At 33.6% G+C, this 72,089-nt stretch overlaps 2 protein-coding genes across 4 annotated transcripts; one reads left to right on the top strand and one right to left on the bottom strand.

The window, feature by feature from the left end:
- Positions 1-15,779: 15,779 nt before the first annotated feature.
- Positions 15,780-41,210, top strand: LOC141668388 (regulator of nonsense transcripts 1 homolog). Of its 2 annotated transcripts, none has more exons than XM_074475266.1 (29): positions 15,780-16,427; positions 20,776-21,027; positions 21,123-21,293; positions 21,447-21,497; positions 21,701-21,793; positions 21,943-22,038; positions 22,237-22,287; positions 22,360-22,478; positions 22,558-22,666; positions 23,146-23,268; positions 23,362-23,433; positions 23,652-23,723; positions 23,820-23,886; positions 25,456-25,598; positions 35,557-35,628; positions 35,722-35,850; positions 36,025-36,180; positions 36,535-36,648; positions 36,733-36,831; positions 36,916-36,993; positions 37,457-37,591; positions 37,972-38,046; positions 38,136-38,250; positions 38,403-38,773; positions 38,908-38,967; positions 39,041-39,112; positions 39,597-39,728; positions 39,944-40,063; positions 40,316-41,210. In XM_074475266.1, exons 1-29 carry the CDS (start codon positions 15,939-15,941, stop codon positions 40,448-40,450), a joined length of 3,771 nt encoding a protein of 1,256 aa, XP_074331367.1. In that variant the 5' UTR covers positions 15,780-15,938; the 3' UTR covers positions 40,451-41,210. The 2 variants fall into 2 exon arrangements, with proteins under 2 accessions (XP_074331367.1, XP_074331366.1); XM_074475265.1 differs by having other exon boundaries at positions 38,394-38,773.
- A 1,677-nt stretch (positions 41,211-42,887) lies between these two features.
- Positions 42,888-54,514, bottom strand: LOC141664085 (lon protease homolog 2, peroxisomal-like). Of its 2 annotated transcripts, none has more exons than XM_074469962.1 (17): positions 54,158-54,514; positions 53,470-53,582; positions 53,290-53,398; positions 52,904-53,073; positions 51,747-51,838; positions 50,797-50,976; positions 50,616-50,699; positions 49,454-49,581; positions 47,884-48,085; positions 47,583-47,789; positions 47,282-47,412; positions 46,543-46,756; positions 45,195-45,494; positions 44,745-44,939; positions 44,040-44,285; positions 43,672-43,773; positions 42,888-43,334 (listed from the first exon to the last, which is right to left on the bottom strand). In XM_074469962.1, exons 1-17 carry the CDS (start codon positions 54,262-54,264, stop codon positions 43,251-43,253), a joined length of 2,664 nt encoding a protein of 887 aa, XP_074326063.1. In that variant the 5' UTR covers positions 54,265-54,514; the 3' UTR covers positions 42,888-43,250. The 2 variants fall into 2 exon arrangements, with proteins under 2 accessions (XP_074326063.1, XP_074326064.1); XM_074469963.1 differs by having other exon boundaries at positions 53,488-53,582.
- Between the last annotated feature and the right edge of the window lie 17,575 nt (positions 54,515-72,089).

Here is a 72,089-nt window from a genome sequence, read left to right as displayed (position 1 = left end):
TGGAACCTCTGTTATGTAAAGTATGAACAGAGTTTGTAACATCCAATGAATTTTGGAAAGGAAAAGAATTTTGGCATAAACCCGATATCTTGCTGATCAGGCAAAGATACCAATAAGATACTTTTCTACTAGTCGATGGATGAATCCCCCACCGGTCATCACCCTGGCCACGTAAGGACCTTGTGCTGGACCGCCACCCGGCCTCTTACGCGTTGATGGACTGCCACCCAGCCACTTACACTTTAATAGACCGTACCCCGGCCTGTCGCTTATGCCGACTCAATTAGAGGGACTTACTTCCCGAACGTTGGGCAAGTAATCAAATTGTTTTCTCAAAACAGCAACCACGTTGCGAATGTAAAATACACCACAGAGCCGGATCCCCCAGGTTTTGAGCGAGTATTTAAATCCCCTTTGAAAGGAAGGTCTTAAATATAAAAATGAGTTTTGGGGTCCACTCTAACTTTAAAAATCATTTTGAAGACTCGAAAACATTTTTAAGAATGTTTGGAGTACTGCTGATTTATTAAAATAAATCAGTCCCGATATATTAGAAATATCTGAATATTATTATTTAAATAATATTCTCATAAAGATAATCCTTATAAAAATATTCGAAGTAGAAGTTTTGAAACTCATACTTGAAATGAATATTAAATAACCAAAGATATACTTATACGAAAGTACTATCTTTATTTGAATAATCGAAAATAAGTTTGATTATCGAAACATTATTCTTCAATAAAATAAAGAATATTATTAAATAATAAGTGGAGTCATAATACCTCGAATGAATATTATAAATAATATTCGTTAAATAAAATAAACGGAGTCATACATCCTCCAATGAATATCCAATTAATAATCATTAAATAGAATAAACAGAGTCATAAGTCCACGAATGAATATTCAAATAATATTCATTAAATAAATAAAGTTATCGAATAAACCTTATTCGATCAATAGTTTTGAAAACTATATCCATATATATATAAATATATATATAATATACTCGGGAACATCGACTCCCGGTTTAGAAATATGTTCACCTTGGGTCCCCTATACTAAGGGTATACGCAACTGCTGCTTATCTCTAGCATAGGTATTATGCAACTATAAGCATTAAAATCAACAGATAGATAACCAGATTACGAAACAGACATGCATATATACCATATCAGCATGCTCCAATATATCGCAAAATTTGCTAATAACAATCATTCACTTATCACAAGATAATGCATATACATATATTTAAATCACAACAACAGTATAACGTGTAGAAAACTTGCCTGAGTGCTCCCGGATAGACTTACCAGCTGCCTAATCCACTTTACATAATTGTTTCATATTCCAATTAGTCATTTAAGGGCCTTAACCAAGGTTTCAAAGTAAGGCTAGGGGTAATGGTTCGGTCGCGAAACGCCGTTACTTAAAACGGTCGTTTCTCCTAAACCGTACATCGGATTTAAGAGAACCACATATCAAAACGAAGCACGTAACATGAACTATCTAATCATGGCAATGGTCAAAACCTAACAGGGAGTTCTCGGGTCCTGATGTTAAGAGCAAAAACAGTCTAAAGTATATCGGACATTACGACGGCTATGTTTACGCGATTTCCCAAATTTTTACCATTCCAAATCATATCAATCCAACTACCAATCAACAACAACTCAAGATACACATCAATGCTACTGATTTCAGTCATAATAAGCTCAATGATCTCAATCCAATCATATATTATAACATCTCCAAATTCAACTAAACTACTTAACAATTAAGCTCGAATCATGCTTATCATTCAAATTACTACTCATCCATCCAAACCATCTCCAAACTTCAACATTCAAACTTATTACTAAAGGGTGTGAAGATTTATACCTTTCTTGGAGGGTGGAAAGTTACTAGGAAGCCTTATGGAGCCTCCTACAAGCTTGATCTTTCCAAAGAAATCAAGAACACAAAGTTAGGCTTTGAAGTTTCTAAAAGTCCGATTTAAAGAACTGTAAAAATGAGGGTCTTACCATGCTTATTTGGAAGAGACTTGTGAACAAGAGTTGTAGGCCATCTCAATACCTTTCCAACGAGCTATAGAACAGAACACAACATTTGAGTGAGTATTGAAGGAGATATGGCAGTTTGAAGTTGCTGGGTTTGTTTTAGCCGAGAGCTTTCTTCTTGAAATGGGAAAGTCAACTTTCAATTTATATTTGTGTTATGATATTTGTTGGTTGGTTGCTTACTTTTGTCTTGGAAATAAATTAAATTTTTACCATGGTGAAAAATGTGTGGCTCACAATCAACCAACCAATCCTTCCCACTTGTCATGCTTAGGTCATCAAGCTTAGGTCATCTTGTTACACTTGTCTTCTTCTTGATGGTGTCATGACATCATCATCCACTAACCTCTTTGATTAACCCCTAATTACTTGGCTAATGACCGCTTATCTGTTATACGGTTCGCTTAACTTTCGTTCTCGTTTATCGTTTGAGGGATCATACCCGAGATCTTATTACTTGGGTTCCCCTAAACCTTTCTCAATATTTTATATTCCTTTTTATGATCCTCTCTTAAAATCCTTGAAATTAAATCATTTTTATCACGTTACCTTATACTCTTCTTTCCTATCTGGTGGATTTTCGGGAAAAAAATAAAGTGTCCGGATCCGAATCCTTTACATACACTCATTTACTTTATGGAATACTAATACGATCTTAGAATTTCCATAACAGTACTCCTATATAACGTGGTCTGATAATTTTCCTTAATCAGCATTGTCAGCAAAAGTTACTATTCATCCGGGTTTCAAAATTTTCCAAAAATTGGGGTTGTTACAGATCTCTACAAGACAAGTTCATATTCGAGAACTCAGAGACCTCGATTAGTCAAAATACTTGTAGAGAACTAAGAGATCTCGATAAGTCACTAAACCTATCGAGATGTCAGTTCTCTATAGTTCAAACTGAAGATCTCGATGTAAAACTCAAAGTACAAAATGCAGACCAGTTAAAGATCCAAGATTATCATTCAACAAACAAATCAATCACTAATTTGAAAAGTCTAATAAAGTAGCTTGAAGAGTACAAGATCAAAGGCTAAGATTAACTGACAAAGTCACAAACATGCATGATTTGCAAAGATACACTAAGCCAGAAATAGAAAGTTTTAGTTAACTTAAAGTAGGGTTTAGTACATGTTATTGCATGCTGTGTAAAACCTGTGTTTACTGTTCTATAAAGTAAACACTGGATGCTTTGTTTTAGGATGTAACAAATAGATCTAAAAATCTTGTAACTCTCTGAAGAAAGAAGCAGAGTTTTTTATCAACAAAGAACCCAAAAATTTGTAGCAAGACATACTTGATTTTAATATAAAATTAAGTGAGTTTTGAAGATAGTGTGTTCATGTGCATGTTTTATTATTTCTGTTAAAACACTTTATCTCTACAAGTTAGATTACTTTGTTCACCATATCCATGACAGTTCAAAAAGGTTAAAATAATCCAAAACACATTCACCCCCCATGTGTTGTATTCATTACCTAACAAGTGGTATTAGAGCAAAATCTGAAAGCAAACAGATTAAAGATCTTGGAAGAATGAATACACAGAAGCTCAGCAGTATCAAAATCCCTACCTTTGACAGATCTAACTACACATTATGGAAAAATAAAATGATATTGTTCATAAGGATGGCCAATCTATTATATATTCAGATCCTCAAGAATGGGCCTTAAACCCCATGGTAAGAGTTGATGAATCTACAGATATAGACATGGTCATTCCAGCACATTTTGCTCCTAAAGATCCTTCAAAATATACTGAACCTGAAAAAGAAAAAGTCTCTCTGGATAGTGGCTCGCAGCTAATTTTAATAGAGTCACTTGACAATGTAATGTACAATAATACTGTCAACTGTGACACATCCAAACAGATCTGGGAGAAGATAGAGATCCTGTGTGAAGGTACAGAGGAAGTTAGGTCAAACCAAAGGAGGATTCTGGTTTCTCAATATGAGGGGTTTATGGCTAAACCAGAAGGAATTACTCAAGTTTTTGAGAGGCTCAATAAACTGATAATTGACTTGCAGTTACATGATAAATATTATGAAGCTGAGGAAGTTAACTAAAGTTCCCGTTAGCTCTTCCTGACCATCTTGAACAGAAAATATCAGCTATAAGATACGGAAGAGATCTAAGCAGAATGACTTTGGAAGTTCTATATGGAATCTTGAAAACTTATGAACTTGAAATGTTACAAAAAAAAAGTCATTAAAAGCACATAAAGGACATGTTATTGAAGGTTCAAGTGCTTTGATTGTTCATGACAAAGAAGAAAGTGAAGATAAGAAAGATGATCAAGTTCTAGTGATTCAAGCTATGGAACAAAAGAACAAAGGACCTCAGAAGCAAGTTGTATTGCAGCTGAAGGAAGATGAATATTACACCTTGGATGAGCTAGATGAAATGGACCAATCCATGACTTACTTGGCCAGAAAATTTTCCAACATAAGAGTCAAGAAGCCAAGGTTTTTCAAAGGCAAGGGACAATCTTCCAACAGCAATGATTGGAAACCAAAATCTCAGTACAATTCAGCTAGCAAAGGTGGCTACAAAACAGGATATGTGGATAGATCAAAGATAAGGTGCTTCAACTGTGATGAGTTGAGTCACTTTGCTACTGAATGCAGAAAGCCCAAAAAGGTGAAGAAGGATAAAGCTTACTTGGAATTTGGATGCAAAGTATGAAGCTCTCTTGAAGAAATAGTCTGAAAAAGCCTATATTGCAGAATGAAAGAGTTGGGATGACACTGATAATGATGATGAGGATGACACTGATATCGACAAACCAAAATGAAGATATGAAGATTGGATATATCGACAAGTTATTTCTGCATTAGAGAACTCAGAGATATCGACAAGCCAAAACAAAGATATGAAGACTAGAGATATCGACAAGTTATTTTCACATGCAAAGACTTGGAGACCTCGACAAGCCAAGCTCTTTTGAGAACTCGGAAATATCGACAAGTCAAGCTCATTTGAGAACTCAGAGATATCGAGAAGACAAATTCACATTCGAGAACTCAGAGACCTCGATAAGTCAAAATATTTGTAGAGAACTAAGAGATCTCGATAAGTCATTATACTTATCGAGATGTCAGTTCTCTATAGTTCAAACTGGAGTTCTTGATGTAAAACTCAAAGTACAAAATGCAAACCAGTTAAAGATCCAAGATTTATCAATCAACAAATAAATCAATCACTAATTTGAAAAGTCTACAAAAAGCAGTTTGAAGAGTACAAGATCAAAGGCCAAGATTAACTGACAAAGTAAAGTCACAGACATGCGTGATTTGCAAAGATACAATAAGCCAGAACTAAAAAGTTTTAGTTAACTTAAAGTAGGGTTTAGTACATGCTATTGCACGATGTGTAAAACCTGTGTTTACTGTTCAATAAAGTAAATACTGGATGCTTTGTTTTAGGATGTAACAAATAGATCTAAAAATCTTGTAACTCTCTCAAGAAAGAAGCTGAGTTCTTTATCAACGAAGAACCCAAAAATTTGTAGCACTACATACTTGATTTTAATATAAAATTAAGTGAGTTTTGAAGTTAGTGTGTTCATGTACATGTTTTATTATTTCTGTTAAAACACTTTATCTCTACAAGTTTGATTACTTTGTTCACCATATCCATAACAGTTCAAAAAGGTTAAAATAATCCAAAACACATTCACCCCCCCCCCCTCTGTGTTGTATTCATTACCTAACGAATGCTCTAAGGTGTAGTACAGGTACTAAGACAATACTTCAATTGTGTGTAGAATATTAAAAGATGAGATCTTTACAAAGTCAATTCTAATCAGCTATCGTATTTTAATTAGACTTGGCAATTCGTTCGTGTCGTGTACTCAAAGGCCAAATACAAAACCGACCCATTTAGGATTCATGTACTTTCGTGTTCGTGTACCTCCATTTCGTGTCGTTCTAGTGTCGTATTACGTGTAAAATTGAATATTAATATTAATATTAATATAATTAATTAAATAAATGTAAATATTGAAGTTTTAAGTAAAATATATACAAAATTATAAAAAATGCATACATTTAAATCATTTATACTTACAAAATTATAAAACTATGCATTATTTTTAAAGTATTCATTATAATTATACATATTTATATTTATATTTATTTAATTTAAATATTAATATTTAATTAAAAATATATTTATTTTATATACTTTGTGTCGTGTCGTGTACCCAAAGGATAAACACAAAACCGACACAATATCTCAGTCGTGTATCTCGTGTCGTGTACTTTTTCGTGGCGTGTACTCAAAATACAAACACAAACACTAAATTTGTGTGTCGTGTTTTCGTGTCATGTTAAAAATTGTCAGGTCTAATTTTAATATCACAATCATAAACTAATAATGATCAATCAAATGAAAAGTATTGGATTAAATGTATTGGTATATATATATATGTGTGTGTGTGTGTGTCTATATTATTCGAACTATTAAAATTATTCTTTTATATTTAAATAGGGCGTACAGAGACTCAATTTTTTTATCTATTAATGCATTTAGCGAGTTTATTCATTTAGTCCATTAGTCTAAGTTGGGCCCAGAAAAAATTATTCATTTGTTGAGGTTATTCATTTATCCAATATTCATTTATCAAGGTTCTACTGTACCAGTATATTTTTGAACTTACTCTTAAATTTCTAAATATATTTACTACAATTAAACCTCGGTAAATGAATACGCTCGGGATCGGGAAATTTTATTTATTTAACGAGATTATTCATTTATCGAGATTAAAAATATATTGTGTCTATTATATTGGGAACATAATTCTTTTTAATTTGACGAGCTTACTCGTTTATCGAATATTTATTTATCGAGATTCTATTGTAACGAGAATTTGAAGGAAAATTCGGATGAATGAGATAGCCAAGATTGCTAATAATAATGGAAAAGAATGGATGTCTTAAAAAAGGAGCATTCATTCTTAAACTGGAGTTTTTAAATTATAATTAGTTTGTTACAAATGTAGGGATGGAAAAATATTTTTTTGGAATATTTATAATTTGAAAAATTCTAAATACCCCAAAAAATATTACAAAAATTTTTATTCTTATAATTTTATTTTTGATAATGAACACAAAGTACTAGGAACCGGTACAAGCAAATGTTGATCATGAGATAAGAGACAACCTACACACTGGCGTCACAATTTACAATCCTTTTCATGTAATTTTTTATTCGAGAGTTAATTTGGCCAAAAATTGGGGTCTTTATTAACATAAAAGAGTATTTATCATGAGACGAGACATAACATATAAAATAAAGTAAATTGCAGAATGATGGCCTATAAATTAAAATTTCTGCACTTTATTGGCTCATGTTCAAAATTTAGCACTTTGGTGGCTTAATAAAATAATTTTAATCATTTAAATGATTTCCGTCAAACAAAACTAACGTCGTTCATCTTTTAAGGGTATATTAGTCCAACAACTACATCAACCACAAACAACTCATCAGCCGCAAACAATATATAGACGAGGTCATCCCTCAATTTCCATATTTAAATAAAATAAAGTAAATAAATATCAGAAGAAAAATAAATACTTTAAACTAAAATTGACGCATAAAGCCCCTAATTGGCCCACACATATTGAAGGGCTATATCACTGCTTAAACAAGGGAATTTATGTAATATATCCCAACTTAGTAGACTACTTTACTAATATGTCCCATTTTATTCAATATTTAAAAATATGTCTCATGGTTAAATATTAACTCATACATAACTCATATAGGTACATTTAAGTTATAAAAATAATAAATGTTTATTAAATTTTACTAGAATACCAATATCAATTAGGTTTTGGTGATCATGTACAATATCTCCCGTCACTTGCTTCTTTCTCACAAATCGATTACTCGCCATTTAGTTCTCTCTCATATCCATTACCCTAAAGTTTCTATCAAAATTATGAAAAAGGGGAAGATGCATTCAACGGTTTGTAATGCACATATTAGGTATGCAACACATAAGAAGTCGATTTGTCAGTCGACAACATACACACCAGGAAAAAGTCCACATACGACTAATTGAAAAGGCTGACAGATTAAGGGAAAGCGTTTCAAAGATGGTAATTAATTTTGAAAATCATCGTGAAGAGCCGGGATATTCTACTAAAACTGGTGTTGCAAGCAATCAAGGTCTCTTAAATATGGATGTTGATGGTCTATAACAAAATTTCTGGAATTTGGTTTTTGAAAAAGTTAATAACGTTGAAGAAGCATACATTGCGACTGAAGAAGCAATTATACATCTAGAAAATTTTGGTTAAGATGATTGACATCCCGAAGATCAACCGTGGAACCAACATCTCATGTATAGTGAGGGTGAAGAAGATAAATTTTGTGATGAGTTTCTTTTTCATTTTAGCATAAAAAACAATAATTTTGATGAGGACAATGAGATAAAAGTTATCAAATCAGAAAGTTATTGTTGATGAAATTGGGCCAACAAGGAATTTGTCAAATATTTTAAAACACAATGTTGGTCTTCGGCCATTGTTGAATGATAATGATTTTGATGAATTCTTTGCGGCTAATTTAGTGGATCCCGAGCTGTTTTCCGAATTTGAATGTGATAAACAAATTGCTTCTGATAAAATTGAACCGGGTCTAAAGTTTTATAATAAAACCGTCTTTCAAAAACATCTCTGAAAATATTGTGTATTGGATAAGACAACATGCAAGTTTCACAAGAGCGACAATGTTGGGATTAAGGGTGTGTCAATCTTTTGGACAACCCATCATGTGTTTGTGGTTTGTATCTACACGGAAGATCCATGGTGAGGCAACTTGGAGTATAAGAAAATGTTAACTTCACCACACTTGTATTGGAGATCCTAATGGGAGGAATTCTAGTGCAAACCATGAGTTTTAAAATTCGACATATTAGAAAGAACCCTAAACAAGAAAATTATGTAATATATCCCAGCTTAATAGACTACTAGACTAATATGTCTCATTTAATTAAATATTTAAAAATATATCCCATTGTTAAATATCAACTCACATATAACTCATATATGTATATTTAAGTTATACATTTCAGAAATTGAAATTATATGTAAATCCCTTTTAAACATTTTCCTTTTGCGTAATATATGTAGCTTTTCTTACTATTAAACATTGTAATAAATTTCCAAAATCGAAATTATTCGATTGAGGTAAATATTTATCATATATCTGCCGATTTTTAAAAAAGTTTTTTTTCTAGTATGCCCCATTATAAAAAGTGCTTTACAAATATATCTTACTTTTAGTGCTAATTATAAATATATCCCATATTTTAATTTTTTTTCCCAAATTTAAATTTAAATGTTTAATAAGGTTTTAAATATAGTTTGATTTCTGAAATCTACAACTTAAATATATGTTATGCCCAAAATTTGGTATAAACCTTGTTCGGGTCAAAACCGGGTCAATTAGTCATAATTGGGATTTTGGTGCCTAAAATTAAGGAAAGATAACGCATCTATTTTATCACAAAGGAAGAAGGCGCGCCCTACAGATATAGGGAGGCGCGCCCTTATGCATACGAGAAGAGTAATGCTGACGCTTTACATAATCAAGGCGCGCCCTGATTGGTGCAGGAGGCGCACCCTATTGATATATGAAGAAAGTAATTCAACTGATTCTTAGAGCTATCCCGTAAGGTATTAGGGCGCGCCCTAAGTGAGAAACATAGTTTGGATGGGACTTCAACATGGTTACTTGGACGGGTTCTTTGGATGATTCAAGGAAGATGGAGAATTATTATTACTAACTTATTTGGTGCAGGTACTCTATTGAAGAACTCCTTCCTGTAGCATATCTACAGAAAAGGCGGTGTCCGTGGTTAGAGACCTCCAAAGGTATGTCTGGACTAAAGGCCTCCTCCTGTAGTCAATGGGTGTCCTCATTGGGGATGTGGGGTGAAATGTGGTGTGTGCTTTGAGAGCTCTGTCTCTGTAGTCAACGGGTGTCCTCGTTGGGAGACTGTGGAGTATCCTGCACTTTGCACCCAAAAACTTGGGATCACTTGTCCTGCAATCTGGTAGGGGCTCCTTATCGGGGGACAAGGATGCGTCCAACATTTTGGGTGAACCACGGCTATACCTGCATCCGCGGACTAGAGAAACAGCTGGTAGCGGAGGGTTATCCTTGGCTAGGGAGATGCCTTATCCGTGAAGTCTCGAAGCCGCGGACGAGCTTTGGGCCTTTGTGGTTTGGCCTCATCGGCGGACATTTCTAAAGCTAGTAGAAGACGGTTTCCAGTAGGTTTCCTACTGGGCCTCGGGATAAGAAATCTAAGCCCATTAGGTTTCTTGTTCCCCAAGAACTATGTGGGCTTGATCCTCTATAAATAGGGGTACGTAGGCAAATTGTAAGGGGTGAGAAGCGAGAGCGCAAAGGAGCCACCATTAACCCTAAGCAATCTCAGCCCCCAATAATCACCACCACCAAACACTGTTCATCTTTTCCGACGAATACTGTTCATCGAATCCATCGATTATTGTTCACGTTTCCGACAAAGAACCACTGTCACAAATCTTATTTCCGGCTACGAACCTCAAATTTTGTTGCTCCCAAATTCCTCCGTCAACAATATACGTATATGATTTATATGTGAGTTAATATTTAACCATGGGACATATTTTTAAATATTTAATAAAATGGGACATATTAATAAAGTAGTCTATTAAGTTGGGACATATTACATAAATTTTCTTGTTTAGGTTTTTTTCCTAATATGTCCCATTTTAAAACTCATGATTTGCACTAGAATTCCTCCCATTAGGATCTCCGGTACAAGTGTGGTGAAGTTGACATTTTTTATACTCCAAATTGCCTCACCAGGGATCTTTCGTGCAGATACAAACCACAGACACATGATGGGTTGTCCAAAACCTTGACACACCGCCTAAATCTTGACATTGTCGCTCTTGTGAAACTTGCATGCTATATTATTCAATATACAATATTTTCTGAGATGTTTTTGAAAGGCAGTATTATTATAAAACTATGGACCCACTTCAATTTTATCAGATACAATTTGTTCATCACATTCCGATTCAGAAAATAACTCAGGATCAACTAAATCAGCAGCAAAGAATTCATCAAAATCATTTAACAATGGCCCCATACCAATATTACGTTTTATAATTTTAGATAAATTCCTTGTTGGCCCAGTATCATCAACAATAACTTCTGATTTGGTAACTTCTTTCTCACTGTCCTCATCAAAATCATTTCTTTTCATGTTAAAATGGAAAAGAAACTCATCCCAGTAATTATCATCTTCACCCTCACTGTACATGAGCGGTTGGCTCCATGATTGTCTTCGGGACGATAATCATCTTCACCAAAATTTTCAAGATGTATAATTGGTTCTTCAGTCGCACTGTATGCTTCTTCAACGTTATTAACTTTTTTAGAAACCAAATTCTAGAAATTTTGACCTAAACCATCAATATCCATATTCAAGAGGCCTTGATTGCTTGCAACACCAATTTCAGTAGGATATCCCGTCTCTTCAACATGATTTTTAAAATCAAGTACCATATTTGAAACGCTTTCCCTTAATCTGCTAGCCTTTTCAATCAGTCGTGGACTTTATCTTGGTGTGTATATTGTCGACTGACAAATTGACTTCTGAGGTGTTGCATACCTAATCTGTGTATTACAAACCGTTGAATACATATTCCCCTTCTTCATAATTTTGACAGACACTTTAGGGTAATGAATGTGAGAGAGAACTAAATAACGGATAATAGGTTTGTGAGAGAGAAGCAAGTGGCGGGAGATATTGTACGTAATCACCTAAAACCTAATTGATATGGGTATTCTGGTAAAATTTAATAAAAGTTTACTATTTTTATAATTCAAATATACATATGTGAGTTAATATTTAACCATGGGACATATATGTGACATATTAGTGAAGTAGTCTATTAAGTTGGAACATATTACATAAATTCCCTTTTAAAAAATCAGATAATATATCGGCGATTTATCGGGAATCGATCAAATCAGTTAATTTTTTTGACCAATTTTTGAGCGATTTATCGATAATTTTTAAAAAATCGGTCAATTTTTATAACTATGCGATAAAATAAATAACAACACAATATTAATATTAGATAAATAATTATTTTAACTAAAGTACAATTAAATGTTTTAATCTAACTCTTTTACCTGCATTATTTCTCTGTGGTGCTTTACTGGCATTATTCTCAGTCCCAATTATCAGTTGTATTTCATTGTTCGCCCTCGTGATCATTGTTCTCTTTCTTTTAATTGATCACATTATCAGTGAAATTCTTATCAACATCCCCCAAATAAATTCAAGGGAGGAGTGGGTTGAACATATATTAACAGCACTTCAAGCTTCATCATCGGAGTCCAACCAGAAATGTCTATGTCCGTCTATACATGTAATTGTGTATATATGTGAGACAAGAAAAGATAAGTCTACCCCCGTGATTAGTAATCAATGATAACTACATCATTTTTCGCTTTAACGGAACATGACAGAAGCCATTTCAGTGATTATTTTTTTTATTGAGTCATTAGAATGCTGAATTTCATACATTAGCCAACAAAGTGCAAAAAAATTAATTTACTGGCCATCAGTCTGCAATTTACTTTATAAAATGGCATCGAAGTTTATAATTTTTTTCTACATTTTTTGTTGGATGGGAATCTTCATATATCACATTTACATCGTCAAAAGTTAAAGTCAAATGTTTGAAAGTGTTGATTGCAAAATTTGAAAGTTTATTTGTTGCATTGATAAACATTTTCAACTAGAATAAAAAAATTATTTAATGTAAGTTATTTTTTTGTCAAGAATTTAATATAAGTCAGAGTGTTTTTTAAAAAATACATTTTCAAAATTTTCTTGCAAAATTATTTGCAAAAAATTAATTTTGTAACTTAATACAACTTGATACAACTTTAAATGCAAACTGATATAGTCTTAAATGCAATAAAAAAATCCGTCATTTTTCAGAAAACGTATAAAAAGTTGTGTCCTTTTGCTTGCAAATCAAATTTTTGCAAAAAAATAAGAAGATAATAAAATTTATAAACAATATATTTTTGGTAATTTCTTAATGAGAAAACGGACCCTAAAATGCATCTGAAGGTAGTATCTTGAGATACCCGCAAATTTACGCATTTTTGGACCTTTAGTTTCTTATAATCTTATTTTTTATTCCACCTCTTCTCTGTTTGTGTTACAACCTAATACATATACTCAATCTATCTTTCATACACACCAATTAGTGATTAGTCATATCTTTCATACATGCCAATAAAAAATTGGTATCTATAGATTTGGTAATTTAAAAGTTAAGACAACGTGAATCTACAATTTTGTCTGGGTTTTTACTTTCAAAAGAAAACTTTATCCGGTTTTAAATTTTTATAACATCAGATAGGTTGTACGTTCATGTTTTTGCATTTAATAATCACGTCTTGTTGCCAAGGTTATGTCATTTAGGGTCGGGAGAAAATAATAATATTAGAAGAAACATAAACATCGGGGTTAGAGAAACAAAAACGAAAAGAAATTAAAATAAAATGTTGTTCGACGTAGTTTTGTGGGTATCTTATGATAAATCCGTGAGATATATCTCAGAGTCCCTTTTCTCTTCTTCTTTTTTGACAAATGCAGAAAGTTTTCATTAAACTGAATATGATTCGGTCGGGACAAACCCCCAACTGTCGATACAACCAGGTGGTAAAACAAATAACATACTAAAAACAATTAGATGATTTGTTTCCTGATCGTTTAACACATAGAATTTTAAAATTCTTGAAGCTAAAAACGAAATCAAAGACATCCCAAACGATCCAAATTGCACAAGCATATTTGAAAATAGCAACATCGCAATTGACCATATCGCATAAAAACTATGGTTAACTCAATGTTCGGAAATACCAATTGCATAAAATGAGATTGGAGAAGCGGCACCATAGCTATCTACATGCCGGACACCAGCTATAGACATGCCGAAGGCACCCCAGCTATCTACATGACGGATATCAGCTATAGACATGCCGAAAGTGTAAATCCATGAAAGATGAACAATCTTTGGTTGTGAAAGGTGAGCTCTTGCAATAATCACTACCGTCCCAGATTCAATGCAGGTTTTGCAGATCAACAAAAATATTAATAAATTCGTCCTCAACAGATCCCACACCGGATAAACCCAAGCATGACTAAATAAAAACATAACAAACACTCCAAAAGTAAAGACAAAACACACACTTCAAGAGGAGAGACACAAACACCCAATAAATTGGGTTTTATTGAAAGGAAATTAACGAGAATAAAAGAGAATAAAGAGGTTGGGGCTTTCCACCGGAGAAAACCAGTGGAAGCCCCTCGATTTACTTGAAAATGGACAAATCCTGACAGGCAGAGGGGATGAAAGGAGGAGGCGGCTAATATATTATCTCAACTTGGTTTAAATCCCCTTTTCTCTTTATTAATTGTATATTACCAATATTAATTTAGTGTTAAACCCATTACTTTTTATTGTTGTTTTGGATGTACTTATTTGTGATAATCAAGCACGTGTATTGTTGTATCTAGGGGTGTACACGGATCGGATTGGGCGGGTTGGGAGAATTTAGCAACCCAACCCAATTAATTCGGGTTTTCAAAATTTCAACCCAACCCAAACCGTTTAAATTTGTAACCCAAACCAATTTGTATACTTCGGTTTGGTTCGGTTTGGATCGGTTTGATCGGTTTATTAAATATACAAAATTAATATAAAAAATTATAATAAAACATAAGGTTTCGAAGTTTAAAACACTTGAAAATAATTCAAAACAATATTACAATCCTCCATATTGAATAGTCTTAAGCATCTAATTTTCGACATCAAAAGTACTAATAATATTGCTTACGCTTTAAATATTATAATGAATCATAAATGCAAAAAATATAACACTAATCAAACATCTATTGTTGTTACGAAATGAACTATGAACACGAAGGTTATAAGTTACATTTAAAGTTAGAGATATATGGATCTATGTAAATGGCCTAAACATAATTTTGGATTAACTTATTAGCATGTACCTATATATTTTAATCGGGTTGGGTTGGATTGGTTTAAAATTATCGAAAACCATATCCAACCTAATTAAACCGGGTTGACATTTTTTCAACCCAACTATATATCGGGTTGAAAAAAATCGGTTTGGTTCGGCCGAAATAGGGTCGGTTCGGTTTGGATTGGTCGGGTTGGCCAAACCGTGTACACCCCTAGTTGTATCCTTTTTTTGCTGATAATATTATGTTAATAGTGTCTCCAAGTTAGGTTAATACACACTTATGGAGTAGTAGCATGCGAGGTTAAGGGTTTGCGGTTAGGTGGTTCCAAAACTGGGCATTTTTGAGCTAATTTCAGTAAGGAGAAATTCTACGAAAGGTGTTGATGTATGTATTGTTGCGATCGTGTTCCATAAATTAATAATTTTAAGTACGTTAGGTTTATTATTCGAAGTAACGGTGATATAATTGCCCCTTATTATCAAATAACATTCTGACAAACGGGTATTTATAAGTTTATTTAATTTGGTATGGTATGATCTGGTTTATGCTACATATTTTTAAATTCTCCGGATAAAACTACTGACCTGAGGCCTGAGCCCACAAGGTTGCTTCTATAAAATTTACACGCTCATTTCACGTGACATCCCCCGGTCTCGAAAACACTCCCCAAAAGACACTCACCACTTCACCAGTCACCTCTACACACACATTTATACGTAAACACAACCCCCCTTGCAATCCTCATGTCATTCATCCCCAAAACCAAACCCTAACCCTAATTTAATCAAAATGGACTCTCAATCAAACAATCTCTACGACACCGCATCTCAACCCGACACCGGCAACGACGCCTACACTTTCCTCGAATTTAACACCACCGCCGACGATGACTTTGATTACCCCGATTTTCACCACCTCTCTCAACCAATTCGCGCCTCCGCATGGCCCACACTTTCCGATTCTCTCGCTGCCGAACCTAATTTATCCGATCACCACTCCGATGCTTCTCCTGGTTCCGGAAAGAGTAGAGGAGGGGGTGGGAGTAGTAATCAGGCTGCTGTCGATGCGATAGCCGCTGGAATGAGTGGATTGACTTTCGAAGAGACTGGCGATGATGATGGTTATGAGTTTGGTAAAGGTGATTTTACGGAGCACGCTTGTCGGTATTGTGGTGTGCAGAATCCTGCTTGTGTTGTTAGATGTAATGTGCCTTCGTGTCGGAAATGGTTTTGTAATTCTAGAGGGAGTACGTCCGGGTCGCATATCGTTAATCATCTGGTTAGTATTTTGCATTTTTGTTCTATGTTTAAAGCTATTTGTGCTTTTATTTGAAGAGATGAAATATCAGAGTACTTTCCATTTTACGAGACTTGCTTAACTTTGAAATTATGAAGTACGAAATACCTATAGAATTTAGTTCGTTAGATGTTGTGTGCTTGGTGCTCTGTTTATTGAATAAGCAAATTGCTTTGTAGATTTTGGTTTATCCATATACATATAAATGGTGATGTGGCTTCTTTAATTCCTCATATCTGAGATTCAGTTGCAGCTAGTAATTGGACCAAAGATATCTGAATGAAGTCATTTAATAAATTGCAAAATTTGAATCTTGAACCGTTTTCAAGCACAATTGTTATAGGTTCTTATTTTATGAATTATATTCTTTATGCCATTTGATGTTGGACAAAAGGATTGACAAATAAGGGGTAAACCACATGCATCAGGAGAAACTGAAAGAAAGAAAAACAAAAGGACAAGAGCTAGGTGGACTAATAAATGGAACCAAAATCCACTAGCCCGACAACTCGACTAACAAGATTTTTGAACTGCAGAAAAGAGTAATTTTTTTGGATTGCAACCATAACAAGAGTACAATCTTATTTTAAATCTTTGAGTATTAAACAATACATCTCTTTTTATTGGAGTAGAAATCTAAAACTTAACCAACAATTAACATCATGATTAACAAATAATAAGTAAATACATTTTGTTATTGTCATACTACCATAACCTAAATATTTTGTAGAGCATGATGCTAATGCTAAAATACATATTTTGGGCAACTTGTAGGGAGTGATGAATATTTGATAAATCATTATAAATTAAACTTGGCTGATTAACTGCGAAAGAATTACTACCCCAAGGTTTCCAAGGAGAAAAACTAGATTGCAAATTGCAATCAAGAAAAAGATCCAATAAATTAATTTAGTATTTTTTAGTATTTTCATAATATTTCAATCATCAAGTCTTCTGGATTAAGACCCATTAACAATTGGGCTTATAATTAAGAACTTATTACATATTTAGTAAAATTTTAATCCTGCATATAAATAATATTTTTATCTTTACACTTAATGTAAACACACAAAAAAAGATTATATATATATACACATCACTTTCGTTCCCCATCATTATTGATATATTATAACAGTAAACAGTAATTTTTGGTCTGTTATAGAACTTGGTCCAATGCATAGTATTAAAGTAGAACCATATAGCTCAAAATCTAACTTATTTGCAATATGTTTATGTTTGAAAAAAAATGAATTCTAGTTTTTAGTTTTTCACTTTCTTCCCTCTTGCACTTGCTTATGTGGCAATTATATCAACATTTATACCTCTATATTTAGCACCAAGTATAGTAATTTGCTATTTTACATCGATATTAGCACCAAGTATAGTAATTTGCTATTTTACATCGATATTTAGCATACAATGGAGTGTTTTTTTGTTATTTGGTGCCGTAGTTACGTAGTATAGAAATAATATCATTTATTGCATTGGACATGCTCTAAGAATCTATATATTCAATAAAATCAACTTAATAAGATTATCATCAACTATATTCCTAAGTAGTAATATGATACTAATTAAATATATAATTTTCTCGCCTGTATCATTCTTTTTTATTTGGGTAAAAAAAATTATCAACGAGTTTTACATGGTGGAAGTAACGATCTAGAGTAGAACTTGAAGAAATCAAATTTTAGTTCCATTATAGAAGCAAAATGGAAAGAGCAGAATACGTGGATATGGGGTAGCACTTTGCAACAGATCGATGTGTTCCACAATGCAGATGTTAGTCTCATTGTTTATATGCACTTTATTACGCCTCTGATGCTAAAGATGCTCAGAAATCTAATTTTCTATTACAAATAGGAGGTGGTGATACCATGTAAATTTTTGTCTGTATGCCTGTATGGTAACCAATAAGTTGTGTTGGCACTTTAGCACTACCTGATTTGACTAGCACAAGAAGAAAACTAATAAGTTTGGTATGAAAGCTGTGGCGATTGCATTTAAATTCTCGAGTCTCCGTGATTGTCGTGTGATGAATTTTCTTTCTTTGGAAAACTGAAAATAAGAAAATATAAGCTCTTGATACCACTTTGATGCAAGACCCGAATAAAATTATAAAAGAAAAGTTTGAGATAATTAATCATAGACTCACAGTATAGAGGAATTTGTTTGGATCTCAACTCATAACAAAGAAAACAATCTAATTCCAATATGCATAGTCTTCCAAAAATCAAATAATACATTTTTCTAAATAAGATTAGGACTTTATAACCTTGCAAAACGTAATTTTTCTCCAACTATCGTAAATGAAAATATTTCCCTACTATAACTTGGAAATTTCCTAAAAATCTATTTATTTTTTTTGGTTGAACATTATGACCATGATGCTCTTTAGGAAGTATCCGACACAGACAAGGATCGTAAAATCGGTGTGCCAGATTTTTTGAACTTCAAAATCAAAGATTTGGAGACACGTCAATTTTTATTAAAAATTAAATCAATTGATTTATGTTGGTAGCTTTTAAGTATAAATTAAGAAAAATTTAAATTTTATATATTTATATAGCCAGTCTACCAAATTTTTATGTTGCACAACTGTTCAACGCTTCTATAATTTATTATAACTATACTGTATATTAAAGATGTTTTGGTATCAGCTGTACTTTATTAATCTGTAATAAATTTATTAGTAACCGAATGTGGACACTGAACAGTCCAAATATGTTTTGTAATTGGTCGCTTAATTATACATCTATTTTTGGTCCCTCTATTGTGCTTTTCTTCGGCCTTTATGGCGCCTTCTTCACAAAAACCCTAATTTCATCCTCCTTTTTGTCTTCATTATCCTCCTCCCTTTTGTGTCCCTATTTCCTTCTCTTTTATTGATCATCTATTATATAATTTTTCTGCTATCTCATATCATATCGATCTTGAATCACCTCTGTAAACTCTGATTTGTCAGGCACGTAGAATTGTCTGATCAACAAATTTAATTCGGCTTCCGTGTACGGCAGGGAATGTAGAGTCCGAGTTTCACAGCTTTGTGATAATTACATTGAATTCTGTTCCTAAATATTAGCAGAAATAAAATAAAATTAATTCTTAATTCCTTAATCATCATCGCCACATTCCTTATCCGACTTATATGGCTTATGTACCTGCAAATAAATTGGTCTTTTCACCCCCTTAGAACATGTTAATATATCAGAGATGATATAAGCAATTGAATTAAAAAGTAGTTCTATCGAGTATCGACATTAAAATATTCAAACACTATGAATTTCAACAGATGGCTTAACTTACTGTTTTAGTGCGAGCACTAGGTCCCAAAACGCGGTTGAGTTTGGATTCTCTTTTTCTGGATTGGGGTATTTTAACATGCTGGAAAGACCAGTTGTATATTTGAGAATGAGAATGTTGCCCAGATTTGAACAAGATCATTAAAAATTGGGCCATTTATTTGACTTATTGGGCTTGATCGTAGTGCTTATGGTGTCGGATAACTACTATAGTTCCATTTAGATCAAGGTCATAATCAAGAGTGATCTGCAACACAAGGAGATTAAACGTGGAAGATTATGGATGTTCAATATGAGAATGAAGAGGATATTGAATTTGTGGAGAATAAGCATCTCAGTGAAAATTCTAACTGATAATTTTAATGAAAAATAAGGTGTTGATTCACAAATATAGTTTTATTAGCTTTTTAATATCTTTAATATAATGAAACTTGAACCTATTTCTTTCATGAAATTTTTTGTTTAGACTCAAGTTTATAATTATTAATTAGCATAAAAAATTTTATATTAATTTTTATAGTGCGCTTTGTTATGAAAAAGCCCGTGCTTAATCTCCAAGTGGCCCTTTGCGCACTCTGACTCAGTTGCATATTTGTATATGTTAGACCAATTATTATTTCATCTATTATAATGGTATTTAGGGAGTTCTTATTAATAGGTTCCGTCAAGAATGTACCATAGTTTCTCGAAGTTTCGTCATCCCGTGTGTTCATTTACTCAAGTAGTTTACTATGGAAACTAGATATGAGTTTTTGCTGCCATGTTTCTGGAATATTAGTAATGTAGTAAAAATTCTTGAGGATTGGTTTGTTATGGAAGACGGGCGTTTTAGGACTTGGCCTCATTGAATCTGAAGTCAGTAAATTCAGTCATTGAACCTGAAGTCGTTAAATTCAGTTTTTAAAATTTTTCCATTTAGAATGACGTAGGGCGACTATTTTTAGCCAAGTTATTCTGGTCCAATTTGTTCTAGCATTATGGTACACAGTCAGAGTCAGCGTTTTAATTTTTTATCCTGTGTTTTCCAGGTGCGGGCGAAACATAAAGAAGTTTGTCTTCATAAAGACAGTCCCTTGGGAGAAACTATTTTAGAGTGTTACAATTGTGGATGTCGAAACGTGTTTCTTCTTGGGTTCATTTCTGCCAAGGCAGAGAGTGTTGTTGTTCTTCTTTGCAGGGAGCCGTGTCTCAATGTTAATGCATTGAAAGACATGAACTGGGACCTGAGTCAATGGTGTCCCCTTATTGATGACCGATGTTTCCTGCAGTGGCTTGTCAAGGTTGGCGTGTGTGTTTTTCTTGTATATATGCTATGCTTTTCTAAAGGTATTAATCTGATCTAAATGAGTGACTGGTTCTGAAATAAAATTTCCAGGTCCCCTCTGAACAGGAGCAGTTGAGAGCACGGCAGATCAGCGCTCAACAGATTAATAAGGTAGAAGAACTTTGGAAGTCAAATCCTGATGCTACTCTTGAAGATCTTGAGAAGCCTGGTGTGGATGATGAACCCCAACATGTTGCTTTGAAGTATGAGGACGCATATCAGGTGCATATGCTTACAACTATCATTAGTTACTATATTAGGCTTGCTAATTGTTGGTTAGAAGAATGAAAATTTTATCAATTATTGATCAGCCATTGTAGTCGTTACCTCACATGTAACTTTTGCTGACAACTTGAAGGTGCTTCCTTTTTGCAGTATCAAAATGTGTTTGCGCCACTTATCAAGCTCGAAGCTGATTATGATAAAGTATGTCACACTTTTTCTTTTAAATTTTTATTTGTCCTTGTGGCTTTCTTCTAGGTTCTGATCTGTTAGTATTATTGTAAATTATTCAAGTAACAAGTTGATGGTTTCTAGCTATTTATGCCACATATCATTCTTTGAAATCTATGACAATCAGCAAAGAATTTTATTTTTGCTGCGGAAGCTGATTACATTTTGTTATGTAGATGATGAAAGAGTCTCAAAGCAAAGACAGTCTTACTATTCGGTGGGATATTGGTTTAAACAAGAAACGTGTAGCGTACTTCGTGTTTCCGAAGGTAATTTTTTTGCTTTGATTATAAGTTAAACCTGTACTGCCACAGTGCCAGATACCTTTTCAGTTCAGTTAGCTTTGTTTGTATCAGTTTTTATGCTTTGTTAAATAATTTCCTCGTATCCTGATCTACCCTCGTCATTTCATCTGTAGGAAGATAATGAATTACGCCTTGTTCCCGGGGATGAGTTACGACTGCGTTATTCAGGTGATGCAGCTCATCCAGCTTGGCAGTCAGTGGGTCACGTGGTAGGTTTTTATTTGGACTAAATTGCTTGTTGGATAGATCCGAATTTAATTTTCTGGCTGTCTAGATATGAAGCTGCAAATTTTAAGGATTGTTTAAGATAACCCGCTGATAAGTTGTGTAGTAAGGAGATTTTCTGTAAGAATCATCTTAATAAATTTCATGAATAATTTAAAGTACTCTTTGTTTTGTGTCAACAGGTAAAGTTGACAGCACAAGAGGAGGTGGCTCTTGAACTCCGTGCCAGTCAGGTATTGTTTTTATTGTATATGTTTTTTTGCTCTTCTTTTGCTTTAACAATTTTATTGTTGTTTTGTTTGCAGGGAGTTCCTGTTGATGTAAACCATGGGTTTAGTGTTGATTTTGTTTGGAAGAGCACAAGTTTTGATAGGATGCAGGGTGCAATGAAAACTTTCGCTGTAGATGAAACAAGTGTTAGCGGGTGGGTCTGCTATTTCGCTCTTCCTTTCACATAAATTGGCAGAAAAGTTATAATCTCCTTTTCTTTTGATCTCCATTAGGTACATTTATCATCACTTGTTGGGCCATGAAGTTGAGGTTCAAATGGTTCGTAATGCCCTGCCTCGTCGTTTTGGCGCACCAGGACTTCCTGAGCTTAATGCTTCTCAAGTAAGCTCAATAATTAAAATTTAGAATCATCAAACTTTCTTATGTTTAAACCTCCAAGGCCCAAGCATATCTTACAACATGTGCATTCCTTGTCCTTTGTAGTTTATTGATAAATTTCATATTATATAGAATCAATGAGTTGCATAATTTTTGTAGAACTTCTTACAACTTTAAATGCATTTATTTCATTGAAAATTGGAATTCAAGATAAGTTTTTTATGTAGTTATATAGTCCACCAATATAATAGTAGTAATCGTGGTTTGATTTTGACTACATGGTAATTTCATAGCACTAACAGTAATGCACTGCTGCCTTGTAATATGCAATTTATGCATTAAAAGCAATTAACTGCTGCCTATTTTTTTTTAAAAAGAAGACTTAAATTATTCATCTGACCTGAATGACTGGTCTCGTGTTTTATCTTTGCTTGCAATTATATTGTTTGATCATTCTTAGATCCTGAGTGGTGCTTTTGTAGGTCTTTGCTGTAAAGAGTGTACTTCAGAAGCCAATAAGTTTGATTCAAGGTCCACCTGGCACAGGGAAAACTGTCACTTCTGCAGCTATTGTATATCATATGGCTAAACAAGGGCAGGGGCAGGTAATCTTGTGTCAAAATAATATTTATGTATATAATAATCAACATCTTGAATGATATCGTATTTTACAGTGTGGAAGTTGTCTTCCTTGACAGGTTTTAGTTTGTGCTCCCAGTAATGTAGCTGTGGACCAACTGGCAGAGAAGATAAGTGCCACCGGCTTAAAGGTAAGAATTACTGATATTGTATGGCTTAACTAAAATAATTTCTTTCTTATCATACTAAGCTGCAACTGACTTGACCGGGCCGCCCTAGTTTTTGTTATCTTCTTTCTGTGGAGTGCAGCGGTTGCCTCTCCTATTGTACATACAAGTGCTGCATACTGTCTGTGGTTCTAATATACTGGACCTTCGTTTCTTACTTCTTGAGAATGTTCTTATAATAGGTTGTTAGGCTCTGTGCAAAATCACGGGAAGCTGTAAGTTCTCCAGTTGAACATCTAACCCTGCATTATCAGGTATGTGTGTTTGTAGTAGCTGATTCAATCATGACATAAGATTCAGTTTAGTGCTTTATTACTTAATTTTTGTCACGGAATATAATTATACTGCAGGTCAGACATCTTGATACTTCTGAAAAGAGTGAACTTCACAAGTTACAGCAATTGAAAGACGAACAAGGTAAGGTTAATTATATATTAGGTGAAAAATTCTATATTCTTCTTTGGGTTAAATATCAAGTAGGTCACTTACTGCGTCCAAATGTATCAAGTGAGTCACTGGTTACAAAACTGACTCAAATGAGTCACTCATTTAAAAATTTATATCAAAAATATCACTATATTGTTAGTCGAAATTCTTAAAAATATTATGTATTGAGTTTCCCACATTTTTTGTGAATCATATTACATCCAAATGAAAGGTTACGAGTTCTAGTATTTTAGATAATATTGTTAGATTTTTAAAATTTTATCAACTATTTATTTTTTATTTTTTAATTGTATTATTTGATTTAAATAAAAATAAATAGTAAATAAATTTTAAAAAAAATTAAAAATATTTTCTAAAATACTAGAGCTCAGAATCTTTCATTTGGATGTAATATCATTCATAAAAAATGTGTCAAACTCAATATATAATATTTTTAAGAATTTGGACTAACGATAGAGTGATATTTTTGATACAAATTTTCAAATGAATAATTCATTTGAGTCAGTTTTGTAACCAGTGACTCACTTGATATATTTGGACGCACTAAGTGACCTACTTGATATTTAACCCATTCTTCTTTACTTTCTCAAGCCGTGTTACCTGAAGACATGTGTAGAGTTCACCATCTATATGTTTTTGTTTTTAAGTATTACTAGCAAATTTTGTTACAAGCTCTAGTATATTGTGCAAAAAAGGGTTTTCCCTTTAAGTTTGAAAAGCGGCAACTACAAATCTACAATATTTTCTTGAGTGTGTTTTAATAATCGGGTTATAGTTCTGAACATTGGGCTACAAATGATGCTTATGTGAAGGTCAATTTTGATGGTACTAGTTTAATAACTGTTGTAGGTTGGATTGCTCGAGATTTCATTATAATAATTTTATATTGAAAAATTTGCAAATTTCATGTGTTAAACGATCTAAAAACAAAATAACTATTTGTTTAGCCTGTTTTTTGTTTCACAATCAGATTGTAGTTGACAGTTCGGAGGTTTGTTCCGACTGGTTTCTAATGTTTCAATGAATCTTTCGCTTGTTCGTCAAAATAAATAATCGGGTTATGGTAAAATGCCTCTATTATATGTTAATCGGACCATAAGACTTCTTCCTTATCTCTTTTTTTTGGAAACCAGAATTTTGGAAATTTGTTTTTGGGGGGAGGGGTGGGCAAAAAGAATACATCGGAGTCTAATAAAGCAAAGAATTTACAGCAGATGTGAATACATAGTGACCTATCACGTATTGGAATTGACTAATGACTTTGACTGATAATGAATCGATTTTTATATGATAATATATCACAATTAAGATTATAATAAATTGTAGTTTTGAGCATATATTTTAATTTAAGAAACATATTTTAACATGTGCAGAACCTAGATATATTAAACTTATATCTGATATCTGAAAAGGAATATGCTAAGAATTTAGTCTTTTTGTTTAATGAATTTATTATTATATATCTATATCAACTATTGTGACTTTGTTTTGAATATATATGCTCCAATTGCGAACCCTAATACTTTTTCTCTTTTACAGGAGAGCTGTCCAGCAGTGATGAGAAAAAGTATAAGGCTCTGAAGCGAGCAACGGAGAGAGAAATTTCTCAAAGTGCTGATGTAATATGCTGTACCTGTGTTGGTGCTGGAGATCCTCGATTGGCAAATTTTCGATTCCGGCAGGTATCAGACATGCTTGTATTGATGTGTAATTTCCATATATTTGTTAGGTCACACTTTCACTGTAGAGGGGGTGAATACAGTGTTTATTACAATCAAATCAAACTTCAAGAACTTATGTAACAGAAAACAAACTTTATTTAAACAATAAACTCTGTTACAATCTGGAACTGTTATCTCTCAGTGATGAACAAAATATCACGAGAGCTTCTAGAGTTATAATAAATAATATTCTCGATAATGATAACACCTCTAGTGTAAACTCTATTTCTGTGTTTATATACTACACAGTTACAAGATATTCGCTAATTGATATGGAATATAATTTTGCTTCCTAAAATATATCAATCAGATATCTTCTATTCCAAGTATTCCATTCTTCACGGAATTCCTTCTTCATGCATATCTCTTCTTATGTTTATCTTGATCTTCTTAACTTTAATCAGCTACTGTCCTTATCTGATCGTCCTTCAGCACTTAAGTTCTGATATCTATCTCCTGATAACATAAGTACTGATATCCCTTAAGTTCTGACTTCCAGTACCTTAAGTTCTGACTTCCAGTATAAGTACTGATCAGTTAAGTACTGATTTGTTCTGTTCAAATAAGATCTGAAATCTAAACATAAAACATATTAGCCATGACATTATCAAATATATCTAACAATCTCCCCCAACTTGTAAATTAACAAAATATACAAGTTTAACAGATATTTGATGATGTCAAAAACATTAAGTACAAATGCATGAGAAATAGACAAGATAACTACAACTTACAGTCCTTAAAGTTTTTACCAATTCAACTTCTGATAACAACTTCAACCTGTATAAATATCAGAATTTAAGCAGTTGTAGATCTTCGACTTGGCTTCATCATTTTCTGATCTCTCTGATATCAGGAGTTGTTCTGAGATAATTCTTCAACAAACATTTCTCAGCATATCTGAGTTCATCAATTATTCTCCGTTTGACATCTTTAAGCTCTGCAGTATCTTCACCAGTTTGAAATATTGCAGCTCTGAGATCATTAATCTTTGCTTTTCTCAACTCCCGATCTAGTCTTATGACATAAGCTTTGTTAGACTCTAGATTGAATTCAAGCCCCTTAATACCAAGATATGTTCTGATCTGTGCAGTATTAGGCTTCATATCAACAATATCACCATTGTGATTTCTGTACTTTGGAACATATCTGCTGTCAAACTTAACAGAATAAAGTCTTTTCTGTCTCTGAATCTGTTCCTTTAAGTAGTTTGCAGCAGTCTCTGTTATTCTGTCATCCACTTGAAGTAAGAATAATACATGCTCCAATTCTTCAAAATACTTCAATGGAATGGCATTTTGTCTTATGTGATAAACCCTACCATCTGTCATGAAATACAACATGATGTATTCTTTCAAGTAGGTATGGTAAACCATCTGTACAGATTCTAGTTGATTCAATCTCTCAGGAGTTGCTCCAATACCTGGTTCACTCAAGGAAGTTGGATCATCAGTAGTGTTGTGTACTCTTTTTTCATCAGCACTTCCCAATCCAGTTTTATCTCTAGCTTCCTTTCCAGTAACTACTCTTGCTTCAAAACCACTTAAAGTAGTCTTCAAAGATTGAGTCTGTTTTGCTTTAGTGAATCCTGGTAGGAGTGTTTTAGATTTATCTTCTGATATCAAGTTAACTTGAGCACTGTCAGAGGTTACTTGCTTCTTCTGAATATCAGAACTTACAATTTCTTGACTCTGAACAACTTGAGCCATGTCAGAGGTTGTTTTAAGAATTTTTCTTGAAGTCAGAGCAAGATTATGTTTTCCATCAGTAATTTCTTCTTCCTCAGGAGGTACATAAGGCTTGATAGGTTCACCAACCTTTTCTTTACCCTTGGATCTTGGATCTATCTGTGGTTGTGATCTAGCCAAAGTTTCTTCAGTATGTATCCTCTCTTTGATCACAATGCCTTTAGGTTTTGGAAGTAACTTTTTACCAGAAGCTTCAGATTTAGATGTGACTTTCTCTGATTTAAGTCTGGCTTCTTCTTCCTTTAAACTTTCCAAGTCCATCCCTGGATTTTCTTGAAGAAATAACTGTCTTGACATTTCCTCATCAAGATCTAGAAGTTCATCAGAACTTATCCTTTTACCAGCAGCAGAACTTATTCTTTTCCCAGTATCAGAACTTGTTCTGTGACTAGCTTGTCTTGATGTAAATCTTCTACCTTGACTATGACCACTACCCATTCCAGAGTTTCCTTGGTCATCTTTTCCATCATCCTTTCCTTGCAGTGACTTGTTGGTTTTGCATTTGGACTTAATTACCTTCTCCCCCTTTTTGGCATCAGCAGGTAATAAAAGAGAGATAAGTAGTTCCACTGAGGTCTGGATTTCAGTAAGTTGCGATTGCTGAGAAGCTTGATTTGTCAGAATTTGATCAATCTGAGCTTGTTGCTTCTCTTGAGTTTTCTCAATATAAGCAACCCTGTCAATGGTAGGTTGGAAGAACTTTTTCTTATCAAGTTTCCAAACTTGTTCCTGTTTAATAAAGTTCTCCTGAATCTTGTGTAGCTCTGCATGAGTGTTGGAATGAAGACCTTGTAGATGTTTAGTACTCAATGCAGTGACTCTAAGCTGGGTTTTAAAATCATCAGAATTTAACATTTCATCAGCTTTAGTCAAGTGCTCAGCAAGATGTAAAGCATTTGGAACACATGAAACTGAGTTCCATTCCTTAGTCCACTCCTGTCCTGCAGGAGTTTCACTCCAAGGTACTCGTGCATCCCTGATAACAAACTCCTTTAGCAGTTCAGACTTAGGAAGAGTCAGTGGAGGAGTATGTCCTGAAGGACCTGCTGCATCAGCATCTACAGTTGTAGCAGCTTCACCAGTATCTCCAACATTTGCAGCATCAGAACTTAAAGAATCAGTATCTTCTGATAAGACAACTGTATGAGTAGCAATGGAGGCTTCAACATCCTCTAATTGCTGATCTGATACTAAGTTCTGATCAACAACCATATCCTGATGCTCACCTAAAATCTGATCATCATCTTGATGCAGAGAAGGTGTTAGTGATAACTCAGGAGTTTGAACAGCATCAGTAACAGGTGTTGTGGAAAGATTATTTGCTGTTGGAGCTTCTAAGAAAAGTATTTCAGGCACAACCAAGTTCTGAATATCAATTTCAGCACTTGTGCCTGGATCAACAAGAGATAAAGAAGGTAAATTAGCCTTGTCAGATACAGGTTCCTGAAATGTAGTTGATGGAGAAGAAGTGACTGGAGCAAATTCCTTGTCTTGTGAGATCAGAGATTCCTGATCCCCTTCCTTAGCTGCTTCCTCCTCATCATCTGAAACTGGCCTCTGTGCCCTCTGTTTCTTGTACTTCCTTGTTGATTTGGATTCCTTGGGAGTTGCAGGAACAGTCATACGTCTAAGCCTCTTGAGAAGCCTAGAACCCCCAATTGCAGAATCCTTCTGAGAAGTTGCCTTCTCAGCTTCATTTATCATAGGTTCTGAAGAAGGAACCTGATCTTCAGAATCTGTTTCGAAATTAATCTGAGACTGTTACCAAATTTTACTCACAGATAAGTCAAGTAAAGGGTTAGACTGAAAAATCAGAACTTAGACCTATATCAGAACTTAACAGTCATCAGAACATAATGTCTTAACTCGAACAAGGAATATCTATCTTAGTAAATACTCATACAAGTTCTTAGTTATGAATGTCAGAACTTAATCATCAGAACGTGTAACTAGAACTTGTCCTCAGAATTTGTGCAGAAGTGACACAATGACTGTTTATCTAAAATAACATAGACCACCACAGAAATTTCATCATTCATATGGAGTGATGTGTGTGTGCATTAAGCTAAATAACAGACAAAGAGTAAAGTCTGATCTACTTCAGTACATCTTAGAAATAAGTCATAATTAAAATTTTGCTAAAGATCTGTCATTATCCTGAAACCTACTGATAAATGAGTTCATGCATGAGTTCACCTCTACTGTTTTTGTGCTAATTTTATGCATCTTTTGAAATTCTATTTTACAGAGGCTTCTCAGTGTAAGTGAGTCACGACTGTTTATTAGAATTTATGCTATTATCAGAGTATTTCTCCAGTAATCATAGAGTGTGAAAAGTCACCAAGAAAATATTTTGCTTTTCTAATGCATATTTACTTAATACCAGCAATGCACTTGGGTCGTCCCTTTCACATTTTTACTCTAGATCTCAAAGGAGTACCTGATATTATTCTTTGATTATTGTTCTTCTTCTTTTGATAAGTGAGGTTTATCAGCACTTAGTACATTCAGCAGTTTTACTAGAATCAGAACTTAAACAGATGAGTAGCATTATTCTAATTTGTGACTTAGTAATAAGATATACAAAGTAAACTTAACTAAGCTCAGTTATCAGAATTTGCTTGTGTCATAAGATTTCCACAGAAATAACTACTTCTTTCATGGGATCATTTGTTTATTGAAGACTAGTAGGTCAGTATCTAGCACAGTTATCCTCATAGGATAGAATAGTTACTGAAACAGACATATCACTTATCAGAGTTTAGACACATATATCAGACAACAGTCAGTACTTGAAGACATTTATCAATTAATGCACAGAATATACAAAGAGATTAATTCTGTAAATACTGATCATAAAGTCTGATAACATAGAACAAGTTTAAGCAGATTTAGAGAAAGAACCTGAAATCATTCCAAGTTCATTTACCAATTTTGAAAAGGTAGCTTCACACAGTGGTTTTGTGAAGATATCTGCTACTTGTTGATCTGTGGGAACAAAATGCAATTCCACTGTACCTTCATCCACATGTTCCCTGATGAAATGGTACCTGATGCTGATGTGCTTTGTCATAGAGTGTTGAACTGGATTACCTGTCATAGCAATAGCACTTTGATTATCACAGTAAATAGGGATTTTGAAATATGTTAACCCATAATCCAGTAACTGATTCTTCATCCAGAGAATCTGTGCACAGCAGCTTCCTGCAGCAATATACTCTGCTTCTGCAGTTGATGTGGAAATTGACTTTTGTTTCTTGCTATACCAAGAAACCAATCTGCCTCCAAGAAATTGGCAGCTTCCACTTTCTTTGGCTCAGACTGAGAGAGAAAAGAATTGTAAAGACATTCATTCGAAGTACCTGTTCTAGTTCTGACACCTGCCTCAGGATTTCCAATTATTAAATCAGGTGTATGTGATTTTGTCCACTTCCTTGCAGATGGAAGATTTTCTCTAGAACTGGATGCTCCCCCATAATTCATGCTGTCTTCGATTTCATTTTCTGATGCTCCCCCTGAAACTATGCTCTCTGAGTTGGATCCTTCAGTATTTAGATTTTCAGCACTGTCAGTACTTGGCTTATCAGAACTTGACGAATCAGAATTTGACGAGCCAGATGTATGTTCTGATGCTTCTTGAGATGTGATAAAATCTTGAGTATGCTCCCCCTGCAATGGTGCATCTTCCTTTGACGTAGTCACCACAGTTTCAATAACATCAGAGTTTAATCCATCAGAATTTACAGTATCAGGACTTAGACTGTCAGGACTTGAGGTATCAGAATATGAATCTTCATTTTCAAATCTCAGCTTATCATGATCAATGCAATCTTTAAGTCCAGTGATCTTCTTGTCATCAAAAGAGACATTGATAGATTCCATGACCACTTTTGTTCTCAAATTATAGACTCTGAAGGCTTTTGTAGAAAGTGGATATCCTACAAAGATTCCCTCATCAGCTTTTAGATCAAACTTGGATAGCTGTTCAGGATGAGTCTTGAGAACAAAACACTTACATCCAAATACATGAAAGTATTTGAGATTTGGCTTCTTGTTCTTCACCATCTCATATGGTGTTTTTCCATGCTTGTTAATGAGTGTTGCATTTTGAGTAAAACAAGCAGTCTGCACAGCTTCAGCCCAAAAATAGGTTGGAAGCTTTGCTTCTTCAAGCATTGTTCGTGCAGCTTCAATTAGAGTTCTATTCTTCCTTTCAACAACTCCATTTTGCTGTGGAGTTCCAGGAGCAGAAAATTCCTGCTTTATTCCATGATTTTTGCAGAACTCTTCCATTATCAAATTCTTGAATTCAGTGTCATTATCACTCCTCAAAATTTTCACAGAATCTTTGATCAATTTATCCAGATGTTTGACATGATCAATCAGGATAGATGCAGTTTCACTTTTTGTGTGCAAGAAATACACCCATGTGTATCTGGTGAACTCATCTACTATGACCAACGCATATTTCTTCTTTGCAATAGACATGACATTCACTGGACCAAATAGATCAACATGAAGTAGATAGTAAGGCTCAAGAATTGATGATTCAGTCTTGCTCTTGAACGAAGATTTTCTTTGTTTAGCCTTCTGACATGAGTCACAAAGACCATCAGGAACAAACACTGATTTTGGCAGTCCTCTCACAAGATCTTTCTTGATCAGTTCATTTATCTTGTTGAAGTTTAAATGAGAGAGTTTCTTGTGCCAATTCCAGCTTTCTTCAGTTGAGGCTCTACTCACTAAACAGATTGCAGAACCATCAGAACTTGTTGAAAGCTTAGCTTCATAAATGTTACCACGCCTGAATCCCTTCAGAACAATTTTTCCTTTAGATTTACTAACTATTTCACAATGTTCTGCAAAGAAATCAACATGATAACCTCTGTCACAGATTTGACTTATACTCAGTAAGTTGTGTTTAAGTCCTGAGACCAGAGCTACATCTTTAATAATGACATTCCCAAGATTGATATTGCCATATCCCAAAGTTTTTCCAATGTTGCCATCTCCATAAGAAACACTTGGGCCAGCTTTCTCCACAAAGTCTGATAGCAGGGCCTTATTTCCAGTCATATGTCCTGAACATCCACTGTCCAGAACTAGAATATTTTTCCTGTTGCCCTGCAATCAAAAAGACCACTAATTATTAGTTTTAAGGACCCAGACTTGCTTGGATCCTTTGGCCTTTTTAGGTTTGTTAACATTTGCAGCGGATTTAACATCAGATTTTATGTTAACAGTTTTCTTATCAGACCTTATACTAGAAGGAACAACAGAAACTTTCTTTAAAGAAGGTTTTATTTGATAATAATCATAGTACAAACTATGATATTCCCTACAAGTATAAATGGAATGCCATAAACTACCACAATGAAAACAAGGATTTTGTGGTTTGTATCTAACAGACTGACTCTTAACTCCTGACTTTGTAGATAAGGAGTTAATATTCTTATTCTTCCTGCAAAAAGAAGCCAGATGGTTAGAACTTCCACAGTTATGACATGCTTTCCTAGGAGCATCAGGAACAGATTTATAGTTATTGCTTTTATTCACACCTTCTTTTCCATTCCTGTTTTTCCTAGGTGATTTTACCTTGTTTGCATCCTTAACATCTTTCAGCTTATGCTTAAGCTGCTTCTTCGTCATTAAGCCTATGTTAACTTCAGCTGTCTTTTCCTGTTTTAGTTTGTCAGAAGCTAATTCCTTTTTAACTTCTGATTTCTCATTTTCGGATTTTTCAGTTACAAACTTAACAGGTTTTAACTTCGGCTTTTGCTTATCAACAGGCTTAATTTCTACAGTTCCTTTTTCATTTTCTCCATAGCCTAAACCCTCTTTCCAGTTTCCACTGCTTAGCAAATTTTGAGTTGTTTTGCCAGAGTTAGTCCAAGTTCTGATAATCTCTCTCTCCTTTTCTAACTCAGTTTTTAGAGATTCATTCATTTTTAGCACTTCATCCCTAATATAAAAGGCATTATCTCTATCCTGCTGAGTTTGATGAAACATGACTAACTCTTTTTCTAAGAAATCATTTCTTTTCTTAAAAGCAAGATTTTCAGAAGTTAATCTTTCACATGTTAAAGTTTGATCTCTATAACTAACAAACATGGTTTTAAGATATCTTCTCAACTCATCAATATCATCAGTATGAAAAGCATAAGTAGTCTGAGGTACCTTTGTTTCAGCAGCTTCAGAACTGCTCTCAGAACTTGATTTATCAGCATTTGCCATCAATACATAGTTCTCCTCACTTTCAGAGTCTGAGGTGTCTGTCCAGCTTTTCTGCTTTGTGACAAGAGCTTTGCCTTTGTCATTCTTGGTCTTCTTGCAATCAGGAGATATGTGGCCTTTCTCACCACAATTATAACATTTAACATTAGCGTAATCTCCTCTGTCAGACTTTCCTCCTTTTCCTTCAGATCTTCTGAAATTCTTCTTATCAGAACTTATGCCTTTTCTGGAAAACATCTTTCCCTTCCTGAACTTCCTGTATGCAATCTTTGTGATTCCTTTCACCATAAGAGCACACAGCTTCATCATCTCCTCATCAGCATCAGTTTCAGGCAAGCTTTCAGAATCTGAGTCATCATCACTCTCAGAACTTGATGACTCAGTATCAGATTTTATGATAAGAGCTTTACCCTTATCTTTCTTTGAGGAAGGTGGTTTGGGGGATTCCTCTTCAACCTTGAGAGCAACTGTCCTTGACTTTCCTCCTTTTCTCTTGCTTCTTTGTTCCATCTCAAGTTCATGGGTCTTGAGCATTCCATAGATTTCATCAAGAGTTGTTTCATCAAGATTGTAGTTGTCTCTTATTGTTGTTGCCTTCAAATCCCAACATTCAGGAAGAGCTAACAGGAATTTGAGGTTTGTATCTTCAAGATCATACTCCTTATTTACTAATGACAAGTCATTCAAGAGTTTGACAAATCTATCATATACATCAGTCAATGACTCATTAGTCCTAGAGTCAAAGTGTTCATACTCTTGAGTGAGTATTGTTTTCCTGTTCTTCTTAACTGTTTCAGTTCCTTGACACCTTGTCTCCAGTGCATCCCATATCTCCTTAGCAGTCTTGCAGTTGATTACCCTGTTTGACATTACATTATCAATGACACTATGCAATAAGTGACGTACCTTGGCATCCTTAACAATAGATGCTATATCTTCAGCAGTGTAATCAGTCTTTTCCTTTGGTACGGTCATTTCTGCTTCACCTGCAACTACAACAGCGAGCTTGGTAGGTTTGTGAGGCCCTTCCCTGATTCTATCAAGGTATTCTGGATCTGTTGCTTCCAGAAACATGGTCATCCTTACCTTCCATATGGGATATTCAGATGGTCTCAATATGGGAACTCTGATAGTCTCATATCGACTCTGAGTTGATATCTTTGATGATTCCTCAGTTTTGGTAGGCTTAGTTGGAGTTTCTGTGTCAGACATGATTGTGTTTGGATCTTTAACTGTATGTGTGTTAACAGAAAGCTCTGATACCACTTGTTAGGTCACACTTTCACTGTAGAGGGGGTGAATACAGTGTTTATTACAATCAAATCAAACTTCAAGAACTTATGTAACAGAAAACAAACTTTATTTAAACAATAAACTCTGTTACAATCTGGAACTGTTATCTCTCAGTGATGAACAAAATATCACGAGAACTTCTAGAGTTATAATAAATAATATTCTCGATAATGATAACACCTCTAGTGTAAACTCTATTTCTGTGTTTATATACTACACAGTTACAAGATATTCGCTAATTGATATGGAATATAATTCTGCTTCCTAAAATATATCAATCAGATATCTTCTATTCCAAGTATTCCATTCTTCACGGAATCCTTCTTCATGCATATCTCTTCTTATGTTTATCTTGATCTTCTTAACTTTAATCAGCTACTGTCCTTATCTGATCGTCCTTCAGCACTTAAGTTCTGATATCTATCTCCTGATAACATAAGTACTGATATCCCTTAAGTTCTGACTTCCAGTACCTTAAGTTCTGACTTCCAGTATAAGTACTGATCAGTTAAGTACTGATTTGTTCTGTTCAAATAAGATCTGAAATCTAAACATAAAACATATTAGCCATGACATTATCAAATATATCTAACAATATTAATTTTTTAGTTCTTGTAGCTGAATATTTGATGTACCTTTTGCAGGTCCTCATTGATGAATCAACTCAATCAACTGAGCCAGAGTGTCTGATTCCATTGGTTCTCGGAGTTAAGCAGGCAAGTTGCTGAGTTTTTTTTTATACATTTTACTAAACGAGTAAACGTCTTATGTCTACGTTTCATCGCTTCTTTGCCACATTTTTTCATTAGGTGGTTCTTGTTGGTGATCATTGCCAACTTGGTCCTGTCATTATGTGCAAGAAAGCAGCTCGTGCTGGACTAGCACAATCTTTGTTTGAGCGTCTGGTGCTGCTAGGTGTAAAACCAATTAGATTACAGGTCATAATCTTTTTTCTATTGCTTTCTTTAAATTGTGCTGGTTAGGAAGATTTTGTTTATATTGACAAATTTCTGGTTTATCGGAGTTATTAGCACTGTAATTAGTTATGGTTACTTTTAGGTGGGGTTAATTAGTGATAAACCACATATAATTTCTATTTCGATCTTGAACAGGTGCAATACCGGATGCATCCATCCCTTTCTGAATTCCCCTCTAATAGCTTCTATGAAGGTACACTCCAGAATGGAGTTACAATAAATGAAAGGCAGTCGACAGGCATTGATTTTCCTTGGCCTGTGCCAAATCGACCAATGTTCTTTTACGTGCAGGTACTTTGTAGGCCTTCATATTTTTTTTAAGTAGTTCTCCCCCAATTTGTGAATCTTATTCTTCTTTTCGTGTTTATGCATGTGCGCGCGCACGCTCACACACATGTGCATTAACATTATTCGTTTATTACGGCTGAAATTTTTTGAAGATCTAACTGGGAAAAGTCTCTTAGAATTTAGAGGTATACATGAGCTGTTTATCTACTAAAGAGTCAAAATTGTAGATGTATGGACCATCGAGAATATGTGATTTTCAAAATTGTCATTTGATCTTGGGAGATGCGCCTATGTGTTGACTGGTTTTACTCTCTTTTGGCATTGTTGTATTGAAATATTTATGTTGTGTATTTTAAGATGGGACAAGAGGAGATAAGCGCTAGCGGGACATCCTATCTAAACAGGACAGAAGCTGCAAATGTGGAAAAAATTGTGACTACTTTTCTGAAGAGTGGTGTGATTCCCAGTCAGGTGTTTTTGTCAGACCCTTTGCATCTTTATTTTTTGTTAATGGGCCTTGACTAAATTGTTTATTATGTATTAAACAAATTACAGATAGGGGTGATAACACCATACGAAGGCCAGCGTGCATACATCGTCAACTACATGTCAAGAAATGGTGCTTTAAGACAGCAACTCTACAAAGAAATTGAGGTCATTTTTGGATTCTCCTCCCATAATTCTGTTAGATGCAATTAAATTTCCCAAGCATGGAGCATTAACATTGAAATTTTGCAGGTGGCTAGTGTAGATTCTTTCCAAGGGAGGGAGAAGGATTATATTATATTGTCGTGTGTGAGAAGTAATGAACATCAGGTTGGTTGATATACTTGTCTTCCCTTGCACCTGTCCCTCCTTTCCCCACTTCAAAATAGATTCAAGCATCATTTTGTGTTGTAGTGACATGGTTTTTGTGTAAATTAGCTGTAATTAATCATTATTAAGTATGCTAATTGTTGAGGAGTCTTCTTGAAAGGTTTCTTCAGAATTTCACTTGCATGTACCTTTATTTCTGAATGTTCTGGTGTATGTTACAGTTATTAAATATAAGAAAATATGGAGTCCAATAGGCCCTATACCATTTTGAAGCAATTAGGTTGTAATTTATTTGGTTCTACTTTGGTAAAGCCTGATTATTTTAATCAGCATCTATTCGCATCTTGGGTATTTTACTACCACTGAGAATTTTTATGGATTTAACTTTGTGATTTATATTTTATACTAATATTTTGTAACTTTGTGTGTTGGAGGTAGTTTGCTGACTTCTTTTGTCATCCAGGGTATTGGATTCCTTAATGATCCACGAAGGCTAAATGTCGCTCTCACTCGTGCCCGTTATGGCATTGTCATCCTGGGTAATCCAAAAGTCCTTAGCAAACAACCACTGTGGAATGGCTTGCTGACCCATTATAAGGTCTTATTTTGGCTCTTGCTCTTTAATTCTTTGCTGCTTATTAATATTTTATTTGCATGGTTGGACTGTCTCTAGTTCAGATCTGTAGGTAGGAATATGTAATGTAGATATATAGAAAAATGCTGGTTCAACTCGAATGTAATTAAGGTTGTATATCCATGTGACAAATTATGGCCCTTTTTGTCCGAAATTGTAGTAGTGTATATTACCCTTTCATCTCACTCATGCTTTTGGAGGTCAGGTTGTAAATATGTTTGGTGTTGACAAATGCCAAATACAACTCGTGCTAGCATGTGATTTTTCCGGTCTTCTCAGGTATTTGAAGTTTTATGTATTAATTTGAATGCCACTAACTCGGTCCTCTATTTACCTATTATCAGGAACATGAGTGTTTGGTGGAAGGACCTTTGAATAATTTGAAGCAGAGCATGGTGCAGTTTCAAAAGCCTAAAAAGGTAAAGCTCGCGTGTAAATAAAAATGTTTGAAATGGAGTTGTTTACTCTTCTAAATCGCAATATGCTGGCACTGTGGTTCATTTCGCAGATTTACAATGATCGGAGACTTTTCTATGGTGGTGGACCTGGAATGGGGCCTAATGATAGTTTTGGGTCTGCATCTTCAACTGCAGATGCTGATAGGAGAAGTGGTCGTTCTAGGGGTATGTTAGATTTATGCAATTAGTATTTCATGTTATCTTCAAATTTTAATTACACTTGGTCTGATATGATGAGTAAATAGTGTGAAATCCTGTAGTAGTACAGCATAGCATGATAAGCTTTCTTTGTTGTGAACAAAAATTAGGCGTTGCAGGATCTTTCATGCCTCCTGGCCAACCCAATGGTACACATAAACCTGGTCTGCATCCAGCTGGTTATCCCATGCCTCGTGTTCCGATTACCCCTTATCATGGGTGCCCTCCACAGCCATATGCCATTCCTGCTCGCGGTGCTGTACATGGACCTGTTGGAGCTGTTCCTCATCTTCCCCAGCAGGGAAGTCGAGGTTTTGGTGCTGGACGTGGCAATACTGGTGCCCCCATAGGAAATCATCTCCCGCACCAGCAAGGTTCTCAGCAAGCAGTTGGGAGTGTTGGGTCTAATTTTAATTATTCTACTCTGGAGGGTCCAAGTAGCCAGCCATCTCCTGGTGGTCCATTGTCGCAACCTGGTTATGTTTCTAATGTAAGTGTCAAAGACTTTTCTTTGGTGGTGGAACTGTAATGAAGATACCAAACATTTACTTCTCAATGATCTTTTTCTCTCTGCTTACATTTTTCTCCTCATAAAATATTTTGGTGGTTTTTTCTTTTAAATAGATGGCTGTTCAAGCAAATCAATCTTTTCGGGATGGGTTCTCTATTGGCGGCATGTCTCAGGTAATAGAACTTCATGAATGCGACACTTGTTTATTAAATTTAGTCTAAATCTTATATCGAATATTGTTATCAGGATATTTTGGGAGATGATTTTAAAAGCCAGGGTTCACATGTTCCATATAATGTTGCTGATTTCTCCACTCAGGTTGGTACACAAATTATGTTGTATTCAGTAATTTGGCCTCTCAGTGCAACTCCAACAGTATCCTTGTGCGTTCCTTAAAAATAATATAAATAAATAGGATCCTAGTTATTTAAGACATTATAGGGTAGGAACTCCGACAACAATCCTTATTTTAGTTCCCTAATATAATTATAATATTAAATTCAAATCCTATTCATATTTTTTAAAGAAGAGAGAGAAAAGGGAGTGTGAAAAAGTAGGGACCTGAATATTTAATTATTAAAAATTAGATAAGGGATGGTTATGCATTCCTTATCTTTAAAAATGCAAAAGAGGATCTTAACCTTTTAGGGAATTACTAGGATGCTATTGGAGTCCAATTTTGATAGAATCCTTATTATTTTAGGTAAGGATCCTTTATATGTAATCTGTTGGAGTAGCTCTAAATTACCTATATATATGCAGTTATGCACTCCTTTTGACATGTTATATACATTGCTTGCAGGCTTCTCAAAGTGGATATAATGTTGATTATGCAACGCAGGGAGCACAAGGAGGGTTCCCGAGTAGCTTTCTGAATCAGAATTCTCAAGCAGGATATTCTCGCTTCGGTTCAGGCAATGAGTTCATGTCTCAGGTTGGTCAGTCAATTAGGCACGTAGGCTACAATCTATCATCTTTGTTTGACATTCATGTTTATTGTGCATAACATGATTGAAGGGAAAAACACCAAATGGATATTACGAATTCTACAAAACTTTGAGCCTCTAATTTCAGAATATCTCACAAACAATCTTCGTCGCTATTGAATGATTATCAACTAATATTCATTCCGTAAATTGTTTATCTTAGGACTACTTGGCCCATGGTTCACAAGGCCTCTTTACGCAGGCTGGATTCAATGATCCTTCACAAGAAGATGCTTCACAGAGCCACTTTGGCTTGGGCAATGCTAGTCAAATCCAGTCTCAGGTTTTATGACTCAGCTGTCTATTACCTATCTAAGTGATTTTTAATTTTAAGTTAGTGAGTGTTGACAAGTGACTTACACGGTTGCACCTATTTAACATAAGACTAGGAGATTTAGCATGTCTTATATAGGAAGTTGAAATTTTCTAGTAACACGAAAAGGTCTGCAAACTCATTTTTGTCATTTGGTCTTAGTTTCCTCGACTCTGTTTTTTGTTTATAACGAGCCTATTTTTTTTTATGTATTTTTGATAGGCACTGCTGAATCCTCTTTATTCCCAGCCTTTCACCAACTACAATACTCAGCCGCATAATATGCAAGCTCCACAACAGCAACAAGCCCAACAGGGACAAGGGTCCCAGAATCAGAAACTCCATTATAGTAGTTGAGTTGTTGGGGCTTCTACGTATAATGGGTTTGTCTTTGCCTCAGAAACATAAATTGTTCTGCCTGCCATAAGATGCCGTCGTGGTCCAAAAATAATTGAGAGTTGGGTTTGTAAGAGTGGCCTTTCCCTAGTCATTCTGAATTGCAAGAATCAGATAGATTGACCCCAGTACAGGAACTTCTGAAAAAGAGGATGGGAACATTAAATGCGGAGGAAGAGGACAACCCAGTATCTTGTTCAAATTTGAACTTTTTGTTGGAACCGAGAGTTGTTCGATTGGGAAAATCATTACATGTCATGGATTTTTAAAAAGGGTTTGACTATCGAAAAAAGCGGAGCTGATCCCTAGTTAAACAAGGAACTTATTACTGTTCAGAAGCAGGTACAACTGTTTTTTTCTGCACAGGGGAGACTATCTGTTCCTTCTGGCCAGACATGTATACTCTACAAAGTGACGATGAACATATGTTTGGGGTAGTTACAAGCCTATATTGTGCATTTGAATGAGTTTGTCTAGGTTAGGCATGATATTTGTTAACAAAAATGGCTTTGGGAAAATTATGTTTAGGATAATCGATTTTGACAAAAGTTGGCTTTGATACCATGCTTAAGGTGTGAATTTCAAATGTTTGCCTCCAAGGTGGTTTTTGCTCTATGTATATATGGCTAAAGACCAGTTCCCTTTTTCCTGACTGGGATAAAATCAATTTTTTTACCTGGAAATAATATTTTTATAGTAATAGAAGTTGCCCTTTGATCTATATTCAATGCAAAGCAATTTTTTTTTTCTTTCTTGGGTTATAGTTACAATTTGTGCATCAGCTTCCAAGGTGTTTCTACGTACCGTCTGTACAGTGGAACACATGATATGCACTATACAGGATCTGCAGTATCCAGATCGTAAATGATTGTTACATATTTTACCCTATTTACAGAAGATGCTACAGGTAATCATAGAATTTTGACGAAATGAATCAGAAGACCGTGAAGCCGTGAAGAAACTGAATGAAAAATAGCTGATAACTGAAGTATAAAAACTGAAATATGTGGTCTGGTTTTCGCTTCCAACAAGTCAAAATTGAAATTTTAGCAGGACTGATATCTTTTAGTGCTTTTATGCGTAATTTACACTGTAACTCTATAAAGAAATAAAGAAATTTAAATTGGTGAAATAAATATCATAATATTATATACAAAGCTTGTACTGACTTTCATATTAAATTTATTGAATTAGAAATTAGCTTAAAATTAAGTGATAAAAATGATACTCTGCTGTTCTACAGAACAAGTTTTTGCTGCAACTCAGTAGTAATTAGTACATGCTAGCTTATAACCCATGAGATGCACAGCCTAATTATAATATTTGTAAAAAATTTCATTTTATTATTTTATATAAATTAGAAAAATAATAAGCGTGCAGTGCCGCGTGAAATCTGCTCCGTTTTTTCCGTTGCAGAAAAAAAAGATCCCTTCCCCCGCTTTAAAAATTGACGGTGCACTATCATGCGACGGTATATGTATTTCTAATGTATTTCCACTTATTCGAGATTGAGATTAATGAAATTCAAATATTTACGTATTATAGGTTGCTTTGCTGCGCTCACCTGTAGGAAATAGGGAGACTTGAATATGAGTGGTAAAATTAATTTTGAAAGTATTTAATTCCCGACAAAAAGAGTTAAGAAAGAAGTTAGTGTAATTCGATGCACACACTGATTATAATATTTGTAATTTTATTATTCTATTATTTAGTAAAATTAAATTATAAAAATAATGATTATATATTATTGAAATTAATGAATTTATAATATTTACATATTATTTTGTATGTATTACATTATTGAAATATTCAAAATTTAGATAGTTAAAATCTTAAAGAGTCTTGAAAACTTCTTCTACATGGCGGGTGCATGGCTTATAGGAAAGTGGGAATCTTGAATATCTGTGTATATGGATGTGGATGATTTGCTATTGTTTTTATAATTTTTTCTTGATGTAATAAATAATTTGTTATATTATAATTTGAATTAATAAAATTAATTTTGGAAGTGTTTGGTAGGTATCCTACTAAGAAAAAAGTTGAGTGCGATGGGATATTAAGCTGGATAATAATTCGTATAATTTGTAGTTATATTAGATATATGATTTATTTATTTTAATTAAATAATATTTGTTTAAATTTTATTTTGGAAAGTGTTAACACATTTTTTAGAAAGGCGTTAAACCACCGACCAAACGAAACTATATTTCGCTTATAATAGTATAGTACAAATAGATTGATACAACTTATAGATTCGAAATTGAGATAGGTTACCCAATTAAATTGAATAATAGAAATAGATAATAGATGTGTATCTAGGACAATTCACTTTGTTTGAAGCGATTAAATGCAAAATGATAGAGCAGTTACCGGGAATATATATATATATATATATATATATATAAACAAGAATATATGCCTCAAAGAGAAATTCATTTGTAATGTGAATTCTATCCATAGGGTACTTTAATTGATTCTATACAGTCAAATTCTCTGACAAGAAAAAGCAGGGAAGGGCAACGAATCAGGCAAGCTGCTTGTGGTTTATGCATCTTATTGCGAATATGTAAGGTGATGCATACAAAGCATGTACTTCTTAGACTTGTGTGTTGCCAGTGTGATTAGTCTTGAGTGTTAGAAGCTCAGCTGTTCCTGCGGATACCACTTCGGCCACAAAATGGCCAGAATCTTATTTCCCACTATCAAACTGAGCTAAATGAAGCAGGCTTTGAGGTTTGCTGGAAAAATCAGGTGAGTGTTATCATAACCTTGAGCTTTGTCTCCAAGGGCATCCACCTTCAAATGCATGCTCCAGTACGTCTTCCATTCGCTTGGCTGGCAAAATCTGTGAGAGAAAATATAATAACAAGTCCAGGTCAATGGAAGCACATATGTAAAGAATAATAATACTCATCTAGAAAGTTCTCTTCCAATATAAGCCTGGATGCATTTTCACATATACATGTTCTGCTCAACAGAATTGGCCTTTATTTATAGACATTTAAAGTTGTATCAAAGTTCATGCACAACATTTAAAGTTGTATAAAAGTTCTGCACAAATATAGTTACTGGACCTTGCAACAAATTCAAGACATTTCTGGAGTCTACGAATTTGTTCAAGGGGCTTCATGTATTTGGTCTAAATAGGGACAAGAACCTGAGAACGGAAAATCAATAATTACCTCCATACTGGCCAAAACAGCTGATGGTACATCAACCAGATCCTTCAAGTTCCGCTCTGGAAGGAGAACTCTCTTTATACCATAGCGATGTGCTGCCAAAACCTGTGCAAGTGCATATCTAAGAGTTAAATAAATTATAAATTACTTAATCAATACTTCATCACAAAATCACCCAACATTTTTATAATATTATTTCAACATTTTATTTTATTTCTTAATTCTGGACGTATTTTGTTGCAAGAGATTCTTAGAACCTAGAGATGTGATATATACCAAATCTAATTCCTAATTCAATTCTCTACGATGAACGTCTATCACGAGCAACCACTAAAGGTTAATAAGTAGACAGATACAGACAGAATATGCACCTTATCCTTAACACCGCCAACAGGTAATACTAGACCTCGCAGTGTCATTTCCCCTGTCATTGCTGTATCCGATCTTACTTTTGTCTGACTAAACAGTGACACCAGGGCTGTTACGAGGGTCACACCTGCAGAGGGACCATCCTTAGGTATCGCACCAGCAGGAAAATGAATGTGAACATCCCGCCCTTCCAATAGATTTGTTTCCTTGGCAGCGGCGAACTTAAGCTCAGTGGCCCTTGACCTTACCTGAATTAAGAATCACATTAGGAAAGACTAAATGTCATGTGAAGTAATTTTATATTAACTTTATATCGTGGGACAATAAATCTTTTGGTCATTGATCTGTTTTGCTTGAAACTTTATAGTGATGTTGCAAATACATTGTGCACTGAGAAAATATCTATACGACACTGACATGACATGACATAATAAAAAATACGCATCCATAATCACACATAAAAAGTTACAAGTTTACACAACTTAATTACTCTCTTCATCCGGAATAATATGCCATAAACTCAAGAAAATATTTAGGACTGCTGTGTCATGTCTAGAATATGGTACCACCTAAATAGATGCTTATTGTCGTTTTCTCTTAATAAAATATTGATCAAGATTCAGATAAGATTTTACTGTTCTAGGAATAATTTAGCTTAAATTATACACATGCATCCGTTTGGCATAAAAAAAATGCAACATATTTACCCAAGTAAGTGCAATCTGCGCCGATTCTTTAATAACATCACCCAGTTGACCAGTAAGATGCAGGTCACCCTTTCCCGCCATAGACGTAGCTTCCACAAATTGAACCTCTCCTCCGAACGCAGTCCACACCAGTCCAACTGATATCCCAGGTGCTGCTACCCGCTCTCCAGTTTCTTTGTCATCAAAGCGTGGAGGCTGCGTCAAAGCGTAGGAAAAAAACCTCAGATCTGCTAAGCATAACAGATATACAACATATAATCTATAAGAGAACAGTTAAAGGTCTGAGAAGAGGACGAGCAGTAAGACTCAACCAATATGCTTTTGTCTCTCTTCTCTGTCTACAAGTATTCCTATATTAGCTAGTTCCAAACACCTTTATCAGCAACTGGCAAATAATTCCACACATGCTATCTTAATCACGAGATTTTGTAAATGAAGATAAATGATTACCCCTAATACTTTTTCCAGCATGGATTCATCAACAATTAATGGTGAATTAACCCTGAAGTCGCTTGACATCTCGTGATTGTCACCCATCGGAATTACTTCCATTTCTACTTCAGCACTGTCTCCAAGCCTACTTTCTAGCAAAGGAGAAGAAAGTTGATGCACATCTTTGCTAAGTGGAAGAAGATGCTCTTGATCTGCTACTCTTACTGCAGCTGCACGAGCTAAAGATGCCAGATTCCTTTCCAGATTCCTAACACCAGCTTCTCTTGTGTATCTTTCAATAATGAGTTTCACCATAACCTACCACATTAAACACAAATCTTAACAATATAATATAAGTAAACAAGTTCTATTTTACAAATTTATATCAATATGAAACGAAAAGTTGTACTAATAAATTTATAGGCCAAGAGTTTCAATTACTAAGTATATCATATATACTCTCTACACTTGTTCCCATTTATGAGTTCCATTTTCTGTATAATAAAATATTGTGAAAAAAGTACCAAAGATAAACAAAAGCATAGAATTATCATGCCGTGATCATCTTTAGGTTCACTTGATAGTCGGAAATATAGTTGTTTCATTCATCAAGCAGTTGACAACTTATGTTTTATCTCTTACAGTCTTATTATATTAAGATAAAATCACGATTAATGTGGTGCCTTAACCCCCCCCCCTAGTTAAAATCACGATTTTATTCACGATTAATGTGGTGCCTTAATCACTGTTTGCACGTATTTCGAGGCTTCTATAAAGTATCGTTTCATAATGTTTTTTAAAATTTTTTTTTTTGAATAAAAGTTGTTGAAACTTTTATTCAGAAAAAAAAATTTAAAAAATATTGTGGAGTTATACTTTAAAGGAGCATTGAAAAGCGTGCCGAAAAGTAATGTTTAGAATTCAATGGGACAGAGGGAGTATACTGTAAGAACAGTACGAGAATATATAGATCAACCTCTCTTGTAGATATAAAATATAGTGCAACTGGATTCTTCCCCGACATGAAGAACAACAATACATAATATCCAAAAGTTTATAACAGCAGTGATATCTTTTCAGCTGTCAAACCAGATCTAATAATATTTGTCGAATGAGAATGTTTAAGGTAACTGATCCGCTGAAGCATGTACCTTCGAATTGTCTAGGAAGGAAGACATTGGACCGTGTAACAATCAATTATACATACGGAAAGAGTTCATTAATTTTATAACAAGTGACTTCTATTCATGGACGATCCTAATTAAAAGGATTCCAGAAGTTTCACTTGATAATTTAAAATTTTAAAAACTGCTTTATTAAGATAATGCCTCACTTATTTTGAAAATAAGCATATAAACACAAGTACCTCGGGAATTTGAAGAAAATCAGAACTCAATCCATGTTGATCCAATACTCTTGGAATTAAATGTCGCTTTGCAATTCTAAGCTTTTCTTCAGGAGTATAACCAGGGAGTTCAATGACTTCCATCCTGTCTAGCAGAGGTGGAGGAATAGGTTGTGCTTTATTTGCAGTTGCCACAAATATGACCTTCGAAAGGTCATATGGAACATTCAAATAGCTGCAAATTTTCATTAAGGAACCGTTTCGGCTATTATAAATGAACAGGGTTAGTACAACTAAAAGCATTCATGTCCTAAATTGTCTCAGACCTCTTAAAACTTGAGCACTGTACAGTCACATATTTATCCATTCCTGGCACTATACATAATGACTTGGATCTCATTTAATTTACCAATCCAGACTCTAGTAATCATGTCTAAATATTTTTTTAAAAACAAAAGACAAAAAGAAAGAAACTGTTGATATAGCATATGAATATTATCATTGCATAGATTAATTTAGAGACTATGTTTTGAAACATCCTTAGCAGTAAATTCTAACTTTATATTGGAGTATTCTGCCTCTTGAACAAAAGAACATAAAGATTATAATTAAGAAATATGCAATACTGCTTACATTTTGATAGATGTTATGAATCTTAAGTCTAGTAATTCAGTATATGCATATAACTGCACATGCATATGTTAAGTATGAGTAATTCCAAATTATTTAATTCAAAGGGATCCGGTAGATGATAGGATACTGATCATTAAATGTTTTGTTCTGTTCGGGGTCGAGAACCTCTAGTAAAGCTGAGGCCGGATCTCCCCGAACATCGGAACCAGTCTTGTCAATCTCATCGAGGAGCATAACAGGATTACAAACAGCTACTTTCTGGAAGTAAAATAAAGAAAAACAATTTAGCATCCAACCAGAAAAATCCATCGAAGCACCTATTGGAAGTCAAAACACAGATCTATACCATTATCAAGACCTATATTGGTCTACTTGACATGTGCACAAGAAGGAATCAACGTATAGTCATAATTATATCCATATGTTACCTTTAATCCATCAATGAGACGCCCAGGCATGCTTCCAACGTAAGTCCTCCTATGTCCTCTAATATCAGCCTCATCCTTAACCCCGCCAAGAGAGATGCGTACAAATTTCCTGCCTAGAGCAGCTGCAATAGAAGATGCCAGAGATGTCTTCCCAACGCCTGGTGGACCAACAAAGCACAAAACTGCGCCTCTTGCATCTGGTTTAAGCTGCAATGTAAACTCAGATTCAGAATCATATTATGGAAGATTATTGAGAATCACATGTGACACTTCCGACTAGCACATAAGAAATTTAGTCAACCTTGCGAACAGCCAAATATTCAATTATCCGTTGCTTGACCTTGACTAGACCATAATGATCACTGTCAAGACGCTCTTTTGCAGCTTTCAAGTCCAATTCATGCTCTTCGCTGGCAGTCTGCCAGGGTAAATCAGCAAGAAGTTCCAAATAAACTCGAGAATTATTATATCCGGGTTGCTGGGGTTGCATTTTCTTTAGTCGCCTAATATAAGAATATCAAATAAAAATTCTCAACTGACACCAACTAACAAATGTATATATGATACACTAGCTTGATAAGGATTGAGTCAGGCTTATAGCATGACACAGAATTTCTTTATAATATTTAGTTCTCCATTCGAAACAAATAATAGATTAGTCATATACTGTTTCATAGCCTTCTTAAAATGCTAAATCATAGTACACAAAGCATATACCCTACCTTTTTAGTTTTCACACCATAGGCCAGCGTATTAAGCGGCATTGTAACGCATGTCATGTGAATCTTTTAATCTGCCCCTACACTCATGATTTTTAATTATTCTAATAATTTGTGCCACTTCAGTTGAGGCTAATTCACACTAGGCTACTAGCACAAAATAATAGTGCATTTCAGTGGCAGAAACATTGTATAACTTTCCTTTATTTGCTCATTATGTTTTTCTGCTTCCAACTGATTGACATTTTTAATTCTAAAACTAATAAATGTATACTGTAAAAGTAAAATTGATTCAACAACTTATTTATACTAATTACACACACATCAATCTTTACTCATATCCTACAAAGCACAGTTTAGTCCATATAGTCATACGTCTTACCAGTACCATAAATTTAACCTTGGAAAAATTGCAGTTAAATAGTATGCCAGTTTATTTCCTGGTCATTGCTTTTAGATGATGGGTAGCTTTTGAATCATAGTAGCTATTATTTAGCAAAGTTTTGTTAGTAGTTACAAATTATGCTCAAATTTTGTGTGACTTTCTTTATATATAAGTCTCGTTTCTCAATGGAGTTCATATCTTTTGGATTCTTTATCCCTAGAAAGTGATAATTTCAAATATTTTAGTATATACATATAGTATGATGATAGTACTATGTTTGTTATGCATTTGGAATGCTGGAACTCATTTTTAGCCTTCAATTTTGTATTTACTTGCCAATAATTTTACTTAAACAGACCGGCAGACGGATGCAAGCAATAAAAATTAGACAGGACTGTGCCGAGGGGTAGCCAATGACAAAATAAATTAATGGGAATCTTAATATAATTAAAGAATATAAGCCTAAAATACTTGAATGTGATGAAACTTAATGGTTGTAGGAAAAAAAACCAAATTTTTCTTAAAAAAACTGTTGAAGAGGGAGAAAATAACTACAAAATTAAACTACTTCAATATATATGGCATCTCTAAAATTTGGGGGCCATAGGCTTTAGCTTTGCCCGCTTACCCTTAGACACGGCCTTCTCAGTTGAAACTATAATTATTCAGGCACTATGAAGAGACAACAATATTAAACTCTGTGCAAGATATTGTTACAATTTTTAATCATTCACAAAAACATATCTCATCTTAAGAATATGATATACCTTAATTCTCTCTGTGCATGCTTCCAGATATTAGCAGGCATTCCTGCACTTTGCATCTTCCTTTCAAGGGCAGACACATCATCCTCGTCATCATCATTATCACCTAGCTCTTCTTTAATAGCCCTCATCTATAGCATATCATGAACAAAAATAAACACAGAAGCAAAATAGAACATAAAATTCTCTACGCACATTTTTAAAAGTTAAACACTGAAGCCAGTATGTAAATTTCTTACAATCCGATTCACAGAACTATTTCAAATTGAAGATGATGGGTACACTAGATATTTTAGTTACCCAACATATTTGTGTTAGGATCAAACATTTTTAGTTTCAAGGTCAATATGACAACAGAGAAGTTGCTTAATGCATGAAAATAAGTTCCAGATGCAACAAGAGGAATCCATGAGATTTGTACTTTAGTCTTTTGCATTATTGTCACCCTTAAGGTGCAGGTCTATAAATGTGAAAGCCCAGAAATTTTAGCTTATGGAATATCTTGTTCATGCCTGGTAGGAAATTCGGTATCATTTAATCATTGCCTTGTTGCTGGAATGATATTTGTATCAGTTGGGATTTAGCTGATAATACTGAATACTATCGTTCTAAAAAACGGAAATCTGTATTGTCCGGTAGAGTAACCTTTCAGAGATTAATCGGATAATCGGTGATTAATCGGGTTGATTAATCGGGGCATTAATCGGATGTATTTAATAAAATAAAAAAATTATTATTTAATACACTAAATATATCAAATTAAGAAAAAAGTGCACTGATTAATGGGATTATAAAATCGAATCGGCAGAACATACTGAAACGATTAATCGGGTGATTAATCGGTAAAATCGGTGATTTTTAGAACAGACTTATTTATGGGCTCAGGTCATTCTAGTTTCATATTGGAGTTTCATCACCATCAAAACATATGCAAGATTTAGATAGGATACTTCTTTCTTGTTAATATAATATGATTGCAATTGATTTATATTTATTCAATTGTGTTTTGGATCCTAGAGGTATTTATATTCTGCTACTAATTTAACCTAGACTATATTTTTCTTATTAATTTAAATTTAATTGTTCAATTTCAATCCCTACATCCAAAAATTTGCATCCAAATCTAAGGCACTGAAGATATCTAGTTGTGAAACTGAAAGCAAACCTGCTGACGCAAGAGATATTCTTTCTGTGATTTAGACAACTGTCCCTCAACCTTTTGTGTAATCTTTTCTGCCACGCGAATTGACTGAAGACATTAAACAAATATAAATAAGTCTGCTATAAAGGCCTTGTACAACAAAAAATAATCATTCGATACAGTAACTGCCACATCCATAAATAACCTGCAAGTGCCGATTAACTAATTCAGTCGCTTTTGAAAGCCTAACTTTTACGTCAACTGAGTCCAACATTGAGAGTTGTTCTTCAAAGCTTATCTCAAAGCTAGCAACAAAAATATCTGCCAGCTTGTGCACTGGAACGGTCTCCAGGAGAACCTTTGTTCTCCCTCCTGTTTTTTGCTTCTACAAAAATTTAAGAACTATGAGATTGGACCAGAATAAAATTTTTGTTAACAACATTCAGCTGCCAAGTAATCAGGTACTTAGCAGAAGATGATATACGTTTATATGAGTTAGTAAACTAGACACATGAGAGCGTGTTCCTAGACAAGACGGTCATTTTAGCTTCATATTTTCCAGATAGCATGCTTCAAAGGGTCAAAGTAGTTATAGCAATCACTAAAATGATTTAGGAAATTGACTTGGTTATATCCGAAGCGAAATTCTTCTATTTTTCCATGCTGATTGAACACACATTATTCGTAACATCAAGCTTTGTAGTTTTAATTCAATATTTCCATGCTTAAACATATAATAGTAGCTGTTTCTTTATGTAGCAATAAATTTGTTGCTGAAGGGCCTATTATAAATGCAATTAACTTTTATTCACAAATAAGAAACAGAAAAGTCATCTTAGAGTTGGAATTGTGTGTGGCTATTGTAACTTGAAAAGGAGACCTTGAAGAGACCTTGAAGTAGAACTAGAATATAGATCCTTAGAAACTTGTTACAATTGTTGAGCATTTGTAGAACCCAATTATAGAGCATGTTCAACATATCCAAACAAAAGAAGTAGAAAGTGAGATGGAATGGAGAAAGGTAGCAAGTCTCAGTGCAGTTTCATTTGCTTCAATATTCCACATAATAATCCTTTTTTACAAACGAATCAGTAACATTCTGGTTTAAACCACTAATGCATCATTTTAAAAACCAAAAACAAGTTCCACTTTTACCTGCTCAAGAACAGAAATAAGTTCCATTGCGGTAGCTTTGAATTGAAGGGACAGTGCTGTGAAATCTGGATCTTGCTCTACTAGCTCCATCTCTAATTATGAGCAAAATAGCAGTAAAACTGAGTAGTTAGAGATCAGAAAAACTATTTAGCATGCCATCGGTGATATATATATTTAACATAACCACCATAGGCACTACAATATATAGGTACTAACAAAAAAGATAGTAAGATAACCCATATGCTTTGACCTGACTTCTATGCTAAACTATAATAACTGGAATGAGGTATAAATCATAGTTTGGCTAACCCCTCATTTTGGTTATCCCTTACCATCTCGACGGTCAAAATCTTCACTACCCAAGTTCCCAGGTTCAAATCCCGCCAACATTAAACATTTACAATTTTTATAAATTATATAAAATATAAATGAAAATATATATATATTAACCTGAACCCGTGCATCGCATGGGTTATAAGCTAGCAGAACATAAAATCTGATTTAAGGAAACAGATAAGGATTTACAGATTCTCTCATATTTCAAACAAATCTTAGTGCGTTTAACTAACGAAAGAAAGATGGATGCTAGCCGTTGCAATCAATCATAAAACTTGGATTATTAATCAGTGCTTGAATAAGACTATGCTTGAGATTAATAAAATCCAAGAGAGAAGAAAGGAAAACTAATGAGAAATTCTAGAAAAGTAACTCTCTTAGCTTTTAATTCACAGATGCTGACTTCATAAATCTCCTGTAACATACGAGGAAAAGAAACTACGTTTCTTTGTTCATGTTCCTTTCTCATCATCTTTTGTGTTTGCTTGTTCCCACTAGTTAAACCACGATTTAAGCGATGTCTGTCAACCATATTTGATTTGTAACATATATATTGTGTTTTAAAGAGCATTTAATCAATTGACTTTAATATATATATATATATATATATATATGGTTCTGGGTGTTGTGTTCCTCAGTGAAGACCCGAGCAAAATTAGGTGCCAGATAATATGTTTATATTTTTATTTAAAAAATCAAACATGCAGGGATGCAATCAGCGCACTGAAACGGTTGAGCAAAACACACATGGTTCCTCAATTTATATATTTTCAAAAGTAAGAGTAATGTATCTTAGTTACATATAAAGATCTAAGACATACCAGGCCTTGTCATATCAAGGGGAGAGACTCGTGCAGTATAGTAAGTTCCCCTTGTACTGATTTCCTGAACACTGAATCTACACAATCCTTCAAGAACAACAACATAAGTGACCCTTCCACTTGGTTTCTCCACCCCTCTGGAAAGATGTAAAGCTCGAGCTGCAACTCCCCTTATATGTTAAAAACAAAACATTTCCGGTCAGCATAATCAGGGAATGCAACATAGAGAAGAATAAATTTAAGATGATGACAAATACACAAATCGATTAGGTCAGGATTCACGAATTGACCAATGACGAAAGTAGAACTGGAAACAGGCATATATGCAATGAACTGGAATTTCAGGATATAAAAATACACGCAAATTATTAGATAAGAATTTAGACCTTGTATGCCACTGTATGACTTCCTGCTGACTTTTTCCAACAATCTTGTGGGAATCTGAGGCGCCAACTTGAGTTTTTGAATTCCGATCTCCCAAGTCAAGCCCCGATCCTGTATTTAGTAATAAGATTCGTAAATATATAAATTATCGATTGTTTGTATACTGGAGAATTTGTGATCACCTGAAGATAAAATAGTACCTACTGACATTGCGTCAGCAGCATCACGAACAGGAAGGATTCCAATCAATCCCTTATCTTCCTTCTGCCATAGTTCTTGCTCTACCAGTTTCACACTACAATTCATCAAACACAATTAAGTAATATAGACTTCTGTTTACAACATCAAGAGCATTACAATAATCCAATCCATTCCGTTGCGTTACAAACTCAATTGCGTCTTGTTGACTTAAAACTAATTGCTCCTAATGCTAACAACAACGACTCTCAAAACTACCCTCATTTCTGCCATCTTTTCCCCCTAAAGATAGACCTAATAAAGGACCTCAGCCAAAAAAATTCCGTAAATCCCATCGAAAACTCCAATTCTATCAAATTCCATCAAATTATCTGAACTCAATATAAACACTTTACCTAACAGTCAAACTCAAAGATCAAAACTTTTTTCTATTTTTCAAGTAAAAGGTGAAAACTTTATCCAAACAAAATCAAACAACAAAGAAACAAAAATCTGGGGTCATAGCTAATCCACAAACCTAACAATACCAAACAAAAAACACAAAGTATGTGCCGGATATTACAAAGTCATACATTATAACAACTAGGCCAAACTGAGACAATTTCAATGACAATCAATTAAAAAATAAAAATAAAGAGAAGATTAATAATGGAAAAAATTAATAAAATGAACCTGGTAGGAGAAGTGCATCGAATTCGAATGATAGCACCAGGCAACAACACTTTGTTTCTAAATGGAAGAATGCCCAGTCGACCTGGAAGCTCCACTGGTTCAGCCATCTATATATGGGTTGTTTAGTGTATACTAAAGTGTGTGTAGCCTTTGTTTGTAAGGTATAGATGAAGAAGAGATTGAGAAGTGAAGGTTTGGTGCAGGGTGTGTATATATAATACCCAGGATCAACAAGGATGCCGATACAGGACAAACATTAAGTGGGTCCCAAATAAACTCCCGGAACAAGTTGCCAACCTTGTTTTCATTAACTATTTCTCTTTCTTTTTGTTTTCTCATTCCGAGTTTGTACACGGCCAACCACCACTCCAACCGGTGTCCTGTATGATATCCTAACTCAAAATATAGGGTATTTAATAAAGGATTTTTCTATTTTAATGATGAAAGCAATTATAAATAATAAAATATTTAATTCATAATAAAGATAAGGCACATTGTTAGAGATGATTTTACTTAAATATGTCATAAGTTATTAGAATATAATATTTTATATTATATTTAAGGTTTAAACTAGGACATTATTAGACTTACTCTAATATTTGGGTAATATTTGGGTGAGCATAAAAATCCGATAATTATGATATCCGATCCAAATATTTCGGACCAGATATTCGATCCGTTTTTTCATGTAGATTCGGATTCGGATAAAAATAACAATTCCTCGTAAAACCGAATATCCGAATCCGATCCGTATTTTATTTTTTTCACAAAAGTAAATTTTATATATAAATAATAAATGATACTCCCCCTGTCTCTCCCATTTGTTTACACTTTTTTTTGTATATCCCTTCCAATTGTTTACATTTCAAAATTTTACAAAAATAGCAAAAATTTTATAATTTTTAAAATAACTACATCCACTACTTCTCTCCGCTATAGTCACTTTATATATATAATATTAATCGGTCCCACTACTTTACTCACGTTTTTAACTTTCCACCACAATTTTATCATTTTTCTTAAATTATGTGTCCAACCCAAATGTAAACATTTGGTTATTGCTCGTTAGCGCTTGATTATTGGAAAGGAGGGACAGAGGAAGTATCTATTTTAGAATTTTTAAAAAATATTTAGTGACGATCTTTACCGACAATTTCAACATAGTAGCAAACCTACTCCTTTTAACACTAATCCTATACCCATTCACAAAACAACACTTCTTGACATGATCATAACAAACAATAACAACAAATTCATATTGATTATACTTGAATATTTGACATTAGTAATTGTAAGAAACAATAATTTATGTTTAACGAGTATTCTAAAAAATGGATAACAATAAATTTGATACAATTATGTATTAAAAATATGTTTATATTAATCGTGCTTGCAAATTTATAATCGATGTTTATGGTAAATTGATGTATGCGTCACTATTTTTCCTGATTAAAAATATAATGACAAAACTATAGTGTCTTGCATCATAGTTTCACAACTCAAATATGTATTAACTGTCCCGTAAATCATTGTTACTCCCTAACAATACAACAAGAATTACAGAGGGGGGGGTTGAATGTAATTCTGGCTACTTTTTCAAATTTAAAGAATGTTCTAACTTGATAAATATAACAGTGTTTGATTAGCAATGGTGCGGAATAAAAGAGTGATAGAAATCAAAACACTAAGTAATAAAAACACAAGTTTTTAAAACTTTTTGGTGGATTTGAAAGTATCCACGATATATATATATATATATATATATATATATATATATATATATATATATTGAGAACCATGTGAAGCTTTGAATAGCTCACAGCTGCTTTACAAGTTTGAACAAACGAAACTACAGAGAAATGCTAACAGAATACAGCTTGATATGTTCTCTGAAAATAAGCTTGCTTGGTTAATTGTTCTACTTGCTACACTTGGTTTATATATCACCAAGTTACGTGACAATAAGACAAGACAATAAAACAAAATTTATCGAATCTAAAATCATGCTGCTTCATTACTCTTTCCAATATCTTTGGCTGTCTTCACAATTGCATGGAAATGGTAATGCTTATTTGTTCTCTAACACCTGCAATTAGGCTGCCACATTCCATTTGCAAACACCCAACGCATATGATTGTGTTTTCATTGTCAACGGCTATTTGAATTAGATCATTCGTCGGGACATTGTTGATCATCCGTCGGGAGCTTTTGTTGATCATCCGTCGGGAGCTTTTGTTGATCATCCGCCGGGAGCCTTTGTGAACCATCCGTCGGGAGCCTTTTCTGTCACTTGACTCCATTTCATTTATACAGAATTACAAGACATCTTATATTTATAATTAGTCACCCTATTTTGTATATCAACTAGTAGTCAAAATGACATATACTCCTACAGAATCTACACATTGTTACTTGCAGAAATATGCTACAATCTTATTGTTACATAAGCTACACTCTCGATGGATGTCAAATTGTCATCCGTCGGGACTATAAAGTTCATCCGTAGGGACTATATTAGATCATCCGTCGAGAGCTACAAAATTTCACTAAATTAAATCTACTAAGGTGTTTTGTTTAAATTATCATCAAGTTCACAACATATTCCCAACAATCTCCCCCAGTTTATGTCTATTGGAATTGTAGCCATAAATTGTAGCCATACTAAATTAGTATTAGTGTGTGGAATAGTATTGGTGTTATCTGGAATTTTAAAGCATGCTTTGATAATGTCACTATTAATGTAATGCTCCTTACCTTTGATGGTGAGAGTGATGGTTTTGTCTAAAGACTGGTACAGAGCAGTTGTCCACATATCCTCCACAACTTCACAATAGATTGTGGGTGATTCCAGCATAACATAATTGACTTTGCAATTGCTTCACAAAATCTATCATTTTGTAATAGTCTTCATATGCCGAAATTTCCTTGTTCACAAGATCTACAAAGTTGTTCTTTTCATAGATGAATCCAGAATAAGACATGATTTTGATTACTGGTGCCATTGTTAAAGTAGAGAAATTTGCATAGAGAGTATTTGCTTTGGAGAAGAAGAGAATTAGAGCAATTGATTTGAGAATGATAAAAGAAAGAAATGAAAATGAATTTTGCTTTTATACTGTCTCAAAAATCAACTATCAAAAGTAATAAAGTAAAATAAAGTAACCAATCAAAATAGCCCAAAATAGCCGTTTAAAATAAATAAACTGTCAAAATTCTGTCAATTATCCGTTGTGATATACTTACAGACTGTAAGTATATCCGATAGATAATGTTCGGAGTTCCAACGGCTAAGATTGAGACAATTCGACGGATGAGAATACAACAATTATCCGTCGGGTATAAAATAATCCATAAAAGTAATTTATTTTTATTAAGATATCCTATTCCGACGGATGATCAAACTCGATGGATAATGAGCATCCGTCATAATGTAAATTTTGACTTAGCCAAAATTTCATCCAATCAGAAAAATCAATTAATTTTCTGGCTGCATCATAACTTGCAAGAAAATATCTGAAATGATTTTAAGAATAATTGAGCATACCTAACTCACTTACCAATCTTGAAAAGGTGGATTCATCAAGTGGCTTGGTAAAGATATCTGCAAGCTGCTTTTCGCTTGGAACAAAATGAAGTTCCACAGTATCATTCATCACATGTTCCCTAATGAAGTGGTACTTGGTGTCTATGTGCTTTGTTCTTGAATGATGTACTAGATTTTCAGTGATGGCAATTGCACTTGTGTTATCACAGAAAATAGGAATTTTGTCCAATTGTAGACCATAGTCCAACAATTGGTTTTTCATCCACAAAATTTGTGCACAGCAACTACCAGCAGCAATATATTCAGCTTCAGCTGTAGAAGTAGATTCTGAATATTGCTTTTTAATGAACCAGGACACAAGCTTGTTCCCTAAAATTGACAAGTTCATGTTGTACTTTTTCAATCAATTTTACAACCTGCATAATCTGCATCAGATAATCAGTTAGATCAAAATCAGAATCTCTAGGGTACCAAATGTCAAGTTTTGGTGTTCCCTTGAGATATTTGAAAATTCTCTTAATAGCTACTAGATGAGATTCTCTAGGATCAACCTGAAATCTAGCACAAAGACATGTAGCAAACATTATATCTGGCCTACTAGTTGTTAAGTACAGAAGTGAGCCAACCATGCCTCTATAACTTGAAATATCCACAGACTTTTCAGTAGTGTTTAGTTCAAGTTTAGTAGCAGTGGCCATGGGAGTTTTTGCAGATGTGCAATCCATTAGGTCAAACTTCTTTAAGAGATCATAAATATATTTGGTTTGACTAATGAATATTCCATCACTAACTTGCTTAACTTGTAAACCAAGAAAGTAAGTTAGCTCTCCCATCATGCTCATTTCATACTTACTTTGCATCAATTTGGCAAACTTTTTGCAAAGTTTTTCATCTATAGAGCCAAATATAATATCATCTACATAAATTTTAACAAGTATACTAGCGCCATTAACATTTCTAAAGAATAAAGTTTTATCAACAGTATCTCTTGTGAAGTGATTTTCCAAAGGAAACTTTGATAAGGTGTCATATCAGGCTCTAGGTGCTTGCTTCAATCCATAAAGTGCTTTCAAAAGATAGTAGACATATTCTGGAAAATTTGGGTCTTCAAAACTAGGAGGCTGACTGACATAGACTTCCTCCTCCAAATCTCCATTCAGAAAGGCACTTTTGACATCCATTTGATAGACCTTGAAATTGGCATGGGTTGCATAGGCTAAGAAAATTCTGATGGCTTCAAGTCTTACAACAGGAGCAAAAGTTTCATCAAAATCTATTCCTTCTTGTTGACAGTAGTCCTTAGCAACCAATCTAGCTTTGTTCCTGACCACTATGCCCTTTTCATCCATCTTGTTTCTAAATACCCACTTGGTGTCAATTGGGTTCTTTCCTTTAGGTTTGGGTACCAGCTTCCATACCTTTTTCCTTTCAAATTGGTTTAGCTCCTCCTGCATAGCTAAAACCCAATCATGATTCAACAAAACTTCTTCTACCTTCTTTGGTTCTTCCTTGGAAAGATAGCTGCTATATAGATATTCTTCTTGAGTTGCTTTCCTTGTTTAAACTCTAAAAGATGCATCACCAATGATGAGCTCAAAAGGGTGATCTCTAGTCCATTTTCTTTGTTGAGGTAGATTAGCTCTAGATGAAGAGGCCTCATTTTTATCTTGATGTGTGAATGAGTTTTGATTGTGAGAAACTCCCTCTGAGTTTGTGAATCTTTGATTTGAGAAATGGGTACTTTCTGTAGGTGATCTATTCTGACTTTCAGCTTCTCTCATTGTTCCGACGGATGATGCACTTTGTATCTCGACGGATGAAGCTGATTGTCTCCCGACGGATGAGGCAGATTGTCTACTGACAGATGAAACATTATGTAACTCGACAGATGTTGAATTATGTGCTTCGTTGGTTGTAGATTTTTCTGCATTATCCTTAGCCAATGTCTCTTGATCACTTTCATCATCACTGTCATCACTAACCATCTCCACATTATCAAACTTGAGGCTTACATGGAAATCTCCATCTTGCAGTCCTTCAATCTTTTTATCATCAAACACAACATGTATGGATTCCATAACAATGTTGGTTCTTAGATTGTAGACTCTATATGCTTTTCCAACAACATATCCAACAAAGATTCCTTCATCTGCATTAGCATCAAACTTTCCATGTTGATCAGTTTGATTCCTTAAGATATAACATTTGCAGCCAGAGACATGAAGAAAATTTAGAGTTGGCTTCCTATTCTTGAACAATTGGTAGGGTGTCATGCACTTTGCTTGATTAATCAAAGAGATGTTTTGAGTGTAGCAGGCAGTATTCACAGCTTCAGCCCAAAAATATGTTGGTAACTTTGTTTCTTCAAGCATTGTCCTTGCAGCTTCAATAAGAGATCCGTTCTTCCTTTCCACTACTCCATTTTATTATGGAGTTCTTGCTGCAGAAAATTCATGTATAATCCCATTCTCTTCACAAAATGATCTCATCACAGAATTCTTGAACTCAGTTCCATTGTCACTCCTGATTCTTCTTACTTTAAAGTCAGGATGATTGTTGACTTGCCTTATGTGATTGTTGATGATTTCACTAGCTTCATCTTTGGACTTCAGAAAATATGTCCAAGAGAACTTTGAGAAATCATCCACAATTACTAGGAAAAATCTTTTTCTTGAGATAGACAACACATTGACTGGCCCAAACAAATCCATGTACAACAATTGCAAAGGTTCTTCAATTATTGAATCAAGCTTCTTTCTGAATGATTCTTTGATCTGCTTTCCTTTATGGCAGACATCAGACAATTCATCCTTAGTAAACTCCACTTGAGGAATACCTTTAACCAGTTCTTTTTTAACAAGCTCATTCATGATCTTGAAGTTTAAATGGGCATCTTCTTGTGCCATAGCCAACTTTCATCTTGACTTGCTTTACTGAGAAGACAAGTTACTGATTCTGTGTTTGATGAGTTGAAGTCAGCTAAGTACACATTCCCTTTTCTCACTCCAGTGAGAACCACTTTGTTGCTCTTTTTGTTTGTCACAACACAGGGTTCTGAATTGAAAGTAACTGAGTTGCCCTTATCACAAAGCTGGCTGATACTCAACAAATTATGCTTGAGACCATCCACTAGGGCGACCTCTTCAATGATGACATTATCTTTTGAAATCAATCCATATCCCACAGTATAAACCTTGTTGTAATCTCCAAAAGTAATACTTAGGCCGGCTCTTTCCTTAAACTCAGTGAGCAGGGTATAATCTCCAGTCATGTGCCTTGAGCAACCACTATCCGGATATCACAGATTTTTTCTGTTTCCCTGCACACATCAAAATCAAATCAAGTTGATTTTGGTACCCAAGTTTCCTTGGGTCCTGCCTTGTTAGCTTTCTTCTTTAGTTTCTTGGGTTTGATCTCATTTGACTTGGTAATTTCAAATTCATCCTTAGTCATTTGAGTTGAACCTTTGAAACCAGTCATTAAAATAGAATTATCATGCACATTGTTTTTTACATGAAAAGACATGCTATTTGCAAACATGTTATTCCAGTAAGGCATGCAATGGCATTTGAGGCATACTAAATGCAGCATAATAAGGATTAGGTGCAAATGACATATTAGCAAATTGTGCATTCATATTCTGAGTAGACATAGCATTCATAGGCATTGTAGGCATGGCAGTCATGTTGGGAAAAGAAGAGGGTGCAGACATGGGAGTAGGCATAGAAAGTTTGCAATTAACAGACAAATGATTAACATTACCAAACTTCACACAGATTTTTCTTGGTGCATATTTATTGTTGGGGTTAAACCCAATAGGTAGTATGGTCTTGGTGATAGAAAACATAATTGAATTGGGTAATAATTGTATGGGTAGACAATTATTATCATAATTGAGTTGGGTAATAATTGTATGTGTTGACAATTATTATTATAATGGGAATGGGTAATAATTGTATGGGTAGACAATTATTATTGTAATCAGATTAGATATGTCTTGTTGGCTAAGTTTGTGATGGCTATATATACATAGTCATGTTATTGTTTTGATATATGCTTGAGTATTGTTTGACTTAAGTATCGCTTGAGTGAATACCGTTTAGTGAGATTGATTGTATTATTGATAATTATTTTGATTAATAATACAAGTTGGGACGTGGGTTTTTCCGCGTCATATATTGAGTGTGTGTTTTGCATTGTTTGTTTGGTTTAATACTTGTGTGTGTTCCCCCTAACAATTGGTATCAAGAGCCAAGGTTCATGATGGAGAAGGTTGGGGGATTTGAAATTGAATTGTTTAATGGAAGAAACAATTTTACCATGTGGCAAAGTACGGTAAAATATCTGTTAATTCAACGAGGGTTATATGCGACTCTCGGAGGGAAGAAGCCTACTGAAGTTGATGATACAAAGTGGGGAGACATGAAGTTACGTGCGGCATCAACGATCCGGTTGGCCCTTGCACCAGAAATCAAGTATGATGTTCTTGAAGAGGACAATCCCAAGAATTTGTGGGAGAAGTTAACGAAGACTTATCACTCAAAGTCTTTGGCCAACAAGCTGTTTCTCAAGAAAGATTTGTTTGGGCTCAAGATGGAAGAAGGCGGAGATTTAAAAGATCATCTGAATCGTTTTAATGGCTTAATCAACCAGCTAAATAATTTGGATAAAAAATTAAAGGATGAGGACAAAGCTGTTCTACTACTAGTGTCTCTACCGAAGAAGTATAATACTGTGATGACTTCTTTATTGGTTGGGAAAGCGAAGTTAGATTTGGATGAGACTATTGTTGTTCTTCTGGAGGCCGAAAGATTGATGAAACAAGAATCGAGTGACACATCTGATGGAAGTGCATTTGTGGTACGTGTGCGTGACACGGAAAAGAAGTATGCTAAGAAACATAACCCTAATATCAGGTGTTTTTATTGTGAGGAATTGGGTCATATACAATTTATGTGTCCAAAGGCAAGAGAAGACTTGAGAGAGTTGAAGAAAAATCGAGGGGGTAGTGTTTCGCTTGTAGAAGCTGATGAAGATGTTCTTTTGGTTCAAGAAGAGAAGGGATCAAAAGAAGAATGGGTACTTGACTCGGGATGTTCTCATCACATATGTGGTAGGAGGGAGTGGTTCTCGTCCTATAAAAAGTGTGAGGGAAAGATTGTAACTATACCGAACGGTAAAACGGTAAAGGTTGCTGGCATTGGTGAGGTAACAATGAAACGTCACAACGGTCGTGTTCAGAAGTTAACTCAAGTAAGATACATACCGGAGTTAAATCGAAATCTGATTTCGTTGGGTAAATTAGTTGATTTGGGATATATTGTTATGATGAAGAACAGTATGTTGAAAGTCACTAAAGGAGATTTAGAGATACTCAAAGGTCGAAAAGATAAGAGAAATCTTTTTGTACTAGAAGGAGGGGTTATTGTTCGAGGGGAGGTATTGGGAGATCGACGTCGATGGCTTGATGGTGACCGTTAATTCGGTTGTGCATGAAATCATATTGGGTTGAAGGGGAGGATTGTTGGGGTTAAACCCAATAGGTAGTATGGTCTTGGTGATAGAAAACATAATTGAATTGGGTAATAATTGTATGGGTAGACAATTATTATCATAATTGAGTTGGGTAATAATTGTATGTGTTGAAAATTATTATTATAATGGGAATGAGTAATAATTATATGGGTAGACAATTATTATTGTAATCAGATTAGGTATGTCTTGTTGGCTAAGTTTGTGATGGCTATATATGCATAGTCATGTTGTTGTTTTGATGTATGCTTGAGTATTGTTTGACTTAGGTATCGCTTGAGTGAATACTGTTTGGTGAGATTGATTGTATTATTGATAATTATTTTGATTAATAATACAAGTCGGGACGTGGGTTTTTCCGCGTCATATATTGAGTGTGTGTTTTGCATTGTTTGTTTGGTTCTATACTTGTGTGTGTTCCCCCTAACATTTATCAGGTGTGTAGTTGTTATGTTTGTTAATTCCTACTTTTTCATTTCTATTATTTTTCTTTTTAGCTTTTGTTTTAACCTCAATCTTTTCTAATATGTCATTCAATTGTTTGATAGACAAATGACCAACATTAATTTTCTTTTCTTTTCTGGCTTGACTTGATTCTCCTGGAATAAAGTTCTTAGAAACTGATCCATATTTCTCATTCAACTTAGCTAGCTTAGCTTTGCTAACTGGTTTACTCACAGCCGACGGATGTGGCTCCTTGTCACTCGACGGATAATCCTTTTGATTATCCGACGGATGATTTTCATCATCCGTCGAGTCCACATCTGTCAACAATCCTTCAACCAAATTGGACTCAAGCTTCTCTTTACTCTTCTTCCAAGCTGCATCACAAAAGGACTCAATACCTTGAACTTTAGTGATTTGAGCATAAACATCTCTGGACGATTTCCATGCCTTGATCACTTCCTGTTCTCGTTCAAGCTGCTTCTTTAAAATTTCTTCGTTCTTCAAGGACTCAGTTAATCATCCTTAGCAATCTTACACTCAATCCTCAATTTCTCAAATTTAATAAATTGAGATTCTAGCACATTATTCCTCTCACTTAAAAACAAATTGTTTTCTTTAATTTTAGCATTTTCCTTAGTGAGGGACTTAACAGTAACACGCAGGTGATATAATTTTGCGGACATGTCATTTATTGCATCATTACACTCAGCTTTAGATAAATATGCTAGGTTAGTGGTGATTACCTGATTGCTTAAAGAACTTATTTCTGTTTCATCAAATTTGGCCATTAGGGCTAGATTAACATAGCTTGTTTCTTCATCTTCATCCAATCCATCTGCAGCCCAGTCATTCTCAAGTGCGATGAAAGCCCTTTTCTTTGTTTGAGCAACTTAAAGTATTTCTGTTTATAATCAACAGGCTCAAACTTCTTTTTGCTGGAATCAAACTTTATACATTCACTGGCAAAATGACCCGCCAAGCCACATTTGAAACACTTGAATTTTGACTTATCAACCATGTTTCTATTTGGCTTAACTGCTCCAAAATTCTTCTTGAATTTGAGCTTGGAAAACCTCCTGGATAAGAATGCTAGATGTTCATCAATATCATCCATGTCATCTTGGCTCAACTGATCTTCATTTTTAGCTATCGGCCCTTTACCCTTGCTTTCACAGACCTTTGATATAGACTCAACAGCTTCTACCTTCATTTCTTTCTCCTTTTCTAACTCAGCTACCAGTGCTATGGACCCTCCTTTCTTCCTTCCTTTCTCCATCCTTTTATCTTGCTCTATTTCAAGCTCATTGGTTTTCAGGATGCCATACAGTCTCTCCAAGGTGAACTCCTTGTAATCCTGTGAATTTCTCAATGAGACTGTCATTGGTTTCCACTCCTTTGGAAGAGATCTAAGGAACTTGAGGTTACAGTCTTTTATTTGATAGACTCTTCCATGCAACTTTAGAGCATTTTGTAACTTTTAAAATTATCAGTGAGAGACTCACTATCTTCACAGTGGAAATGCTCGTATTGTTGAATCAGTAACTACATCTTGTTCTCCCTTACTTGCTCAGTACCATCACAAATAATCTGAATTGTATCCCAAACCTCTTTGGCTGTTTTACAGTTAATTATGTTATCAAACATATCACCATCAACTCCATTGAACAATATATTCATGGCCTTCTTATCCTTCCTGACTTTCTCAATATTAGGAACTGACCATTCACGCTTGGGTTTTAGAACAGATGGCTCATTGCCAGTTGCAGCTCTCATTGGTACATGAAGACCTCTCTCTATGCAGTCCACAGTGCATCTTCACCTTCTAGTGGTGATAATTATCTTTGTCCAGAAATGGGATATTTACTCCAACATCTTTTTTGTTCATCTTGTTGTTTGTTGTGATATGTATACTCTTTGTTCTTCAAGAGCTTGCTCTGATACCAATTATTACTCCCTAACAATACAACAAGAATTACAGAAGGGGGGGTTGAATTAATTCTGGCTACTTTTTTAAATTTAAAGAATGTTCTAACTTGATAAATATAACAGTGTTTGATTAGCAATGGTGCGGAATAAAAGAGTGATATAAATCAAAACAGTAAGTAATAAAAATACAAATTTTTAAAACTTTCTGGTGGATTTGAAAGTATCCACCATATATATATATATATATATATATATATATATATCAATTGAGAACTATGTGAAGTTTTGAATAGCTCACAGCTGTTTTACAAGTTTGAACAAACGAAACTAAAGAGAAATGTTAACATAATACAGCTTGATATGTTTCTTTGAAAATAAGCTTGCTTGATTAATTGTTCTACTTGCTACACTTGGTTTATATATCACCAAGTTACATGACAATAAGACAAGACAATAAAATAAAATTTATCTAGTCTAAAATCATGCTGCTTCATTACTCTTTCCAATATCTTTGATTGTCTTCACAATTGCATGGAAATGGTAATACTTATTTGTTCTCTAACACCTACAGAATCTACACATTGTTGCTTGCAGAAATGTGCTACAATCTTATTGTTACATAAGCTACACTCTCGATGGATGTCAAATTGTCATCCATCGGGACTATAAAGTTCATCCGTCAGGACTATATTAGATCATCCGTCGAGAGCTACAAAATTTCACTAAGTTAAATCTACTAAGGTGTTTTGTTTAACTTATCATCAAGTTCACAACATATTCCCAACAATCATAATTTTCTTAAAATGGAAGTTTAAATTGGATCGAGATAATCCGATTTTCGGTCTGGTTCAATCAGATATCCGAATATCTGGATATCCTGTTAAATCGGATTTCGATACGGAATGTAATTCTAGCGATCCAAAAAAACGGATATTTGATTTGAATTTTAAAACGGGGCCGGATATCCGGTTTTGCTCACTCATAATTAACATACCCTAAATTAATACTTGTTAAGGTGATAATTATTTTTAATTGATAGAAAAAATATATATACTAATAATAAAATTTAATAATTCATTTATTGTGATAATTGATATTTTTTCAAAATTTTGTAACTTTAAATATGGAATTTGATTTTCCCTTGCACTAAATTTTTTGATTAAATACACGTTTTTATATACTTTACATATATTAATTATTTTTTGATACTAATTTATGATATATTTTCTGATTTAGTAAAATTTTAAACTATTTATGACTATATATTTTAAATTTAATTTATTGTTGCAATTTTCGTATTTCGGAAGATGTTAATCAGAAAAAATAATGTTATTGAATTTATAAGTAGATTTTTTACGTATAATCGTTAACTTACGTAATTTTAGCATGTGCCCTATAATTGAAAAAAACTTTATACATAATATATAGTTTTGTATAAAATAAATATTTATTATTTTAAAATTGAAAAAGTATAACCTTAGCTTTTCTTATATGTTAATTTTTATGGAGTGATAACCCTTTTTAGTTCTAAAATATTTCGTATTAAAAAATGATGAATATAGTTCCATACACATTTGATAAATAATACCTTAATAAATCATGGATATAATAATCTGAAAACATGTTAAGTAATTTCAATAAGGAGAGGGGCCGGATACGATTTTATTTTATTTTATCATTGAGATATACTCTCGAACATAATTGTACCGAGATATAAAATAAGGAGAAAAATAATAAAATAAGGGTTAGGGGCAAAAAACACCCTGTATATTTTTGTATTTCAAGGGTGAGAGCAAATAAACCTTATTTTTGTTCAAATAAACCCTCCATATCAAAATGATGGTTCAAAAAAGCCCCTTGTGTCATATTTGATTAATCATAATTAATATTAATATGAAATATGGTAATATATCTAATTACTCTACAAATTAGTTACTCTCTCCGTTTTAATTTATCTGTATAATTTGATTTTTAATTGTCAAATTTGCCTAATTTTGACCCAAAAATTCATATGGTATATAATCGAAAAAATTTATAAAAATTATATCATTAGAAAGTACATCTAATCTACTTTAATACGTATATTTCAGTTTTTAAAAATAGCAAAATGATGATATTTACTTACGGTCAAAGTTGGGTCAATTTGACCACAAAAAGTCAAAAAAACAGATAATTTGGGACAGGGAGTACATTAGAAATTTATAAATTATTTATACTTTTTTTATAACTAGTTTATACCCGATGCACGGGATAGTTTATTAATGTAATTTATAAAATTGATATATAAAATTTTTAAATTACTTTTTAAGAAAATTGAAAAATAATATTTGTAAATCCAATTGATTATACTTATTTTATTAACACATGTGTATAGACCGTGCGATAAACGATTTTTAAAATTTACTTGTTCTATTTTTTAAAATTAATTTTGATAATTTTTTAATGTATATGTATATTATTACTTTACTTATATTTTTTCAATGTTTTTATTATTTTTGATTGCTTGTTGAAATATTCTTGCAAGACACATGCAAATATTAAGAAATATACGGATGTTGAATTAAATTACTTTTTTTTGCGATATATATTATATAACTATATACATCAGAGTATATAATCATATTCTAGCTACAATGGTATCATCGTATTATATTTAGATGTTTAAAAAGATTATTATTTATTATTGGTTAAACATATAATTATATTATATATATGACTGTATTAGGATATTGTAGCGTATTTGAATAATAGTAAAATAATGTAATCTACAATATATAATATATTGTATCGGGTTTCTTAAAACAATATAAATTTGATTCTACAATATATAACCACGGTTAACAAAATCTGACCTTAAGGGCTTATTTGAACTCATAATTTAATGATGAAGGGCTTACTTGATCCTTTTAAAACTATAGGATAAAACATAAGGGCTTTTCTGCCTCATCATTTATCTGAAGTATATGCTTAAACCTAATTTTCAATTTTCGCTCAATATCCAAAATCCACACTTCAATAAGTTAGCAACATGACTCATTTACTCAAAGAAATGGCATCTGAACTAGCAATTGACCAACATATCTTTATTACACGACACTCAAATATCATATGTACGATAAAAAAAAGTCATAGTTTGGCATCTGAACTACCAATTGACCAACATATCTTTATACCACTACACCAAACTATGACTTTTTTTATCGTACATATGATATTTGAGTGTCGTGTAATACTGAAATATTTTATTTAAATTTAAATGTAATTATTAGATTATTTGTGGGGTTATAATGTATCAAATTATTAACTTGATCGATAGTACATTGTTATTTTTGGAACGTAACCTAATTTTTAAAAATATTCAGAATTTGACATGGTCTGTCATAAGATTTGTTAAAACTAAGATGACGTGTTAAATCAATTTATTTTTCATATTTCACTTAAAAAAATAATTTTGTAATATTGTTCAATAATTATGAATTTGTAAAAAGGTGAAACGAAAGTACTATTTTGTTTAACTCTCTTAATAAAGAAAACTATTTATAAAATTTTATCAAATTAAAAAATGTTTAGCTTTCTAGGAAAATAATGTTATCAAATATTATAAAAAGAAAGATTAGAATTGTAAACGAAAAAAACTTGAAAACGATTTAAATGACGATATTAGTACAAATTTTTCTTCGAAATCTTGAAAAAAATCTCATGAATATCTTTAGTTAGTCTTTAGAATATATTAAATATTTTTATGTCGCAACCTTGATTGATGCTCAGTTGAGTAAAATTAGATATGAATTGTTTGTCGGTGATACTGCGACTTTATATAAATAATTACAATTTATTTATTAGATAATTATAAATTCTGAATAATCATAAATGCATATTTTTTGATTAATCATTTGGCTCAATAAATGTTAATAGCAATTAGAATATATATTATTATTGAGATATTTAGCTTATAAATATACGAGACTAGTACAATTACTCGAAAATATGACAAATAATAATTTACATGCATACACATTTACACGTGATTTTATCTTTGTTAATTATAAAAGAATCAATGTTAATGTTATATCCAGATTCATTTTTTTTACTAATATGACTTATATGCTTACAACTGGATTTTTATTGTAAGATATTCTCGCGGTAAGACAGAGTCGAACCCAGAATCTGGGAGAACAACGAATAAACTCTTAATAACATGAGCTATCTAATCATGCTCGTATTCATATTCATTAATACGCTAGGAAAATACAATAACGGTCTTTTAGGTTGTGAAAGTGAGAATGATCAGTTTTTTCATAGCATTAAAAACCATGTGGATTATGACAATTTAAATTGATGAATTTTTCGATTTCCGGGCCAGGCGGGAGGCGAGGCCATAAGTGAAGGCCGAACTGCAGGTCTTATGACATTGACAATGTTAGGGGGAACACACACAAGTATAGAATCAAACAAACAATGCAAAACACACACTCAATATATGACGCGGAAAAAACCCACGTCCCAACTTGTATTATTAATCAAAACAATTATCAATAATACAATCAATCTCACCAAACGGTATTCACTCAAGCGATACTTAAGTCAAACAATACTCAAGCATGCATCAAAATAATAACATGACTATGTATATATAGTCATCACAAACTTAGCCAACAAGACATACCTAATCTGATTACAATGATAATTGTCTACCCATACAATTATTACTCATTCCCATTATAATAATAATTGTCAACACATACAATTATTACCCAACTCAATTATGATAATAATTGTCTACCCATGCAATTATTACCCAATTCAATTATATTTTCTATCACCAAAACCATACTACCTACTGGGTTTAACCCCAACAGACAATTATCTCATATCTTATAAAATTAGTACCGTGTTCAAAAGATGAAAACTAAGAATATCGGATCAATTTTAGTTAATCGATTATGACATTGACAATGTTAAAACATCAACCTAGACATTGAATCTCAAAAAACAATATTTTCCTTTAAAATCAACGTATTTAACAATTTTGTAAATTTTACTTTGTTAAATTTTTCAATTGCAAGTCTTTACAACTTCAGTTATGCATTTTTTTTTAAATAAAGTTAGTGATGACTTTAATATTGAAATGACTCAATACTCGTAGTTTATGTAACCAAAACTCAAAAGATAAAAATATATATCATAAGATTTTATTTAAATACTATTTTAATAACATGATAATTCATATACAAAAGATAAAAATAACCTTTGTATGTGATAAGTCTATTTCAAATAATAAATTAACCATCGATGTTATAATTTTTTATTATTTTTATACTGCACGGAGCGCATAAATCACACCACACCACACCACGCCGTATTTGTCTGATGTCGTTTATGCAGTTTTTGAGTTACACGGTGCAATTGCTGTTTAGAAATTTAACAAAATCGTATATGCGGGTTTATAACCCACGCGATACATGATTCTTATTGATATATCTTTATATAATATATAATTTTAATAAACACTCGATATAAGTAATTATATAATAAAATTTTAATATATTATAATCTTATACTCAGTGTGTTTAGTTTATGATAAGATTAAACAATATAAAAAATATGTGGTTACTTTGATTCTTATATTTAAAAAGAAATAATAATGTTGTTGGTGAAATCGAACCTGAAAGTTTAGTCATCCGTGTTTGAATTATTTTGATTCAATTGTTCGAATCATTTAATTTGAAAAATCTGACATTTGTGATTGATAAGGATAACAAAAATTACGGGTTAACCAATTATAAAATAATTACCCATGTTAGATTATTATACACCGGATACGAGTCACATATGATCCACTAACGAGTATCGTTTTTATTTCAACTACTCCGATGATTATCGTTTAGTATAATATAAATACAATACTTTTAAAATAATAACAATAACTATTATGAATTAAAACTTATATATATATAATAATTAATTTATCACGATTAATAAGTTATATTTTGTAGAAAATTAAAACTTATATAATATATTAAGAATTATAAAATGATTAATTACTTACAAATATAAAGGGATAAAAATATAATTTATATATGGATTCATCGAATATGTAGCCATGTATCACATTTGAATATTCAGATAAATTATTTTATAAAAATAATATGAGACCTAACTTTAGCGGGTATATGAGTGCTGAGATCATATTTTATCAAGACTTAGTTTTTCAATAAAACAAATATAAGACATATTTGAAACATGTATCATTTTTTTTGGTACGTTTAAATATATATTATTAGATTTATATTTTAATTTTAAATTGTAATATTTTTTATTGAAATTATATTTCTTCCTAATTTATTATTCAGACGATTCATGTACTTTAATTTTTTTAAAAGACAATCCTCAATTTTCATCTTTTTACAAAATAAAAAAAGTACATGTAATATTCATAGCTAAACATAATCTAAATGTGTTCTTATTTTTATAAGCAAAAAA

The sequence above is a fragment of the Apium graveolens genome, chromosome 6, assembly GCF_009905375.1.
Source record: "Apium graveolens cultivar Ventura chromosome 6, ASM990537v1, whole genome shotgun sequence".
NCBI classification, from domain to species: domain Eukaryota; kingdom Viridiplantae; phylum Streptophyta; class Magnoliopsida; order Apiales; family Apiaceae; genus Apium; species Apium graveolens.
This window is presented reverse-complemented; position numbering and strand designations above follow the sequence as displayed.

Excerpts from the sequence above, each read along its gene's own strand:
- LOC141668388 (XM_074475265.1), top strand. The coding sequence starts at position 15,939 with ATGGACTCTCAATCAAACAATCTCTACGACACCGCATCTCAACCCGAC. Across the intron at positions 22,039-22,236 it reads GGCAGTCAGTGGGTCACGTG|GTAAAGTTGACAGCACAAGA; the intron begins GTAGGTTTTTAT and ends TTGTGTCAACAG. Across the intron at positions 23,269-23,361 it reads CTAAACAAGGGCAGGGGCAG|GTTTTAGTTTGTGCTCCCAG; the intron begins GTAATCTTGTGT and ends CTTCCTTGACAG.
- LOC141664085 (XM_074469962.1), bottom strand. The coding sequence starts at position 54,264 with ATGGCTGAACCAGTGGAGCTTCCAGGTCGACTGGGCATTCTTCCATTT. Across the intron at positions 43,774-44,039 it reads TTGGCGGTGTTAAGGATAAG|GTTTTGGCAGCACATCGCTA; the intron begins GTGCATATTCTG and ends GCACTTGCACAG. Across the intron at positions 43,335-43,671 it reads CTGTTTTGGCCAGTATGGAG|ATTTTGCCAGCCAAGCGAAT; the intron begins GTAATTATTGAT and ends TTTCTCTCACAG.